General features: G+C 37.7%; 3 protein-coding genes and 1 long non-coding RNA gene across 4 annotated transcripts in view; 1 reads left to right on the top strand and 3 right to left on the bottom strand.

The window, feature by feature from the left end:
* Positions 1-7,183, bottom strand: part of LOC121423303 (5-demethoxyubiquinone hydroxylase, mitochondrial-like) — a 10,348-nt gene extending 3,165 nt beyond the window's left edge. Inside the window, exons 1-3 of the mRNA XM_041618646.1 lie at positions 7,162-7,183; positions 2,592-2,857; positions 1,043-1,157 (exon numbers count right to left, since the gene is read on the bottom strand). Of these exons, the coding sequence (XP_041474580.1) occupies positions 1,043-1,157; positions 2,592-2,831 (355 nt within the window). The 5' untranslated portion in view covers positions 2,832-2,857; positions 7,162-7,183. The remainder of the gene's footprint in view (positions 1-1,042; positions 1,158-2,591; positions 2,858-7,161) is intronic.
* An 18,396-nt stretch (positions 7,184-25,579) lies between these two features.
* On the bottom strand, positions 25,580-31,436 carry LOC121422687 (adenosine receptor A2b-like; the record flags this gene model as incomplete). The annotated part of the gene is made up of 3 exons (XM_041617852.1): positions 25,580-25,608; positions 26,423-26,881; positions 31,421-31,436. Coding segments are annotated over 3 exons (504 nt in total), but the record flags the coding sequence as incomplete, so codon positions are not given.
* Positions 31,437-40,048: 8,612 nt separating this feature from the next.
* On the top strand, positions 40,049-69,167 carry LOC121422250 (adhesion G-protein coupled receptor G6-like). The gene is made up of 13 exons (XM_041617161.1): positions 40,049-40,443; positions 41,150-41,326; positions 41,951-42,206; positions 43,589-43,705; positions 44,300-44,436; positions 45,472-45,624; positions 46,436-46,799; positions 47,680-47,840; positions 64,131-64,292; positions 65,754-65,866; positions 66,686-66,945; positions 67,400-67,469; positions 68,072-69,167. The coding sequence occupies exons 1-13, from the start codon at positions 40,345-40,347 to the stop codon at positions 68,856-68,858; spliced, it is 2,856 nt and encodes a 951-aa protein (XP_041473095.1). The 5' UTR covers positions 40,049-40,344; the 3' UTR covers positions 68,859-69,167.
* LOC121422251 lies at positions 51,315-63,243 on the bottom strand. Its single transcript, XR_005971138.1, has 4 exons — positions 62,879-63,243; positions 57,477-57,659; positions 56,405-56,499; positions 51,315-54,346 (listed from the first exon to the last, which is right to left on the bottom strand). It is a non-coding gene; the product is annotated as an uncharacterized LOC121422251 (long non-coding RNA).
* Positions 69,168-72,089: the final 2,922 nt, after the last annotated feature.

Genomic DNA, 72,089 nt, shown 5'->3' with positions numbered 1-72,089 from the left:
CATATTTCATATAATAAAATACAAAAGAAACAGTGAGTGGATGACGTCATCGGTCTCCTCTTTTGCATACCGAACAGGATATGCATATAACTGTTTTGTGAAATTAAGCGAAACTTTAAAATGTCATTACTTTCTTATTTTACATCCGATTTTGATGAAATTTTCAGTGTATGCTTGTTGGATTTTTCTCTTTTTATTCAAATCTACTTTTTGTTCGAGTGGACTTGTCCTATAAGTCAACCACTATGACTGATCAAAATATCCAATGTAATTGGTCATACCAGCTGGTCCTGCTGAGTTTGTAAAAGAGTTACTGCAACAGCAACAGGACCATATTGTGAATCTACATAAATAATGCTTTCACCATTGTTAATACAATACTACTAATTTATAAGTTGTCAAAGAAAATGCTAATGCACCTCAAATGTAATTTATGCAGATCTCCTTTATGTACTTACATATGCTTATGAATAATTGATGTGTTGCATTATGTACTTTTTTAAACAAGAATGAATTAAATGCAAATCAAAATGAAGTGTGATTATTCAAAATAGAGTCTTCTTTTCTTGGAATGTCAGGAATAATATCCGGCTCATACTGATATTCAAGTTGTTGATAAATTTGCTCTTACAGTCAACACAAACCAGGAGCCACCTCAAGTCATCACATCTGACCAGCTTCCTAACCCATAATGCATCATTCTCAGCAGTGTAGTCTTGTAATATAAACCCACTTGAATAGTAAGACACTAATTGACTACTCAGTACATTCACATCACAATAATGATGTTATCAAGTAAACAATTACCTTTCCTGTACTAGAGAAATTTTGGTTTCTCTATACAAATGAATTTATATACTTATTCATTCTCGGAATTATTTATAGTAATCTGAAAGGCACATTTTAAGACTAGCTATTTATGCACATACAAATGACAGACCGCACACAGTTAGCCCCCCCCCCCCCCTTCAAAGTCAAGTCTAGTTTTATGACATTGCCCCAATAATATAAAAAATATTTCCGATTAGCAAGTGATTCATACCCAAGACAAAGCCTGCAACATTCCAGATTGGTAACAGAGCTGTGGGACGTACTCTGTGTTCTGGGATCAGTCTCTCAAATGTCTCCTTGTGATGCTTCTCTTGGTCCCACATTTCCTGGAAAAAAAAATCATGAATAAAACTTATTGCCACAATTTAACAAAAAACGAGCAAATTTCTAAGCATAGTGCAAGAGTCTGCACAAGGTGAGCATTCATTTAATCCTACATAATAATAATAATAATAGGCATTTATATAGCGCCATCTATCTAGAAATATTCTATTCCGAGGCGCACAAGAAAAGAAGAAAGTTTGGATGAGTGTCAAAGTGCCAATAACTAATACTGTTAGAAAAGATTTCAGTGTAGGTTTGAAGGTCTCCAGTGATTGTATAATTCTTAATTTTAACGGCAAATTATTCCAGAGAGAAGGTGCTAAGGCAGAGAAAGCTTGTGCACCATATGCTACACGTGTCTTGGGAGTCTTAAAAAGTTAAGAAGTTGCTGGTGTGATGATCTCAGGCTACGAGCTGGTGCATAAGGCGTGACAAGGTCTTGTAGATACTTTGGGGCCAAACCATTTAACACTTTCCAAGTGAGAATAAGAATTTTAAATTCTATACGCTTCCGGATCAGTAACCAATGTAACTTTTGGAAAATTGGTGAGATGTGTTGATATTTTTACATACCAGTTAAAACCTGGCAGCTGTATTCTGAGCATACTGAAGTTTATTAACATTGCGTGAGGTATGCAATGCAATTGCAGCATATTGCACCATCGCTTTCAGATCATTTTGTGTGAGATAGGGCTAAATGTCCCCGTATAGAAATTACATATGCTGCTATGTCTTGTAAGAATTCTGGTTGTGAAAATCATGTTTCATTCATGAAAAAGTATCTATAATTAGTAGTTGCTTAACTGGCTAACCATATAGTTGTTGTTTTATGTCTAACTTTCGTTTGCTTTGATTGGCCTAGCTAGAAGCACTTATACCTTGGTAACTGTCAGATATTATACAAATAATGCACGTAAGCGCGTGCGTGCAGGGCCAAATAATGAACGATATGCGAGAAGAGGCAATGGATATACTGCGTGAGGTCCGCAGAACCAAACGTCACATACATGCAGCAGCAGCAGCAGCATCAGACGTATTGCCAAAGTTTCATGTAACAGCATCAGCCTCCCAAAGCTCCTAAAGACGAAAGCTGGAGCCATTACCTATGATCCAACAAATATGTACAAAGAGTTACGATTGATCCAATCAATCGTACTGTAACTCTACATATGGAAATCCATCAGTGTCATAATTTTTTTCTACAGTAAATTTGAACAATGTCCTTTATAAACAAAGAGAAGCACAGTGAATTTTCAAGAAAACAATGAATGCATGAAATATACATCATAATTGAAAAACATTTTGAACAAATATGCATAATAGTTGTTGACATTGCTGGCCATCCGTAGATGTGATTGATCAGATCAATTGTAACTCTTTGTCAGAAGGGGCCCAGATGAATCTTTACGATTGGTAAGTAAGCTAGTACTACCAACCTGTATGAGTGGTCCTACTGATGAATTCTTGAGTACAGCAAGCTGACCAGCATAGATCCTATCAGCTCCGACCTCTCCAGCGTGATCCACCCTGATGATCCGGTCTATCATCTCTTTCCTCGTAAGGCCAGACATAGAGCTAGCTGACCTCTGACCTTTGACCTCCGTAACGGCTCTCATTGCCCGCAACTTGTATTGCCTCAGAACACAATACCTCATTGAACCAAGATTCTGCATCATGGATGGTTGGTACACTTTAAATCTGGCTGTGAGCAAAGAGATACAATAGAGATTACAGGATTTGTCTATGATATTTCATAATAAACCAAAGTTCGGGAATCTCACCTTTGACATATGATGTCAGCAAAAAATTAATATAACACAACTGCTAACTTATGAAATAACTTTTACTAAATCTCCTTTTTCATCTTCTTTCAAACTCACATCCAAAACAATTTTATAGTCGTGTGACAGTAAAGAATTCTCATTATGTGTATAAGGTTAAACAAAATAAACTGATTTCTAAAAAAAACTTATCAAAGTTTTACAAGGGCACTGCACAAATTCTGATCAGTCAAAATGAACATTTTTTTTTTACAAAGGCTAGCTTCAATAATCTTTATTAAGCACAGTATATCAATAATTAAGAGATTGGTTCAATCACAGAGAGGTTATAGCCTCTCACATCCATTGGTGTCTGAATCCACAGTCACAAAGTGGCAAAAGAAAGACTAATGAAAATGAGATAGTATTACAGAAACTTCCTACTTTTTCACATGGCCTTAATGGGTATGTAGAAGTGATTGGCTCAATCACAAGTAAGCTAAAGGAAGTAGACATCAAAATTTAAATAAAGGAACAACCACACAGCCACACACAGATCGGGGGGGGGGGATGTTCCAGTAAGCACTCCTAGTATCAATGAGGACAATACATAAATAGTACTGACCTCATAGGTGAAAATAGCACATTAAAACGGGTTGGTGCATGAACCCACGGTAACACACAATGTTGGCGACAAGGCTTGTCGTGGGTCTTTTTAATTATGATCTGTTTTGAGTGAAATTAGTTTGTGTATTGTAGTGCAGATATTATAAGGTTAAATTAGGTGCAGTTCTGGATGCAGGATCCTCTGTTCCTCTATGTCTAGCTCACTGTGACGTCTAAAGAATTTGCACAGTCTGGGGGAGGAACCTTATAACCAAATTTAAATTATGCATTACGCCACCAAAAATAAATCCTCTTTTCAATTTGTAATACATCCTTAGGCTCCACTTCAAGCTCAGGAAGACTACTCCATAAGTTACAGATTCTCAATGTAAAAAGTTCTTACGTGTATTCTTGATAACTCTAATCTTAAAAAGCTTGTGCATATAACCCTTTGTACTGGTGAGAGAATTAAGTTGCATACATGGGGCAACATCAGGGTCATAATTCTGAAGATAATAAAGGTCTCTATCATCATGTCAACCCTATAGCCCTAGCCTGTCTATAAACAAGAGTAGGCAAATTAAGCTTCTTCAGTCTCTCAGGATATGAGAGCCCTTTCAAAGATGGGATGTAGCGAGTAGCTCGTCTCAGCACATTATCAAGGAAATGAATATGTTTTACTTTGTATGGATTCTACACAGCGCAACCATACTCTAAATGAGGCCGAACCAAAGTCTTCATAAGTCTCTTGAACATATCTTCATCCAGAAAACAAAAATGACCTCCCTAACAAGCCTGCTAGCCTGTTTACTAGCTTTTCACACAATTTTCTGTGTGTGAGCATCAAATTACAGTACACCTTATATTTCAATGTCTAGGTCCTTCATCGAATCAACATGCTCTAAATTCTGTAGCCCTACAATGCTACCTTTCTTAAAATGATATCAAAATTTATATTTGAGGTACAAATATCTGTGGATTTTGTACAATGGTGGTTTAAAAGTCTGACTACTCTGGCAGCTTTTATCAACCTTATTGTGATCCTAGTGACTAGGCTATTAATTCATGATTATTTTAACATAGGGCATATTTTTGTGTGTGACTGTGTGGAACAGTTGTGGAGTCACCGAAGCTTAAACCAGTTTTAAGTGGCAAAGTGAGAGGTGATTTCCCAAGGACCAAGCTGGTTTGGAAGATTGCCTTCAAGTTCAAGACCACTTAGAGAGTGCGTCCTCATCCGGCAATAAACATTAAATTGATTTCCACTGAACTAAGTTAGAGGTCAAGTCCACCTCAGGAAAATTTTGATTTGAATCAACAGCGAAAAATCAGACAAGCATATTGCTGAAAATTTCATCAAAATTGGATGTAAAATAAGAAAGTTGTGACATTTTTAAGCTTCCCTTATTTTTCAATAAATAGTTATACAGATATGCACAATTTAGCCACATGAAAATGAGAAAGTCAATCTCCCTCACTCACAAGCCTATTTCTTTTGTTCATAATTTATTGTTTGAATTATAACAATATTTCAATTACTGATTTGACAATAAGGACCAACTTGACTGAACCATAAAATGTTAAAGAATGGTAATTCCACAACTTCAGGGAGAAATAACTTTGTTTCATAGGACAATGAGGAGAAATTACTAAAGTTAGGTCTACATTGTAAGTTACATACAAAAGAAATAGTGAGTGATGTTATCAGTTACCTCATTTGCATTTAGGGTCTAATAGCAAGCAGGATGAGCACATAACTATTTTTTCTGCAATTAGATCTAGAACTAGAAGCGAAACTTGAAAATACCATAAATTTCTTATTTTACATCTGATTTAGAGGCTAGAAGAAATTTTCAGTGTCATGAGACATGATTGCTTGTTGGATTTTTCTCTTTTTAATTTTTTCAGATCTAGATCTTTCAAAATCAAATCAACTTTTTGTTGGGGTGGACTTGTCTGATGAGAATGGGGTTATGCCAACCCATGGCTCAAATTCGGCTAGTCTTGAGGACTCCATGATGATGTCTTTTTTCAATCTGACATATAGTTATTCATCATTGGAGGCTTGAACAGCCCTTCATATACATGTACGAGAAGCAGGTAACTAAAGATGGATTTCCTTGGGAAATAGGAAATAATTTTGATGAAATAATCAAGTAAACTATTTTCATTTTATTAATTTGTACACCTTCCAACGCCTATTAATGCGTAGGAAGGTTAAAAAAAATCTTCGGTAAAAATGTTAAAAAAGGAAGGTTTCTTAATACCAGATTGATGTCGTGTTGACCCCTTGATCCACATGTAAACAAAGCAAATACAATACTAGCGCCGACCCTCGAACCACTTATGTATTACGTGCTTCCGAAAAGCAATGCCGTCGACGCGACATCAATCTGGTAAGAAACCTTTATTTTGTAAGTTTCACCAAAATTTTTTTTTAACCTTCCTATGCATTATTACAGGGACTCAGTTTTATAATTATGAGGGGAGCAATAAATAGCTCTCCTAGATCTTTTAAGGAGAGCGGTAGAGGAGCACTGCAAAAAGCTCTTCTTCAACATACAAGGGGAGCTTTTTGTCCAATTAACAAAACAGATGAAGGAAATGTATGTACTATAAAGTTACAATCAACAACCAAAGGAAGTATTTGTAATTGTTATACAATGTTTTGTAATTAGATTGTGTGTTATCAAAACCTGTTTGAGTTAGGTTTTTACTTTGGCTTAAAGTTAAGTCACTGACAATTTTTTTTTCAGGGGCTCCATTTTAATTTTTTTTGGCAAATATCGGGGGCTACTTTTTGCATTTCGGGGGCTCTTTTTAAATGCTACTTTTTTGTATTTTGACAAATTTTGTCTCTATTTTCGTCTCTTTTCTGTTTTGTATTGTTGATGAAGTTGTTGTGTAGTTGTACCAGGACGGGTGTTCTCTTAAGCTCCCCTCCCTGATATGACAACTTATTAATGAATTATTACTTTTTGTTCAATATTGTATGATTTTTAAAGTTATTTTTCATGCATAGAATCTTGGTTGTGGGTGAGTGCGTGTGTGTGTGACTGTGAGTTGGACTTGGATATAAATGAATTCAATATACTAATTTCTACTCCATCTATTCCAGTACAATACCCTGTACTCAGCCATGTACATGTAACAAAGGCCCACATCCCCTAACTTTTCCTGAAGTTCTTTGAAAATGCAGATCTCCATGAAAATTTAATTTCTCTATTGGGGAGTCTAAATTCGGTGAGAATGTATTCATTAAGAACTTAAATATACATGACAATGAAGAAATCATCAAACTTTATTGGCAGTTTTGAATAATATTCATGAAATGTAAACTCTGTCTGAAACAGAAAATCACCATCATTGAGGCCTTTACTGAGTGAATTGTCCCCCAGAGCTCTGGCAGAGACAGAGCTCTAACAGGCTAGCTAGTAAAAGCGCCAATGCGTGAGCCTGCCGCCAGCCTTGTAAAATAGATGGAGCTTTGTTTGATGATTTATTGTCTGATATAATACCTCATCCCCTAGAAAAAGAAAATAAATAATTTTTTAGTTATAATTATTAATAAATAATGTAACTTATTTTGAAAGTTAATGTAATAAGCCGTTTTGAAAAGCAAAGCCGAATGACAACTCACCAATGCTTGGTTACAAGACTCGGGGATTTATTTCCTGTGTAATTCGAATTATTTAATCACAGAATTGTGATATCTGTAGGGGAAACAAGTGCATTCGAAATTGCACATGGTGGTAGTCAAAATGGACCCCTATACATGCAACTGTTTCCCGACCGTTGCATTGATTTTTTTTCGTACTTGTTATCATACCATGTGTATGGAAATACCTGGTACAGAAAAAATAACGCAACGTCGGAATTTGAAACTGCGCTACTCGCTATTTTTGAGGATTATTCATGATTTTGAGTGTTGGATTTTGGATGATTTCTAAATGGTAAGCGGAGCTCGAGCATATTGAGTTGTTATCACTCGGCAATAAGCATGATTTTGGGTGATTTCAAGGGCGACTTTAGGCATTTCCGCGCAGGTCAACAATCGCGAGGCGCGCTATTAATCGCGCTATTAATCGCGCTACCTAAAACGGATTAAGGCGCACATGTAGCACGCGGCGATTGCTCTCGCGCGCCTTAAAATCGAATCCCTGTTATTAATATTAGGCGTTGGAAGGTGTAAAAATTAATAAAATAAAAATAGTTTACTTGAATATTTCATCAAATTCAAAATTTTGCAAATATGTTATTGATTGTTAATCTTCTCCATGAAAAAAAGGAGTGTCATCTTATTTGCCATAGTTCAAATTGATCTAATAATTGTACAATTGGAACAGAAAATTTGCAATTGATTGCAAATATTTTCTAGCAACACCCCGGCCCTCACTGGATTATTAATCAACGGTCTCGCCACTCATCCGTACGCCGTTTCTAAAGGGCTAGCTACTACCGCGAGGACGGTAGGTTTGGCTAAATGTACCGGAACGGCCTACGGTACCGTACTCGGACAATCTGCAATGTTTATTTATGAGGTGATGACTTATCCTTCGTCTTAAACCGTAGAAAATATCTACATAATTGTATTTTACACTTTTTTTAAACATCAACCATAGAAGAATATAAAAATAAGCAACAACATATCGAGCTTTGCTACGAGCAACACGTTTAATTAGCCGATAGACAACCAACTGTTGTGCGACGATACTCCGTGGAGGTTTATGCACACTACTGGAAGAAGAAGAAGAAGAAGAAGAAGGGTCTCGTAGCTCCCTCTCGTGCAGCATGACATTGATTACAAAATTCTATTATGCAAGCTCGATAATAGACTCTATACGCATGCGCAAATTAAAAGGGAATTCCCCTTTGAGCAAACTTTAGAGGCGCAGAAATTAGTCTAGTTCCCCCTACCCATATGGTCTTCGACTGTTGTCCAAATCGATTTTTACCCCGTGTATGATTCCCGGGGGGGGGGGGGGGGCACTTACATTGACGAGTGGATACCATGCGCGACCAAAAAAACACGTAAAAAGGATGTCTTTTTCACGATAGGGCACGTTACATACGTAACGTGATAAGGGTGCATGTCAAAAACACAAAAATAATGAAAAAAGGGTATTTATTTCGCTAGGGAAATTACGTGTTTAGGGTCGAATTTGCGGGGATGATAAAACAAAGATAGAATGTTTTATAAAGGATGTCTTTTTTGCCCCAACACTTCGTGTTTATGGTCCGATTTGCGCGAGGTGTAAAAGGTGGGGTAGTACTAAACCAAATAAGGTAAAGCCGACGACCGAAGGACCCGTGACAATGAAACATTCCTTTACTTGTTTAGGGGTTCATTTCAGGGAACATTTGCTAAGAGTATCGTTTTGTTTCCAATACTTGTTAAGGGGTGCATTTTCAGAAAATGGAAATTACTTGTTTAGGGTGCTTTTCGAGACCCCTTGGTCGCGCATGGTATCCACTCGTGAATGGAAGTGCCCCCCCCCCCCGGGGTATGATTTTAAACTGATATCTGCCTTTTAACATGAGAGAGCAAACATGCATTGTTGGCTCTGATGGCTTTCCATAGGTGTGGCTGATCGGATCAATCGCAACTCTCCGTAGGATGGGGTCCAGTCGCAAATCTTTGCTAGATTGGGTCCAGATTTTTAGTATTGTGGAACCAACGTTGAGCCAATCGATCATGATGCAGAGATCAATAGTTTTGGGTTGATTTTTTTCCCTTCATCATAATTATTAGGAGCCAATTATGAATTAGATATTCTGCACTTTTCATGTTTGTATCTTATGTGTTTCGACCCCAACTATATAAAAGAAGAAAAATAGGCCCTACGTGTTTTTGATATGCGAAGCACAGTGGCGTACCTGGGATTTCCCACAGGGGGGGGGGGGCAAAACCGGTCGAAAAATTTGACAAGCAAAAAAAAAAGTCTTCAAGCTCGTCAGGCCGGGGGGCAGGGATATGTATTTTGTATGGGTTGTGACTCGTCAGGGGCAGACTACCCCCTCTGCCCCCCGTATAGGTACGCCTAGTGGCGAAGCATGAACTGAATGTTATTCTTATATACACTAACATTATAAGGAGTGTCAAATCATGCTTTAGTGAAGCGCCAGCTGACCTCCAAACAGGACGTTTTAAATCCCTATATAACAACAACAAAAAAGATGCATATCTCATTAATAATTTTAAGCAATCTATATTTATCCGAGTGCGAACCGCGAGCTTAAATTTTGTTGGTTTTCTGACCTGAAAAGTGACAGGAACTGTTGAGGAGGAATGGAGGATTACTATTCACTATGAAGCAAGAGGTAAGCTGTGGTTGATTAAAAAAAATAATCCGAACTAAGAAAATAGGTCATTTGGATTGAAGTACCCTGTATATAATATTTGAATATAGGCCGATCGTGAATGTGAAGCTCGAGCTGAAAACTTAAGCCGACATGAATAATGGCATTTATTAAAACAGGAATTCCTGAAGAAAATTAGGCCTATCTCAGAACAGGTACTGACGTAGGCAACTTGTTCGTCCAGCATATCCAAAGCAAGCGGCATATTTTTTTCGAAAACAAAAATCCATATTATAATCCTAATACTATCGACAGTCAGAGTTCTACGTACAGAAAAGGGAATTCTTTTCCTCGACGTGATTTCGTTTGTTCATGGTCCATATTTGTTGAAGAGAAAGTGACCGTCGTAAAATTTCCCAAAGAATTTCATTTTTTATCATCGCTTAAACTTAAAGAGAACATGAACAAAATTAATACGGTTATATCCTTCCCAACAGCCATGATCAGAAACAAGACCTTAGATTAATTCGTGTTAATTCAATTTAATTGATTTCGTCTAATCAACAAATTCGTTTTGAATCTGCGAGATATTTTGAAAGAATAAATAACATTTCATTTATTTAGATAACATCGATAACCATAATGTTAGAAATCAAAATATAATTAAAGCAATGATGAATAATTGCTTTAATTATAGTTTATAACATTATTGTTATCAATTTTATCTAAATGAACAAATGTTGTTATAATATAATCAAAGCAATGATGAATTAAAAGAATGAAAATGACATCAATCAAGTCAATTTAATCTTTTTATTCTCCACTTTCAATACAATTATACAGTAATGGGATATGATATCATATTATTAAATTTGGGGTATACATACACGATTAACACAATTACAATAGACAATTATCAAAATAAAATATGAATTGAGAGAGAATGATGACCTACTGAAAAGCATGCAGAGCTTGTATTTGAAGAAATAAAACAAACTCTTATGTTGTATTGTTTATACTGAAATGTTTTTTTTTTGTATTATTTGCCGAATAAGTTACAATAATATAATCAAGATAAATATGCCACATAACATTTAGGTCATACATTTAAATTTTACAAAACAATAAAGCAATAGTCATAATAAAGTAATCAATGACATTTTAAACGAATGCAGGAGACCGTCATCGTGAGCTGTTAAGCTTGACAATGATGTCGGCCTCGTTAAATAATAATAATGATAAAAAAATAATAATAATAATTAATAATAATAACACTCAATGTGATCACAAAAAGATTATCGAATGGCGAGATATATACAATCATTACGAAATCCGAAATCTTGTCAGCTAGATCGAGAGTGTTTCATTAACTTTTTTTTGTCCGGCAAGTTGTCAGATCTTATAAGTTCCCTTGATTTTGATTGGCTGAAAAGCACTGTTACTATAATATAAGGTAAATGTCGGATAAAATAGGACTCGTCGATTAAACTTCTGACTGGTCCTTTCATGAAACCCTCCCCCGATCATCTCTTCTAAAAAAACGATGTAGACATGACGAGATCAAAGTCAAAGCTCTATGACTACATGCATCCCTTACGTAGAGGTGCTGTGGCTCAGTGGATAAGTCTCCGGACTGTGAACCACAAGGTCCGGGGATCAAATCCCATCACAGCAGTAGCGTCCTTTGGCAAGGCATTTATCTACATTTGCCACTCTCGACCCAGGTGTAGTAAATGGGTACCCGGTAGGAAGGAATTCCTTGAATGCTTGATGCGCCCGATCAGGGCAGCCGTGCGAAAGCCGGGGTAATAAAGGTTTTCCCGTCCAATTTCATTAGAGTTGCAATTAAATTAATGAAAGGACGTTCAAAATCGAAATATTTCGTCCACCCTCTGCACACATGGTTCATTTTCATTCATTGAGCATTTAATTCCGTTTTATATCATTCCTTTTAATTTTTTTAGAAATTCAGTTCAGAGAGAAACTCTTTCTAATTAATGGCCCTAAGGTGTCATTTAATTTCGCGACGAGCTGATCGTTTAATTTCGCCTGAAACACCATTTTCAATTTCATTTATCAGAACACATATTTGCACTTTAAACTTCCAAATTCTGATAATGTTTCTGTATTTATTTTTTTTAAAAACTTTATCCTCTATTTCTATTTTTTGCGGATCTTTTCAGTTAGAATAATTTTATTCCATTATGTTTGATAAAGACGTAATTCATGTAACACTTATAGGATATGGTTGTAAACGCTTATTCTTTAAGTGATTGATGAGTGAGTTTAGGGGCGGATCCAGGATTTCCCAAAAGGGGGCACCTTTTCCGGAGGAATTTGACGAATAAAAAAAAGAAGGTTGTTTACCAAAGAATAAGGGTATTTCGTCCACGAAAAAAAATAATTGCGCCTCTAAAAGGGGGGGGGGGGCACGAGTCGGCTGTGCCCTCCCCCTGGATCCGCCATTGAGTGTGTAGATGACCTAGTATGCCAATGGTCGATATTTTTTCTTCATCATCTTGTTCTTTTTTATTTTACATAATTGTATATAATTTAAATCGTTTTGGGGGAAGGGATGGGTATCATGGAATTGAACACAGTCTATACATATATGAAAGTGGAACAAAAACGAGTTGTTGTTCCGATGATGGTCTGTCAGATGTAAAATTCAGTAAAATTTTTAACATCCAATCTAGGGGTAAACCCATTTCCATAATTATTCAAAAGAAGTAAAAAAAAAAAACGAAAAACACTGTCCATATCTTGTAAGTGATTGCATATTAATGATTTTGAATTCCTAAACGTTCGCAAGGAAGGTACCGGTGAGAATTTGAAAACACTACTCAGCTATTTTAATTTGATCGTTCTTTATAAATGTTTAAATGAAATAACTATGAAATCGCGTGCCAGTAGAATTAAGTATTTGGCTATTTAAATGCTGATCTCATAGGTCATTTAAATTAGTTGCAAATTGAATTATTACATCATTAAATCGGTTGAAATTTTGACGAAATTGGACGGGAAAACCTATAGTATGCAGCGCTTAGAAACATTAATTAAGCGCTATATGAAAATTACATATTATTATTATTCTATCGTATGGATGCTTCAAATTCCATCAGGATGTCCAAACCACAGATCTCGGTTCTCGTCATGTCTACATTCTAAAGAAGAAAATAATGATCAGCTGGCAAGATTTCGGATTTCGACATAATTGTCTACATTCTGAAGAAGAGATCGAAGATCGGCTGACAAGATCTCAAATCTCGTTGTGCCAATTCATACGTGAGAGAGATGATCAGATTACAAGATCTCGGATTTCATCATCATTTTGTCATGTACTCTTGAATTAATGTTGACATGAGAACCGGTCGAGCTTTCACCATGTCTACACTCTGAAGAAGAGAATGATATCAGGTGACACGATAGATCTAAGCAGCCTGCCATCTAAATTGTCTGCTCTTATGTTGACTGACAAGTTCTTGGATGTCGTATTTTTGCATCCTTACATTATGATTATCTCTCATAAGATCGAAGTTTTGGCGACAAAATTTGCATTGGGTTTGTACGTTACTATAGGATAACACGTTTTTGAACAATTTTTGTTGTGCGAGACTTGAAGATAAACAAATAATTAGAGCTTATCAGCTAAAAAATCTCTTTCTCGTTATGATATGTGGAAGAGTATGATCAGAATGATTACAAGATCTTGCTTCTCATCATCTCGTCGTCTGTTCATTCGTTCTAATGCATGTTGACATGCTATCCGAGATCTCGCCATGTGATCTCGGATCTCGTCGATGGTGGAAGCTTAAAAGTGCCACCAGTTATCCATGCTGATCTCACCATTGCTACATGATAGAGAAGAGATAGACTTAGATCTCGGAGTTATATCGATCGTTTTAGAAATTTTGTTAGATGACAAGAACTCTGATCTAGCCATTATAACATTTTGAAGAGATGATCACTACTAAAGGTCTTGGATCTTAGTGCCCGCTTTGGTTCTCCGTTCATTAGATGACCTTCGTTACGACCCCACTCTACATGCAGAAGGGGGGTATTATTTTGAAGAACCTTTTGAAAGACCAACAATTGGCAAAGTCTACAGCTGTCTCCAAGATCACTTAAATTTGTCATCTCTGTGGAATGGCTCCGAAAGACCCCTCAAAGAACTGTGAAAAAGTGATTGGTACTTCTTGTCTTACTGGGCTTAGACTAGTCATCTTTCAATGGTCTTTCAGGGATCTTTTATGCAACAATTAGTGATCTCTCATAATTCTTTCCATGCGGTCTTTCAATGATCTTTTAATGATCTCTCATTAGTCTTTCAGTGATCCCCACAAAGATCGTGAAAGACTGTCAAAAGATCATGGAAAGATTAATAAGTTTATCAACACCGCTGAAAGACAATAAAAAGACCATTTTCTTGAAAGACAGTTTTGAGCCGTTAAATTTTTTTTTGAGATCATGCAGACCACGAAGATCACTGAAATATAAATCAGGAATTATGAAAGACCTCAGAGATCTTTGAAAATTGATTGAAAGACCTTTGAAAGATCAAGCAAGTTTCATAGTCTTACAGAGGTCTTGCTCTCTGTAAAAGTGGCCATCAGGCTAATGGGCCAGCCAAGGAGTTAATTGTTCCCATATTAGGTTAAGTTATTACAGCATACAGCAAAAACGGTATTAACCGGTGTACATAGAGGACCACACCAATTATTTTACACCGGTGTTTAATTGGTGGTGTTATAGTTTTACATCTATATAGGTTATTAAAACACCTATGGTTGTTACATTTACACTCTTTGGTGTTATGTTCAATCTCTAGGGTGTTATCTTAATACCTCAGGGTGTGGTCCTCTATTAACACCAATTGGTGTTAGTTTTAAAACCACAGTTTTTAAAGTGTATTCTATACCATTTGCCGCCCTGTCTTCAAAAACTAGATCATTTTAAGCAAAGGTAGATTCGGTGGAACAAAGTTTTCTCCAAACACTTTTGTTCTTGAAATATTTCAGGGCATTTTCACGGAATATGCGATCGTGGTAGCAATATATAATTGGATTTACAGCAGATCCGCAGTGATACATGAAATATACGACGTCATCAAATGGACGAGAGTACAGATGGTCCTCATTGTCGAATACCAAAACCAGAAGCACACTCGTTGGAATGGAACAAAGAAAATAGACAAGAGTGATGAAGGTAACTTTCTGTGATGCCTTAACACGAGAAGCAGTAATATCGCCTTGTGCTCCCCCGAAAGCCTGCTCCATATCCGCTATTCTTCGAGCATGTCGCATTGCCGTTCGCAGAATCAGCATGTTAAGGATAAGTAAGGATGATACCGATGCGATGATCACAATCACCATAATAAGATACCACATTTTAGTACCGAGAGCATACTGGGAAGTAGTGCCAGAGCAGTAGACTGTAACGACAGTTGGACCTTCTTCTAATTTGCCGACTTGGCTAAGTATAATACCACCAGTAGTCAATAACCAACTGACGAGTATCCCAAACGCGACTCGCTTCGTGGTGACGATAGTTTGGTATCGAAGGGGTCTATGAACGGCGATATATCGATCACATGTTACCATAAAAATGTGAAAAAGATTAATGGTGCCACAAACAAAGCTAAATCCTGTGAAATACCTTGAGTTCATTTCAAGGCACGTTATTTCAGAAAATACATTTTTCCGATAGACTTCCAACGGGACTGCGACCAAACCATTTAAAAGGTCTACAGCGGCTAAACTGGAAAGCAGATAGTATGTAGGTGTCCTAAGACGTTCAGTTTTTAGAAAGGTTGCGATTACCAAGAAGTTCCCTACGACTGTAACACACATGAGGAGAGCAGCACATGTGACACAAACCCCGGTGTATACGGGATCATTGGGAAGAAACGTCACAGTAACAGGTGTCATCATTAATTTTCAAAGAAAAAAAAAATGAGTCCATCCATCCGCCGGACAATCTGTCGGGATCATGCGAAATTCAAAAGCCCAATATTATTAGCTGACATGAGTTAGAAACAAACAACTGACGGGCTAGTAAAACAACTTTTTCCTCTGCATATAGGCCCTCGAGTTCTTCTGTCCTTTCTCAAGAACTGGGTGTCTTGCCAGATAGATCAGTGTTTCCCAAAATGTCACCAATCAACCAAAAATTAACTTGGCCTGCAGCTTTTAACAATTCACCTGCTTGCATGGAGCCGTTAATATTACACACTTTCATCCACATGAAAGTAAGTTATAGTCATGTTTTTTTTTGCGGTAATGATCTGATGCCTCACAGTCGATTACATTATGTGAAAAAAAGCAAGATGTTCAACCATTCGTGATCAATTTCCGCTGACAATATATATTGCTTTTGTGATCAACGAAATCAGCAAGCTGTCTTTGAATAGCTCAGACGGTATGATCAAAAGACAAATAATGTGCTGATTCCTTGTCGATAACATCATTAATTAAAAAAAAGTTCCCTTCCCCTATATTGTTTTCTCCGGTCCATATCGTCTGAACCCGTAAAGACTCTATATACCAGCGTTTCTCAACATTTTTTTTTTTACTCGAGGACCACTTTGACTCTCAGATTTTTTGAGGCCCACCTACCAAAATAAAAAAAAAACTCGCCCATTTTGATGAAAAAATAGTTCGTGAAATTTGAACGCAAAGCACTGAAACACTTTTGAAACAAACAGGTTGAGAAAGGTTCCATTAATTTAACAACTACACACTAAGAAATGTTTGCTTCCTAAATGACTGTAGCTCTTTAGGTATATGATCTTGCACCTTAAAAGAAAAAGGTGGCAAAAATGCACCTTTTCATTACAATTTACAGCAAGAAATGCTTGTTTGCAATATAAATGGTGCAACATATTTGACGTTAACATAATTACTCTGAACCCTATAGGGAGCTATAACTAACTGCATCCTTAAAGTACTTAAATGAACACAATTACTCTCATTAGCACCCCTTGGGTGCTGCCGTAGTTCAAATTTGAACCCCTATTTTAGTGTGAGGGTTCGATCCCGGGTTGGAGTCCCACCGCAGCATTTGCGACTTTTTTTGACTGGGCGTTGATGTAGTCAAGGGCGCCGGAAGCGGGGGGGGGGGGGGCAGGGGGGGCACTTGCCCCCCCAAAGAAAATTTTTGGGGGCAAAACGAGATTTTGCCCCCCCCCCCCCAATTTTCCCCCTAAAAGTAGAAAAATGATATTATTTAAGGACAAAAGTAAACGATGAAGGCACTTTTCTGCCTAAGAATTGTCATTTCTTTTGTCAAAAATAAAAAAAAATAAAAAAAATTTTGACGAACATGTCCCTCTGTGAAACATACCTTTGATAAGCCCCTTTTCCATCTTATTACAGTGTGATAAACAAGACCGCTGAAAGACCTTTGAAAGACCATGAATTTTGGTTGATCTTTCAGAGGTCTCTCAATGAACCTACAATGGTCTTTGAGGTCTTACGCGAGTCCTGACCAATCTTTCAGTGGTCTTCGTGGTCTTCATGGGCTCCAAAACTTCTTGAAACGGTTCAAAACAGTCTTACAACGGTCTTACAGGAAAATTGTCTTTCAGTGGTCTTTCAGCAGTCTCAAGATTTTTGCGGAGATCACTGTAAGACTCATGAGAGATCATTGAAAGATCATTGAAAGACCATTGAAAGACCAGGCAAAGTCCATGGAAAGAATTCTGAAAGATCACTTATTGCATAAAAAATCTCTGAAAGACCATTGAAAGATCTCGAGAGGACTAGTCTAAGACCAGTACGACAAGAAATATCCAACTAGTCTTTCAGAGTTCTTTGAGGGGTCTTTCTGAGCCATTCCACAGAGTCGACAAATTTCATTGATCTTGAAGACCGCTGTAAGACCTCACCAATCTTTCAATGGTCTCCGTTCTGTGGAATGGGGGCCTATTAGTATTAATGAATACATTTCAGACTAAAACCGAATGGCAAATTTGCATGCTGTGTCGGCTAACAAACGCGCGGTCGCCCAGAAACGCTCAGACCGGGGTGGTGTTTCATAAATATTTTCGTCCGACAAGTTGTAAGATCTGACAACTTTCTTGTATTCTGATTGGTTGAGAAGCATTGTTACCATAGTAACTGTCGGATAAAACGTCCTACAAGTCCTTTCATGAAACGCTCCCGGACCTGGGGAGTGTTTCATCCGACAAGTTGTCAGATCTGACATCTTTCTCTGATGTTGATTGGCTGAGAGGTACTGTTACTATGGTAACTGTCGGATGAAATGGGACTTTTCGGATAAAACGTCCGACAAGTCCTTTCATGAAACGCCCCCCCCCCCCGATATCACCAACGCGCGTGAACGCTAGTTACTCGAGCAACATATGGAATCTGAAAATAGCTGTAAAACCGAAAAGTTTAAAGAGTTATAGAGGATTGAGTAGTTGCTTATTGGATAAATGAGAAGATGCTATGATTCGGCGAATGGAGTGCAGAGCAGGAGTACTCATCTATCAACTAATCAAGCCTCTTCTTCAACCTTTTCTGGTTTACTGTCTTTATCAGGATTACGCTCATTTGAACAAAACATTACTCGACTTTCACTGTCTACTTCCTCCTATCAATTTCAATTCTTCCTCTATCCACTTTTTCTCTTTTTTTTTCGAAAACTCCACATGGTGTACCGTCAACCACATCCGCTGTTGGAATGTAATTGTTTTCTTCTAAATAATGTTACATAATGTACATTATGAACTGCCGTAGTTTGTTAGTTCATGATTATTTACCAATGAATATTTCCAGGAATTCGATATTCATCATTTCCTAGTTATGGTCACATTTTCCCCAGAAAATATGTAAAGAAAAAAGAAGATTTTGAAGGGGTCATCCAAAAGTGCTTCCCAGCCATACAAAACATGCCAAAGGAAACACATAAATCGAGTAATGTTTTAAATTTTCAGAAAAGTTTTAAATTGTTAGACAATAATTAAGCAGGTCATATTTCTTTTTCCTCCAGTTACAAAATATGAAACGTTTTGCCTATGTATGTATAATCAGGGACTCTCTCCAATGCTGAGGTCAGAAATGATTTAAATAGAATGGGTATTTAAGCGCTTATCGTCGTCTGCCACGTCAGAACACCCGCCATTTTGAATTTAAAAAGACATTCATTGGAATGTATTTTGTTTCTGTTGTTACGCTTCTTCTTCTTCTTCTTCTCGCGTCGTCCGTGTATGTAAATGTACATAAATAAATATTTCTGAAAGGATATTGCATGAAAAATGTAATTTCTGGTATTTTGAGTCAATATAAGCGTATTACGTAATTTAATTGATCAGACACGAAAACCACATTCCGAATTAAGCGATCGTTTTGCGCGTAGATTTCATAGGTTCTCATAAACTCTGAGTATAGTCTTTCGTAGTGAATTCTATGTTTAATTCTCAAGAAATTTATTTTTGAATTCTCTTAGAAACGTAACTTTTAAACTCCATTTTTACACAAAGTCCTTACCGTGGGGGGGGGGGTCCCACGCCCTCTACCGCTCGATCGCTTCGGTATCTCACGCTGTCAAAAATATTGTGCCCCCTTCGGGATTTTGCCCCCCCCAAAACTGAAAGTGTTCCGGCGCGCCTGGATGTAGTTGGCTACCCTGTTCTGCTGTTGGGCGTTCAATGTCGATATGGTGCTGCCCAGTGGTTAGAGGGCACACGATTAATTGGGGCAAAATTAAATTTCTGGTGATTTCTATCCCTTTTTTTCTATTTCTATAATTGAAACATGATTTTTTTTATATTTGCCACTCTAAACCCAGATGTATGTGAACCTGGCAGGAAGCATTTCCTCGAACGCATTAGCATGTAGGATGTACAAGGTACTCCTAAAAAAAAGTTACCGAAGTTCAAAGGTCAGCCATATCAAGAATACATAATTCGTGACAATTATGATGCAAGGAAGGTGTCAAATAAAAGTTGATGAGTTACTCAGTCACGCAGAATAGAAATTACAAGAATTAATTATGTATGTGTTATATTGATGACCTTTGAATTTCGGTTACCTTTTTTTAGAAACACCCTGTACAGCCCAGCTAAAGGAGATTCATTTTCAAATCTCTTCCATATTCCCTCCAAAATTATGCTGTCATTACCTAAACCACATACAAATTATTGCAAAAGATCATTTATTTACATAACTTTTTTTTAGAATATAATCAATTATCCTCTGATCATCGTAATGCTATTACAAAGTTTAGGAGAATATAGAACTGAGTTTTTGTTCTTGTTTATCGTTCCTCAAAGCCATGACTTCCTTTATAATGGTAATTTTGCTTTTGCACACGCAGGACGTTACATGCTCCGATCGATGGCGTAAAAATAAAGAAGTGTTGCAGTGGTGCCGAGAAAATCTCCTCAGGGGCGGATCCAGGATTTTGAAATAGGGGGGCGCCAGCGGCGAGGGAGCGAAGCGACCGAGCGGGGGGAGGGTGTGGGAGGGGGGATAGCCGTGGGATCCCCCCCTCCCACGGCAAGGACTTTTTCAAGAAAATCATGTCCAAAAGTCGTATTTTGAGAGCACCTTTAGAAGAAAAATGCACACTTAAATCACTGTAACTTCATGAATAAAAGACACATACTGACTCATTTAGGAGCTGGTTTCCAGTCACGCACCGTATAAGCGGTCATTCAAAACATACATTTGGCAAAGGCTCTTCACTTGCTTCCATCGTGTGATTGAAACGTCAAATTTAAATGATACGAAACTGAGACTTGTAATCGATAAGTTCCGAATAATCCATTCTGTTTATTGTCATTTGTGTATTTACATTGTGTGTTTCAAACGAGAATTGTTTAGTCGTATGGCAATTACATGCATAAAATTTGGTTCTTTTTTCCCCAAAATGCACAGTAAATTGTTACAAACTACAGAAAAAAACGACATCATCTTCTGGTAATCAACCTTTTCCCTCGTATTATTTTCAAATCATCTTCAATAATCCAGTCATTCTGCACAACCTCAAAGTAATATAATGCTTCTTAAGGGGATTCTCATCATTTTTATTGTTTACGTTTTCGATTTTGCTGGCAATTTTTTTTTAAAGATATATTGTAATCAGCAAACCTATAGATTATTAAACATTAAAAATGGGGTAAGGGGGGGGGGGTTATGTCACAATTTCTATTTTTTAACAATATACAATGTGTCCTCGGGACGTTTTTCCCCAGCACGAAAGTATTTTTATTCTCCCCCCCAACCTCCACCCCCCCTCACATAAAATCTTCGCTCCTTACGCTGACATATAGCTGCCTATACACAGCAAACGCTGAGTGGGGTCGAGTGGTGATTGAGAATATACAATTTTGCTCCTTGATAATTCGTTGGAATGATTGCTTCGGCGAAACTTAGTTGGGGCGCCCTGGATAATATGCCTCTGAATCTACCAGAAAGTGTAAAAGTTAGTTTACATTAAATACAAATATGTCTGACCTATACATTTCAGTGAAAACGTACATGACCAAGGCAGAATGATAATGCTGCGCACGTGGCGCCCGATATAGGGCTTCATCTTTGAGTGAAGAATAATCTCGGGGATAGACATTATCATTCGCATCGTTGACACTTTCTCTCGCGATCTGTTACTTACAATTTACATGTATTTGCCATAAAGATGGACAAACGCATTTTACAAAAAACACAAAATTTCGGGAAAAAATGATATCCAATCCAACATCTTCACACTGGTCACTGCTCTGCAACTCCCGATTACAAGTGGTGCAACTTTCCAACCAATCGACTTGCGCGCCCTGGAATTCCGGAATTTACATATTGCAATACAGTATGACAGAGGTGCATTTGTGCGAACACAAAGGCCATGAGCGTAAGTTAAAATATAGTTTTGACTAGATCTAGCCCTTGAAATTGACTACATTGTACCAATCCAGTAAATATAACCATCCAAAAAAAAAAAAAAAAATCCGGCGAAAATAGGGGGGGGGGGGGGGGTCGCGCCCGCGGCGCCCCCCTCTGGATCCGCCACTGCTCCTGATCATGCGCGTATTCTGGAGGGCCTCCGGGCCAAGCGAAAAGGGAGGCGCCAAAGACAGGAAGTCAACCGTGGGAAAGAAAAGGGGGAGAAAAAAAGAAGAGAAAGAGAAGAAGGGAGGAGGGAAGATACAGAGAAGGGGGAAAAAGAAGAGGGATGGGGGCGAATTAATGTTCGACCAAGGGGCGCCAATTTTATGTCCTATATCGCGCAAAATTGATGTTCAACAAAAGCCGGGGCGCCGACTTGATGCCCGATCTAGGGGGCGCCAAATTTATGCTTTACTTAGGGGCGCTGTGTTGATTTTCGACATAGGGGGGGGGGGGGGGGCACCGAATTGATGTTCGACCTTGGGGCGCCGAATTGAAGTTTGATATCCGGGGCGCCATATGATAATCTTGGGGCACCGAATAGATGTTTTACTTAGGGTTGCCGAATTAATGTCCGACATAGGGGAATTGATGATTTACTTTGGGGCGTCGAATTGATGTTTGACATAGGGGCTCCTAATTGATCTTCAACCTTGGGGGCGCCGAATATACCTAAGGGCGCCGAAAGTTCGATATAGGGAGACGCCAAATTGATTTTCGACATAGGGAGGCACCGAATTGATGTTTTACTTAGGAGTGCCGAATTAATGTCCGACAAAGGGGCGCCGAATTGATGATTTACTTAGGGGCGCCTAATTAATCTCTAACCCAGTAGGGTTGAAGTTTGGCACAGGGGGTGCCAAATTCATATTCGACTTTTGAGGCGCCAATTTAATGTTTGACCGAGGGGTGCCAAATTACGTTTCACGTGAGGGGGGGGGGGGCAAACTCATTGTTTGCTCGCATCAAATGCTTAGATGCCCATCCTGGTTATGATTAACAAAAGTGCTTCAAACTTTTAGGTCAAAATATCAAAAACTTTCATTTCGCTCTTCGTGCTCACATCAATAAATTGTTTAGTGAGGTGACGATCCTGTTGATGGTTAGATAAGTGCTTAGAATGTCGAGTATTGGGGTCGGAATATAAAAAAAAAATCAGTTTGCGTGTCGCGCACGCATCGATTAATTAGTATTAGATGCCTATCCTGTTCATGATAATTAACAGGATGTCTAAATTTTAACGCAGACTATCAAAAATTTTCAGCTCGCGCTTCACGCTCACATCAATTACTTAGTTAGATGACCATCAAGTTCAGAAATACCAAAAGTGCTTAAAATATCTAAATGTTAAGTCAGAATATCAATTTTTCAGCTCGCGATTTGCGCTAGCACAATGAATTGTTTAAATACATGTAGATACACCACATTCTATTCATGGTTGCAATATTTGCTGCTGCCTAGAATGTCCAGTTTTGGGTAAAAATATCAAGAATTTTAAGCTAACGCTTTGCGCTAGCTTAAAATTATTTGTTTGATTGATTGATTTTATTTGGCAAGTCACCATAACTTATATACAGTAGCATTAAAACAATAGGCTTGCACAGGATGGCCCACGAAAGCTCGAAAGCTTATTTCCAGTGGGGTCCTCAATATATAGAATTAAGATAATAAAATGGTAAAATCATACTACTTACATATTAAAAATGAAGAAAAAAAATCAGAATTTACTATTACCAATAAATAAAATATATAGACAATAAATAAGATATACAAGAATATAACAAAGAAGAAGAATGAGAGGGACGAGGAGTAGAAGGATACGGAAGAAAAAGATGAGGAAGGAAAATAAATAAGAACAACAGCAACAAACGGCGACAACAATAACAACACGAAGAGGAGAATAGAAGGAAGCGATAAAAGAAATAGAAAGAATAGAAGAAAGGACATATCGAAGTTTCATTCAAACTATGTAAAATACATAATAATACCTGGTAGAAAAGAGAAAAGAACTAGGTCAGTATTCAGGCTAAATCAACCGTACAACATATCATTTGCATCTTCTTTTTGACTCTCGAGTGAAAGATATTCTTTCAATTTCCTCTTAAAATGCAAAAAGTTTCCTCTTTCCTTTATATCACTGGGAAGGGAATTCCAATGTTTTATAGCATTGTAATAAAAGGAGTTACCAATTCTACCTACCCTTTTTGGTAAGCAAAAGTTGAAATGGCTGTTTCTTGTATTATAGTTATGTATTTCCGTAACTAGATTAAAGTTTGATCCAATGTAATGATTCGATCTATTGTGATAGATTTTTTGCACGTGTTGCAAAATAAGCTGTTTTGATCTTTTGTTGACTTCAAGAAAACCTGCTCCAGAGAGTTCGGTGTAGCCAACATGGGTTCTGGGACCAGAAGAGTTAATGAATCTAACCATTTATTCAGTATAATTTTCAACTTCTTTTTATCGAGTTCGCTTATGCCACTAAACCAGGCAGGGTTAGCATAGTCAAATAAACTCTGAATAAGAGCAAAACAGAGAATACGCCTTGCTTTTTGATCCATACAACTTTGATACCTGTACAGAAATTTCAAACGGGCATTCGCCTTTTTTGCGATTGATTCTACTAAAGATGAAAATGAAAGGGAGCTAGTCAACTCAATGCCTAAATACTTTACAGATTCTTTCCTCTGAATTATCTTTTTATTGTATGATACTTCAATTTCAAACGAAGTTCTATGATCACTTTTAGAACAAAACAGAATGCTTTCGGTTTTGCCTAAGTGTAACGATAATCTATTATCAGTCATCCAATCGACACATGTAGACAGCTGTTCGCTAAGTTTTTCCTCAACAAATTTTGGGTTGGAATTTGAACAAGGTAGTACGCTATCATCTGCATACAATAATAATTTACAGTCAGCTTTAATACAAATAGACATGTCATTTATATAACCTGAAAATAGGATTGGGCCTAAAATACTTCCCTGTGGAACTCCACACGTTATAGGCATAATTTTGGAACGAATATCGCGAATAGCCAGTACTTGATGTCGATTCGACAAGTAGGATTTGAACCATGCTACAGTAGCCTGGTTTAAACCCATTATTTGTAATTTTTTCAATAAGATGCCATGATTAACTGTATCAAATGCTTTTTGAAGATCTAGGAGTACGATCCCAACGAATTGTCCCTTAGAAATATTTGTTCTCAGATAATCAGTCAAGTGAGATCTGATCAGCTGACAAGTTCTTTGATGTCGTTTTGTTTCATCTTGCCAAATTCTGGTCATAGATCTGTTCGTATTGAGGTTCGCATTCTATCCGAAATCTCGTCATGTAATCATCTCGTCGATGGTATTATGGAAGCTTAAAATTGCCACCAGATATCCATCCTGATCTCACCATTGCTACTTGATGAAGAAGAGATAGACTCAGATCTCGCAGTTATATCGATCGTTTTAGAAATTCTGGTTAGATGACAAGAACTCTGATCTAGCCATTTGACATTTTGAAGGGATGATCACTACAAGATATTGGGTCTTCTTTGGTTTCCCGGTCATTATATAATGATCGTTACGGCCCCCATTCCACGGAAGGGATACATTTTGAAAGACCTTTGAAAGACCAAAAATTGGCAAGGTCTACAGCTGCCTCCAAGATCACTTAAATTTGTCATGTGAATGGCTTCGAAATACCCCATCAAAGAACTGTGAAAAAGTGATTGGTACTTCTTGTCTTACTGGGCTTAGACTAGTTACATATAGACCTTTAAATTGTCTTTCATGGATTTTTTATGCAACAATTAGTGATCTCTCATAATTCATTCCATGCGGCCTTTTAATGATCTTTTAATGATCTCGTATTAGTCTTTTAGTGATCCCCACAAAGATCGTGAAAGACTGTCAAAAAATCATGGAAAGATTAATAAGTTTATCAACACCGCTGAAAGACTGCTGAAAGACAATCAAAAGACCATTTTCTTTAAAGATAGTTTTGAGCCGTTAATTTTTTTGGAGATCATGCAGACCAAGAAGCTCACTGAAATATAAATCAGGAATTATGAAAGACCTCAGAGATCTTTGAAAATTATTTGAAAGACCTTTGAAAGATCAAGCAAGTTTCATGGTCTTACAGAGGTCTTGCTCTCTGTAAGAGTGGCCATCAGGCTAATGGGCCAGCCGAGGAGTTATATTCCAGTATTAAGTTAAGTTATTGTACCATATACTCTACCATTTGCCGCCCTGTCTTCAAATCCTCCTAGATCATTTTAAGCAAAGGTAGATTCGGTGGAACAAAGTTTTCTCCAAACCCTTTTGTTCTTGAAATATTTCAGGGCATTTTCACGGAATATGCGATCGTGGTAGCAATATATAATTGGATTTACAGCAGATCCGCAGTGATACATGAAATAGACGACGTCATCAAATGGACGAGAGTACAGATGATCCTCATTGTCGAATGCCAAAATCAGATTAAGCACACTCATTGGAATGCAACAAAGAAAAAAGACAAGAGTGATGATGGTAACTTTCTGAGATGCCTTAACACGAGAAGTGGTAATATCGCCTTGTGCACCGCCAATAGCCTGCTCCATATCCGCTATTATTCGAGCATGTCGCATTGCCGTTCGCAGAATCAGCATGTTAAGGATAAGTAAGGATGATACCGACGCGATGATCACAATCACCACAAGAAGATGCCACATTTTAGTACCGAGAGCATAATGGGAAGTAGTGCCAGAGCAGTAGACTGTAACGACAGTTGGACCTTCTTCTAATTTGCCGACTTGGCTAAGTAAACCCCCAACGGTAGTCAACAACCAACTGGCGAGTATCCCAAACGCGACTCGCTTTGTGGTGACGATAGTTTGGTATCGGAGGGGTCTATGAACGGCGATATATCGATCACTTGTTACCATAAAAATATGAAAAAGATTAATGGTGCCACAAACAAAGCTGAATCCTGCGAAATACCTTGAGTTCATTTCAAGGCACGTTATTTCAGAAAATACATTTTTCCGATAGACTTCCAACGGGACTGCGACCAAACCAGTTAAAAGGTCTACAGCAGCTAAACTGGAAAGAAGATAGTATGTAGGTGTCCTAAGACGTTCAGTTTTTAGAAAGGTTGCGATTACCAAGAAGTTCCCTACGACTGTAACACACATGAGGAGAACAGCACATGTGACACAAACCCCGGTGTATACGGGATCATTGGGAAGAAACATCACATCAGTAACAGGTGTCATCATCAATTTTCAGAGCTGAAAATCCATGCACCGGACAATCTGTCGGGATCGTGTGAAATTCAAAAGCCCAATTAGCCCACATGAGTTAAAAAAAAACAATTGACGGGCTAGTACAACAACTTTTTTCCTCTGCATACAATTTATAGGCCCTCGAGATCTTCTGTCCTTTCTCAAGAACTGGGTGTCTAATTGCCAGATAGATCAGTGTTTCCCGAAATGCCACCAATCAACCAAAAATTAACTTGGCCTCTAGCTTTTAACAATTTACCTGCTTGCATGGAGATATGTGCCGTTAATATTACACACTTTCATCCATCACATGAAAGTAGGTTATAGTCATGTTTTTTTGCGGTAATGATCTTTGATGCCTGACAGATTACATTATGTGAAAAAAGCAAGATGTTCAACCATTCGTGATCAATTTCCGCTGACAATATGGTGTAAAAGATGTTGCTTTTGTGATCAACGAAAGTAGCTAGCTGTCTCTGAATGACTGAGCCCAGACGGTATGATCAAAAGATGGAAGCCAAATAATGTGCTGATTCCTTATCGATAACATTAATTAAAAAAAGGTTCCCTTCCCCTATTGTTTTCTCCGCTCCATATTGTCTGAACCCGTAAAGACTCTATACCAGCGTTTCTCAACTATTTTTTTTACTCGAGGACCACTTTGACTCTCAGATTTTTTTGGGGGCCACCTACCAAAGTAAAAAACCCGCCCATTTTGATGAAAAAATATTTCGTGAAATTTGAACGCAAAGCTCTGAAACACTTTTGAAACAAACAGTTTGAGAACTATTAAACGCAAAGGGTCCATTAAGGGTCCACAACTACACACGAAGAAATGTTTGCTTCCTAAATGACTGTAGCACTTTAGGTATATGATCTTGCACCTTTAAAGGAAAAGATGGCAAAATAGCACCTTTTCATTATAATTTACAGCAAGAAATGCTTGTTTGCAATATAAATGGTGCAACATACTTGACGTTAACATAATTACTCTGAACCCTATAGGGAGCTATAACTAACTGCATCCTTAAAGTACTTAAATGAACACAATTACTCTCATTAGCACCCCTCGGGTGCTGCCGTAGTTCAAATTTGAACCCCTATTTTAGTGTGAGGGTTCCACCGCAGCATTTGCGACTTTTTTTTGACTAGGCGTTCATGTTGGGCTACCCTGTTCTGCTGCTGGGCGTTCAATGATTACGGGACAGATCAATGTCGATATGGTGCTGCCCAGTGGTTGCAGAGCACACGATTAATTGGGGCAAAATAAACTTTCGGATTAATTATATCTCTGATTTCTTTTTTTTTATTTATATATCTATGTATTTATTGGTATAAAATCAATCTCAAATCAATCAAGATATTTACAAGGATCCATAATTGGAAACAATCATATACATGTACATATTATGTACATGTATATTATATATTATAAATTATACGCATTCTTAGGAACTTTTTTGAAACTCAACAATTTATGAACTATACAGTTTCATGAACTCGCACATTGTCAACATCAAAATTCTCCATCAACTCATCAGGTATACACTTGACCAAAAAATTAAACTTTCGTCTATTTGCAGGAGAAATTCCAAAATCTAATACTAACTCTTCAAAGATTTTATGACCTGGGAAGGGAGGATTAAATAAGTCTGAAATAGTAATGATATTTTTATCATACCATGATGTTTAGAAGAGACACGGTTTGCTTTTTGAATGAATTAACCTGTTATACCAAAGCAGTTGACAAGCACTTGTATCTCTGATTACTATTTCTAAAATTGAAATATGAATTTTCATTTTTTTTAAATATACATTTTCCACTCTAAGCCCAGATGTATACATATAGTGAATGTGTACTTGGCAGGAAACATTTCCTCGAACACATTTTAAGAGCGCCTGGCATGTACAAGGTGCTCCTAAAATGGTAACCGAAGTTCAAAGGTTAGCGATATAAAAAAATACATAATTAATTCTTGCGATTTCTATTTTACACGACTATCTCATCAACTTTAATTTGACACCTTTCTTGCGTCATAATTGTCACGGGATGCAGAGTTATGGTCCATCGGATGCGAAGGTTACAAAACCCACTCTTTTCACTTTTTAGGGGGGTGGCGTTATAATGTACAAGCATGAAACCAACATTGTCATGATTGTTGTAAGGTTTTGGTTTCATCGGAGATTCCAGTAAATGTTACATAACTAGTGTAAAGCCAGCCTGACACTTGCACGATTTTGTGTCACGCATTGGCACGACTCAAGTCGAGTCAAGTCGACTCAAGTCGTGCCAGTGCGCAAACTAAAACTAAACTAGTCGTGAACTGGCGTGAAGTATGCGTAAACACGTCGTGACTGCGTGCCATGTCAGGACGAGAATTTTGAAATGTTAAAAATTTTGGTCACGACAAAATTTAGCGACCTGGTCATGAACTATGCGCAAACTGTTCGTGAACTCGTCGGGACGATGCGGGAGGATGCGCGTGCCAGTGCGTGGCAGTGCGCGCCATGCCACGACTGTCACGAATAGTTCATGTGGACACCATTCGAATTGCGCAAACTATGCGTGAACTCGTCGTGCCAGTTCGTGTCAATGTGGATACTGACGGGCACGCATTCGTGAGCTATTCGTGAACTCGTCGTGAACTTATCGTGAACTATGCGTGCATGAACAAGTCGTAAACAGTGCGGGAGCCTCCCAGTTCGTGCCCCCAAAATGGTACGACTTGCCACGACAAAATCATGGCCAAAAGTCGTGCAAGTGTCAGCCTGGCATAAAGCTGAAATTATGGCTCAGCCCATCCTCGATCGCTGACTAATGCCAGCCTGACACTTGCACGATTTTGTGTCACGCATTGGCACGACTCAAGTCGTGCCAGTGCGCAAACTAGTCTTGAACTGGCGTGAAGTGTGCGTAAACACGTCGTGACTGCGTGCCATGTCGGGACGAGAATTTTGAAATGTTCAAAATTTTGGTCACGACAAAATTTAGCGACCGGGTCGTGAACTATGCGCAAACTGTTCGTGAACTCGTCGGGACGATGCGTGCCAGTGCGTGGCAGTGCGCGCCATGCCACGACTGTAACAAACTGCCACGAATAGTTCACGAACAGCTCACGTCGTGCTCACGAATATAGTTCAGCACGACACCGTCCGAATTGCGCAAACTCGTCGTGCCAATGCGGGAAGTGCGTAAACTATGCGCAAACTATGCGTGAACTCGTCGTGCCAGTTCGTGTCAATGTGGACACTGACGGGCACGCATTCGTGAACTATTCGTGAACTCGTCGCGACCTTGTCGTGAACTATGCGTTGACAAGTCGTAAAACAGTGCGGGAGCCTCCCAGTTCCTGCCCCAAATGGCACGACTTGCCACGACAAAATCGTGGCCAAAAGTCGTGCAAGTGTCAGCCTGGCTTTATACTGGCACATGTTTAGCATTAGACCAAAAGCTTCGGTCTCTGTTATGTTGGTTGTTCAGCTGAACTTCGTTGGCTTCACTCACCATGTCGACGAGGAGAAATTAAAAAATTAAAAAAATGTTAAAAAACTCCTCGAAACAGACGGCTGCCAGCTGTCTAGTTTAGCATAAGATAATGTTCTTCGTAACAAGCTAGCCCGCTATGGTTAGAAGATCAATGCAAGACATGCAGCGTCAACTGTGGGGTACTGTGAAAACGTTAATGGTGTTGGTGCAAATGTTAGGGGTAAATGACCACCAGGAAGCTAGGCAGTTGATGTGTTAATGCCAGTAACTCACAAAAAAAGTTAAGAAAGGGGATAGGATTTCACTTGAATTTTAAAGGGAAAACTCTGATGAAACAAAAACCTAACAATTAACAAAGAAGGTTTCTTCCTTGTACATAAAAACCCCCAAAATTGGAAAAGTTGGTTTGTACCATTTGCAAACGATGGACCCTAACTCTGTATCCCGTGACAATTATGATGCAAGGGAGGTGTCAAATTAAAGTTGATGAGTTACTCAGTCATGTGAAATAGAAATCACAGGAATTAATTATGTATGTGTCATATTGCTGACAATTGAACTTCGGTTACCTTTTTAGAAACACCCTGTACAGCCCAGCTAAAGGGGTTCATTTTCATATCTCTTCCATATTCCCTCCAAAATTATGCTCTCATTACCTAAACCAAATACAAATTATTGCAAAAGATTATTTATTTACATAATTTTTTAAGAATATAATCAATTATCCTATGATAATCGTGATGCTATTACAAAGTTTAGGAGAATATAGAACTGAGTTTTTGTTCTGGTTTATTGTTCCTCAAAGCCATGACTTCCTTTATAATAGTAATTTTGCTTTTGCACATGCTGGACGTTACATGCTCCGATCGATGTCGTAAAAATATAGAAGTGTTGCAGCGGTGCCGAGAAAATCTCCTGATCATGCGCGTATTTTGAAGGGCCTCGGGGCCAAGCGAAAAGGGAGGCGCCAAAAAGAGGAAGAAAAGAGTGGGAAAGAAAAGGGGTAGAAAAAAAAGAAGAAGAGAAGAAGGGAGGAGGGAAGATACAGAGAAGGGGGAAAAAGAAGAGGGATGGGGCGAATTGATGTTCGACCAAGGGACGCCAATTTTATGTCCAACATAGGCGCGCAAAATTGATGTTCAACAAAAGCCGGGGCGCCGACTTGATGCCCGATCTAGGGGGCGCCGTGTTGATGTTCGACATGGGGGGGGGGGGCCGAAATGATGTTCGACCTTGGGCCACCGAATTGATGATCGACATAGGGGCGCTGAAATGATGTTTGACCTAGAGGGACGTCAAATTGAAGTTCGAAATAGGGACACCGAATTGATGTTCAACCTAGGGCGGCGCCGGGGATTGATGTTCTCCCTAGGGTCCCCGAATTGAAGTTCGATATAAGGGGACGCCGCTTGATATTCGACCCCTGGTATTCGACTTTGAGGCCCGAATTGATGTTCAACCTAAGGATGTGAGGGGCGCCTTATTGATGTTTCACCTGGAGGCGCCGAATCGATGTTTGACATAAGGGGGCGCTGAATTGATTTTCGAAATAGGGGGGCACCGAATCGATGTTTTATTTAGGGGCGTCGAATTAATGTTCGACCTAGGGGAGCCGTGTTGATGTTTGACGTAGGGGACGCCGAATTAAAGTTCGATATAGGGGCGCCGAATTGAAGTTTGATATCCAGGGCGCCATGTGATAAACTTGGGGGCGCCAAATTGATGTTTTACTTAGGGTTGCCGAATTAATTTCCGAAATACTTTAGGGGCGTCGAATTGATGTTCGACATGGGGGCTCCTAATTGATCTTCAACTTGGGGGCGCCGAAAGTTCGATATAGGGAGACGCAAAATTGATTTTCAACATAGGGAGGCACCGAATTTATGTTTTAATTAGGAGTGCCGAATCAATGTCCAACGAAGGGGTGCCGAATTGATGATTTACTTAGGGGCGCCTAATTATTAATCTCTAACCTAGGGGGCACCGAATATACCTAAGGGAGCCGAAAGTTCGATATAGGGAGACGCCGAATTGATATTCGACTTAGGGGGACGCCGAATTTATGTTCAACCTGCCTGTCCAGTTTTGGGTCGGAATATCAAGAATTTTAAGCTAGCGCTTTAGCTTAAAATTATTTGTTAGATACCCATCCAGTAAGAATATCCAAATTTTATTCAGATTACAAAAAATTTCAGCTCACGCTTCGCACTCGCATCAAATGTTTAGATAGAGACCCATCCTATTCATGATTACAAATGTGCTTAAAATGTCCAGTTTTGGGTCGGAATATCAAAAATTTCAAGCTATATACCACTTTGCGGTTGCATAAAATTATTTACCTATCCTGTTCATGGTTACAAAAAGCGCTTAAAATGTTCAGCTTTGGGCCGGGAATTCAAAAATTGACAGCTCGCGCTTCGCACTCGCATAAACGTTGAGATAGATGCCCATCCATGGACCTGGCCACGGAGAATTATATATTGTTACGGGGGTGCTGTGACAACGTTCAGCACCCCCAGTAACAATTAATAGACTGATCCCTGTGCCAATCCTGTTCTTAAACACCCAAAGTGCTTCTAGATAATTTGTTTTCTAAAATCGAGGTCAGAATATCAGTGATTAATATTTATTATATACGTATACACACCATGTTCACGGTTGGAAAAATTGCTTCGAATGTCCCATCGGGAAACATAATATATGAAAATACCCCCCACCCCTTGTATTGGTGAAAGCTGGATCCAATCCTGGCAAAGAAATTACAGCTCTCGCACATATAAGAGCCTATATACCACTGATGAGAAAAACTAAATTGAAACCCCATGGTGCTTAAAATTCTATGCTCTCTGGTCGCATTAAGTGGTAGTACAACATATTCATGGATATTTTTTATGAACACATTAAAAAAAGTGTTTTTCGATTGCCCTTTTTCACGTGATTATGAAACAAGATAATTCAACATGCATTTAAGCACCTATGATTGCCTGGCGGGGGGGGGGGCATTTCCCGAAAAGTTCAAAGGGGTGCCCAACTTAGATCGGTCCCTCTGACCGGTTGCAAATTCCTGGATACGCGCCTGACTGATGATGACCGAGTGGATACGAACTTTAGAATATCTATACAGAAATGTAAACTGAATAAGGCAGTGACAGATCGAGCTTATTATGCTTTCATGACCGGGGGGGGGGGGGCACTTACATTGGCGAGTGGATACCATGCGCGACCAAAAAAACACGTAAAAAGGATGTCTTTTTCACGATAGGGCACGTTACGTACGTAACGTGATAAGGGTGTCAAAAACACTAAAATAATGAAAAAAAGGGTATCTAATAGGAAAATAACGTGTTTAGGGTCGAATTAGCGGGGATGATCAAACAAAATGAAAATTTTTTATAAAGGATGTCCTTTTTTGCCCCAACACTTCGTGTTTAGAGTCCGATTTGCGCGAGGTGTAGAAGCTGGGGTCGTACTAAACCAAATAAGGTAAAGCCGACGACCGAAGGACCCGTAACAATAAAACGTTCCTGTACTTGTTTGGGGTTCTTTCAGGGAATATTTGCCAAGAGCATCGTTTTGTTTATACTTGTTAAGGGTGGGGGTCACACGCCAATACTTGTTCAGGGGTGCATTTTTCAGAATATGAAAATTACGTGTTTAGGGTGCTTTTCGAGACCCCATGGTCGCGCATGGTATCCACTCGTGAATGGAAGTGCCCCCCCCCCCTCCGGGTTTCATGATTAGAATGATTGGGAGAGTAAGATCGCAAGCTCTTTAAAAGTAATACATGCCAACTAATTGTTTTCTTCAATATTGAAATTATAGCTTATTAATATTCACTGACCCAAGTGTTTTGCGCATCATAGCATGATACATTATCTTAATTAATTAGGCTTTAAGGTGCATGCCAGTCGCTAGTTTTCTTTTACAGTCATTTGTTGTGCACTAACTTAAATTAATGTTACATGATAACTATATACTATTACGATGAGTTTGCTTTTAGTTAACTAGAGTGTTTTAAACACTATATTTCAGAATCATGGTAGCATAAAGCCGGGCCCACCGTTGGTCCCTTGCACAATACATTTTTTATACTAATTAATTAGCTAATATAGGGCTTCTTTTATTATGGTGAACTTGCTTCAAGGTTCTTTTTTTATTATTATTATTTACTTAACCGATTTGTACAGCCATTTTAGTAATATATCAGTTATTATTAAATATTCAGGGCTGAAAGTATTTATATTTAAATAAATAGAGTAAAATTCACGGAGCAAAATGCTGAAAATTTCATCAAAATCCGATAACAAATTACGAAGTTATTGAATTTTAAAGTTTATCAATATTTTGTGAAAACAGTCATATGCACATCGTCATGAATATTCATTAGGTAGGCTAAAGATGTCATAATCCCACTTTCCGTTTTCTTATGTTATTACATAAAATCATAAATGTATATTTTTTTCATGCATGTGTAAATGACGTGTCTCCTCTACGATGAAATAAATTGCGGCAATACCTAATGCACTTAATCAGTTGTCAATCCCATCGTTTTAGTTCTTGGTAGAAAATTTTTTGAATAAACCTAATTTCATAAAGTGGGGATATGACATCATCAGACATAACTTCGTTATATTTTGTTATCCGATTTTGATGAAACTTTTTGCATTTTGTTTGTGAATTTTACTCTATTTATTGAGGTATAAGTATCTTCAGCCTGGACCATCCCTTAAAACTCGACCGAGAAAGCATTAATTGATTTCAGTTAACATTTCAATTGTTTTATTAATCAAATACAGGAATGTATCAGTCAATTTACTAATTCATTATTTAAACTTAATCGATCTAGTATAGATTATCTAAATAGATTTTACTTCTTTAAATCACGGTGCGCATCACGGTTATATGGCATTCATGTGAAGTTTTTATTGTTTTTAATCTGTACGTGACTTGTATTAATTCATTCTCCGAATTGCAAAATAAGAACACAATATGAACATGTATAGAAACCCAAAATATGAATAATCATATGTACAATAAAGAAACATTAAGTAGACAAACTTTGGCAACTTCGGGGACGAACTGAAAATGCGTAGAAGTAAAAAAAAAAGTGTTATTTCACGGAGGCACCCATGGTCTCTTTATTTTCCACATCTCAGCAAGAATATGCTGTAGACTTAGAAATAGGCCTATTAGTCTGGTCAGTTAGCGAAATTATGTGGACACGGTGGACAAAAGCGTGATTTTTTCTCCAGACCTTTGTTTATGTATAAGAATTAAGAATGGGGTATGCTCCAAAAAATCTGGCTGCAGGAACTGTGAAAAAATGGGTGAAAATGTCAGAATTTATGAGTTCAGATTTGTCTGATATATAGACTAGCGCTAGTGCAAAACTCAATAGCAGTGCATTATTTTGCATTGGATTAGTTCTTGAATTCAGACCCCTTTTGAACAGATCTTCTGTTTGTCCTCGCATCTCAATGCACCAAATATCTGAATAAAGATGCTAACCAAGCCGAAGGGTGACGGTGGAGGCGGTTGAATGTTGGTGTGTATGTACATATTTTGGTCTTGGGGTAAAGGTGTGCAAGACACATTTTTTGCATGTGTTGGAAATTGTGTTGCCATGGTAACAGTGTATTATTGCAAAAATAAAGTAAAAATCTTGCAGTTAGAACCACTTCCTCTGTTTTTAACCAATTCTCATGAAATTTGGCACACACATTGGTCTTGAGGTGAAGATGTCTAACACACTTTTGTGTGTCTTTCAGAAATCTTGTTGCCATGGTAACAACATATTATCTGGTGAAAATTGGGGGAAAAATTACAATTCAAACTGCTTCATCAGTTTTCAATCAATTCTCATGAAATTTGGCACACACATTGGTATTGAAGTAAAGATGTACTAGGCACTTTTTGTGTGTGTTTCAGAAACTGTGTTGTCATGGTAACAAAATATCATATGGCAAAATTTAGGTAAAAAACTTGCAATTTGAACTACTTCATCAGTTTTGAACCAATTCTTGTGAAATTTGGCTCACACATTGGCCTTGGGGTAAAGATGTGCAAGAATTTTTTTTTTGCATTTGTCAGAGAGTGCATTACCAGGGTAGCCACATATGATAGCCAGAAATGTAGGAAAACTTATTGTGGATCAAACTTCTTCCCCTGTTTTTAGTCAGTGCTCATAAAAGTTTGAAGAAATATTCATCTTAGGGTAAAGATTCATATTAAATTCTAAATGTCTTCTCTGCATTAAAATGTGGGGGTATTATAATAATCACCTTCATTAATATTTCTGGGTTTGGGGGGAAGGGGCAGGATTAGTCCTTTAAATCTGACATCAAAGAAGGTTAAAGACAGTGGCCATTAGAAACATAAAAATGATAAACACTCTTAAAAAACGCATCCCCTTAAGGGCATATAGGCTGGAGGTACACTGGGTGAATATGAAACCTTCCGCTGAAGCAGAGGAGTTCCAACACTGGCAAGCAAAACAAAATGTGTACCCCTTCTACTTTCAACAGCTGATTTTCCAAACCTTAGTTCCACCTCCCCAAGATGTGCACCCCTCCCCATACCACTTTTAGTTCTACTTCTCCATGCTCAAACCAGTCTACACCTTTCTTCCTCAGGGGTCAATGCATTTTTAAAGCTAGACATTACTCTTTTTTGGGGGGGGGGTCTTTAGAAAATGACCTCATAAAAATTACAGTTAAAGGATTATGACTAGGAACTTAACCCCCCCAAAAAAAAAAATACGGGGCTGACATACTTTTTAGCAGAAAATGCCCCACCCCTTTAAAAGGTAAGAAGAATCCTTTGCACTTCAGACCATTCATTTGAAGTTTAATGTATTCTGATTTGATAAAAAAATTGTTTACAGTACCCAATTAACCATTGTGTATTTATATTCTCCTACTCAGTCTTTTATTCATATTCATATTCCGTTCCTACTCTTTCTTTTTAACTTTCACATCATTCTTGATTTTGAGCTTCACCATGCCATCTCCTTCTGTTTCCTGTCTCTCTAAGTATATTTTTTCTGACATATTTTAAAGTGTACCTTTAATCATGCAACTAATTATAGAAATATAAATTTATACAAAAATCTCTGCACTTGTTTTAGAAATTCACTTGCAAATCCATGACTCAGTAACATACCATATCAAAAATATACCTATGTGCACAATAGATTTTAGCCTTATATTTTCTTTCATTTATTTTTTTAGTATATTTCTGTGACAGCCCCTGCTCCATGCTTCAAATAAAACATTGATTAATTGGACACCGGAAATATTTTTTTTTCAAAGCAGAATGTTTGAGGCTTTAAATTAATATGCTGAAGTGTAAAGGATCCCCCCTTTTTTTGGGGGGGGGGTTAAGTTCCTAGTCGTTATAATTTCCTTTTACTCTTTATGTGGCAATTTTTTAAAGCCCCCCCCCCAATAAAAAATGTAAGGGGAGTTTTTTTAAGAGTGTTTAAGTTCCTCATGGTCATGGCCTTTAACCTTCTATATTTTTATGTTGTCAGTTTTTAAGGACCTCAAAAAAAAGCCTATAAATATTATTGAAGGTGATTAATACCCTGAGCTATTATATGACGTTATAAAGGGGAATCAAACCCAAATAAACACTTGTTTTTAGAGGAAAATGAAAAATCAGACAAGTTTATAGGTCAAAGTTTGAACAATATCGGACAAACCATAACAAAGTTGTGAACATATTAAACATTGGTAATCACTATACCCATGAAGACTTCAAATTGACCGCATATGTGATGTCATAGTGATGTAAGAAGGCAAGGACCACTCTTCCATGTACTGGAATAATTAATTAGCTAAAATTTCTTTTTTTCAAAAGTTTTACTTCAAATTATATCTTTCTTTCATGAGAACATAAAACATACTACCGGGTTTATATTACGGCCCCAATGGAATAGGGATTTAGGAGAAAACCAAAAATCCTGATAGTCTTATGGGAAAGTTGTCCTTGGGGCCTCACCCCTTGTCATAATTTACTTACCCAGTTGCCAATTTGAATTCTACATACTAGTAGCCTTAGGGATCTTAATTTTAAAGCAGCCATAACTTTATTTTGCTTGTCCGTCCGATTTCTTTAAAACTTTCACCATTCTTATTTTTCTCCTTTTCCATGCACACAACATTATGACCAAGGCTTGATTCCCTTTTAATACTGAATATGAATCTTTACCCAAAATGAATATTTGTGTCAACTTTTATGAGCACAGGCTGAAAACTGAGAAGTAGACTGATCCACCATGAGTTTTCCCCATATTTCTGGCTAAAGGTGGTTACCAAGGCAATGCACTCTCTGACCAAAGGTTTTTGCACATCTTTACCTCAAGGCCAATGTGTGAGCCATAATTATTTCATGAGAATTGGTTCAAAACAAAAAAAAACTGATGAAGTAGTTCAAATGGCAAGGTTTTTACCTAAATTTTGCCATATAATATGTTGTTCCCATGGCAACACAATTTTGGAAACACACACAAAAACTGCCTTGTACATCTTTACTTCAATACCAATATGTGTGCCAAATTTCATGAGAATCAGATGAAAACAGAGGAAGTGGTTCTAACTGCAAGATTTTTACCTTATTTTTGCAACGATACACTGTTACCATGGCAACACAATTTCCAACACATGCAAAAAATGTGTTTTGCACATCTTTCCCCCAAGACCAAAATATGTACATACACACCAACATTCAACCCCCTCCACCGTCACCCTTCGGCTTGTTTAGCATCTTTATTCAGATATTTGGTGCATTGAGATGCGAGGACAAACAGAAGATCTGTTCAAAAGGGGTCTGAATTCAAGAACTAATCCAATGCAAAATAATGCACTGCTATTGAGTTTTGCACTAGCGCTAGTCTATATATCAGACAAATCTGAACTCATAAATTCTGACATTTTCACCCATTTTTTCACTGTTCCTGCAGCCAGATTTTTTGGAGCATACCCCATTCTTAATTCTTATACATAAACAAAGGTCTGGAGAAAAAATCATGCTTTTGTCCACCGTGTCCACAAGTAGGGCATTTTTGACGCTAACAGACCAGGGGCCCGTTGCAGAAAGAGTTGCGTTCAATCGCAAGTCAAAAAATCAAACGCAAGTCCCAAATGCGCGCTGTTGATTGGTTGAAAATCAAGTTGCGCATGATTTTTAGAGTTGCAATCGATTGCAACTCTTTCTGCAACGGGCCCCAGACTATATAGCCAGGCCAATAGCCATGACGCATCTTGAAGACGCCCACACCACACCCTTTGGATTTTACCGGGGATTTTAACCTTGTCCAAACACTCCAATGTAAATTAAGCTATAGGGGCGCGACCAATATAAATCCTTTTCAGACCCCGGTTTCAGAGTGAATAGTAAACATTAAATAAATTTTACTTTAAAATGTATAATGAATAAATTTTAGGGTATGAAACAATGAGGAATTCTAGACTTAATCAAGAGAGAGAAAGAAAGTCTGTCCAAACACGAATCACGAATGGAGGTGCGGTGTCTTGCTTCAGCGGGTAAGTTGAAAAGAAAACACGAATCAATACAATTGGTTTACAAAGTGGGTGAGATGAATTGTGATGGTATTCCGTTGAATGAGTTAGTGTAGTACATGTATGCTTGTCATTTTATTCGTTTTCCAATAACAATTTTACATTTATAAAGAAATTCAACATCTGTGTCGGTGGGTGCCGGTGTCGGTGCGGTACGGATATCAACTTGAACGTGCTAGGCTTGGGGCCCCGTGAATAACTGGGAGAGAAGCGACTCGTACCGTAATATATGTTTGTTTTTGTCTGCGCCAATGCTGTGGCACTTGCAGCTGTACTTGTGAAGGAGTCGTGGTATTAACTTGCAAACTTCATGCAAATCATCATGAACTGGTTGAAGACAAAAGGACTAGATCTACATATCATATTTATTTATTTGCTATTGATTTGTCCGTTTTATGCTTATTCATTGGTAAGTCGAGATTGAACTCTGTGCTCTCTCATGCAGAGTCCAGCTTTCATGTTACTCTACAATTTATGTGAAAATTTAGTTTGATCTGGTGCTTGTTCGAAATATGTGGGTGTTTATTTCCTTTGATGTGACAACCACTTCTCAAGCTTTGAATAAAAAGTAATTATGGTATTCTAATATGCAGTCATGCACTAAATGAATTTGTTAAATGAGTGTTCAGAGAGAAAAAAAAAGACACTAAATAGGCCTGCCTAATATTAAAAATGTGAATTTTCATAAAGAAAGGTTCAAAGGTCACCAAACATTTGTAACATTGGAATGTTAGACTTTAGATGATGATAATTTACATTATTGATTTGACCCTAAGCGGTTACCAAAGCTTTTAGCATAGCTTCGATTAAAATGAACAAGGACTTGGTGAACAACATCCAAGTTTCATAATGAGTTGTATCATGCTAATCACATGTATGTCACTTTTCAAAACTTTGGAATAGATTTCATGCAACTGAATTTTTTTGCCACAATGCATATCAGCTAGTATACCACTTTATAAGATAGCAATGGCCTTTGTATTTGGAACACTGCCAAGATTGCAATGGCTTTTTTAAAAGTCGGATGAAAATTATCTCATGATGAACAGAAACAGTAACAATCAACTTTTCTAACTACAATGATGCTTTTTAACTTTTTATCCAATCAATTCCAGGATACAGCTTGTGACCATGTGACTGATCGGAACACCACGGTCACAGTGACACAAATCAGATACGACCATAAATTCTACATTAGAATCGCCTTAGCCAGTGAATATGAGTACCAGTCAAGTTTGGAAGATGCCTCCTCCAGTCTCTATAGAACCAAGGCCAATGAAATTGAAGATGAGGTAAAGATAAGTAACCACATGGCATTTTGTTAGGGTGGGGGAGGGGGGGGGGCAAGTTGACTTTAATGTGATATTTCCCCCCTTATTTGAATAATAAGTGTAATGTAGAGTTGCATGGCCCAGATCTTTCTCCATTTGTATTTAATACTTTTTTTTCCTTCTTCCTCTTCCTCTTTTTCTTCTCTTTTTTCTCCCTTTTTTCACTACTTGAAGATATATATTTTTTTTTCGGGGGGGGGGGGCAGTCACCCACCTTGTCCCCCTTCTCTTGTAGTGCTGCTCCTGAACAACAAGAACATGAAATAAAACATTTTCAAATGAGGAAGTAGGAACCAAGTTTTAGATTTCATATGGAAATGAATGATGACAATTCTATTTTTCAGTCTATTGTTAGAGGAAGAATACCAAATGTCATATAACTGTAATGTCCCTTCTTTTTGTGTTTAATACTTTTAATCAATTTCCTTCTAGATAGCTAGAATTATTAGAGGCAAAATTAATTTCTTTCAAATATAAATCTCATTTCTATGGTTATTCTTCATTTTATTAGAATTTGTTTTGTAATTGTAGATTTATGTTGACAGCTGCTGTCCAGATTATTGAATGATTTACCATTTCCTCAAGGTTGAGAGTCATCTTGAAACCTCCAGGGGGGATTCCCTGACTTTCTATGACGTGGTGGTTGTCCGTTTCATCTCCATCACCTCGTCTCCACCGTCGATGATGTCCAACCTCCCCGATGACATCACCCTCCAGGCGGACATCATCGTCAGTACAAGCAACGATGGTGTGAGACCGGATGATCTAAGAACTCTCCTCCAGGATTCCCAGATGCCAGATACTTCTACACTGTTCTATGTCATCACTGTATCTGAAACAGGTGATTCACACTATTCAATTCGGTGGATTCATAATCATGGGCAGAAATCCCAGGCGGGACAGGGGGACCCAATATAGAAGGGGGGACACAATACCAAAGGTCCCCCCTACTATTTGTGGTCATTTATGATGGAAAGAAATACATCATTCAAAATCGAAATTAAACATGTATTTTTGACGAGTTGACTTTACTCTTCTGGGGATAACCTTTTTTTCTCTCTTTTTTTGCTTGTCAAATTTATTTTGGTCAAAGTGACCTTACATTTGGGGTGATAACTTTTTTTTTTTGCTTGTCAAATTTTCCAGCCCCTGGTCCTTCCTACCTTTGGGGAGAGATTTCCGCCCTTTTTCACAATGTGGTGCGCCATTTATCAGTTGCAGCGAACAGGTCAAATTTCTGCCTTTAGGGTCGGCATCGCGCGCAGGCAGCGCACAGTGTTAATGCTTCAAAAATTATACCCGTATGGAAAGAATTCACCCCCAAGACAGTCTAAATTTAGCATAGAAATATGCAGGCAAATTTCTCTCACCTCTCCTTGACCCTGATATATAGCATATCCGGTCGAGCTGTGTCGGCCAGCTTTGAATAATCGCAAGCGCAACAGATGTTGACTTTTTCCCATGATGCATTGCGGATTTCGGCCTGTCCGTCACAACTGATAGATGGTGCACTGTATTGTGAATCCACCAAATTCAATCCAATTCTGGTTTATTAATTGTAAAACAAATACAACGTTATAATCCAAAAGATTATGAGTGCAATGTTTACATATGTTGATTTTTTTTATTTACATTCAGAGTTAGACTTGAAATTATCAAAAGTTCACTGGTTGAGACATATAAGTGTTGTGAAATAGTTTGAGAGGTTTTATGTTCATTTATAGGTTGCTGGAGATATTGACTTGAAATCAGAAGTTTGACAGTTACTTCTCTTAGTTATTCATTCAGGAAAAATAGTGAGAGAATTCTAACATTTGATATTGAGCTGTCTTTTATCAGACTTTTATTAAATTTTAATGGGCATTCTAACTTTAATTTAGGGATAGTGATGTTATGTTTCAATAATGGTTTTCCATTTCTGAATACCCGTGGTTCTGTTTCGAACTTGATCTAAAATGAAAATTACATTTTGTCATAGAAAATGTACATTGAATGTATTACTTCAATGAATTTGCACATCAAGAGTACCGGTAATAAACCAAAACAAATTTTCTGTTTTTTTCTTTTACAGTAAATGGAAAATCACTATCCCCAATTATTGTTGGCCAATATACTGTGTAGCAGAAAATGTCATAATCCGCTCAGCGCAAGATGAACATTAAATATCATTTCCTTATGATAAATGCTCTTTTTCATCATTTTTCATTGTTTTTCTATCGTCAGTGGATGTGTGTTTAAGAGAAGTTCTGCACACGTCTCAAGGTACGTTGACCTTTCCTGTAACTGAAGTAGGGATCAGCCAAGGCACAGAAGAAAGATGCCCTGTGGGTTTTGAAAGGGGTAAGTTTAATCAGTAACACTTATATGCATCCAAGTTGGATAATTCATGAAGCTGGTCATTCAAAGTTATACCATACACAACTGGAGCATGTTCTTGGTGCTAAAAGTCAGCTACATAGGGTTTAGACAGTCTGTTTCAAGGAGTTTTTAAACATTTTTTTCATTTTTGGTTGTCTTGAAGCAAGACAACAATCGGCAAAACAGAGACTGGAGTTGTTGGTCTATATTAATATATCATTTAGAAGAATAAAAGGTTGCAGTTGTGCTTTAAGAAGTCTCTTGTAACATACATGTACAAACAGCGTTATGCATTGCCCTCTAGGCCAGGTATCCTACTGTATGAACGTGTGATGTATTATGATCAGGGTCCCGTAAGACAAAGGTTAGCGATTGATCGCTAATTTCAAAGAACAATTCTGATTGGTTCATAGTCAGTCTACTTAGCGAAGTGCGCATGCAACAAGGATCTTGATTGGTCATTTCATAAACCTTTGTGTCACGACGCCCAGATCAAGTTGTATCATGTGCAAAATAGAAAATAGAAATAAGAGTAAAAAAAAAACCCCCTCCTCTCTCTCTCTTTCTCCCATGCAGCTGGTGAGCTTTCCGTGGCTGTGCGTACCTGTAGTAGAAAAACAGATTCACCTGGTCATGCAGCCTGGGCTCAGTTTATGTGTAGTGATTGCGGATCTATTACACAGGAAGGAGAGCTACTAGAGCTCAGTGAACAGGTTGGTCACCAGTCTTCAAGGGGGGGGGGGGTGTAACTCTTTGTTAATATAAATAATGGCGCCTTTATATCCCAGCTTTCATTAACCCTTAACTCACATCTGGTGACCTTTTCATGGGTTTTTAATCAGATTTTAAAGGGGAAGTTCACCCTGACAAAAAGTTTATTGTAAAAATAGCAGAAAAAATAATAAAAAATATTGCCGAAGGTTTGAGAAAAATTCATCAAATAATTAAAAAGTTATTAGAATTTCAATTATTTGATCTGTGACGTCATATGCGAGCAGCATTCCTACATAGCGAATGGTAAAAAATCAATGAAATGTCATTTTCTCAGAAAATTGAAAATGGTTTTTACTGTAACTTTTGTATATCAATAGACAAATCATTTCACACCTGATCATGAAAAGAAAACAAAATTAAGTCATCAGGAACCATATAAAATTTGAAATTCATACATTTTATATTATATAACACATGGGGCAGCTGCTCGTTTATGACGTCACAAATCCAAAATTTTGAACTCTAATAACTTTCTTACTCTTTAACGGATTTTCCTCAAACCTTCACCAATATTTTTTATTATTTTTTCTGCTATTTTTACAACAAAGTTTTCTTCAGGGTGAACTTCCCCTTTAAATTATGATTTCTATTTATCTAAAGTTGAAATTCGATCTTTGATGAATAACATTCTTACTGGTAACAAGCATCTGCTTGGAAAATAATTTTTTTTCCAAATTTGATTAGAATTTTTAAGAAAATGCACTCCCATAATGTAAGAGCATTGAAAAGTTGGAGTATCTCATTTCACAAATAAATGTTCACCATATGTACGTGAAATCATGCATACTGTATTCTTGCTTTATACTCTTTGTGTATCTATTCTTAAGTGCATATGGACATGCATTCTGCTGTGTGTATTGCACTATAAAAGAACCAAGTATTATTATTATTATTATTCCAATGTTCTTTACAAAACAGTCCCAATATTTTCATTTCCTGTGCATGATTTTCCTTTGAATACCACTCTCCCGTAGATAACCAATGCTAGGGAGAATGATCCGAACTTAGTCGTCATCAGGGATGCTATAGATTTGTTAAGAGACAGTGGTGACATCACGAGTGTGGGCATTCTTGCCATTGCTGAAATTCTGGAAGCGCTCGCAAAGACAGGAAACGTTTCTGTAGAGGTGAGAATGTAACTTCTTCATGGCTACCATGGACAATTCAGGGGAGTATCTCATGAAGTGAGCAGTCCGTGGTTTTCACTGATAAATGTTATAAGCTACTGAAATCCTTGTATCTGATTGGCTGAGAGTGAATTGGTCAGTGAAAATTACTGAAAAGACACTTCACGAAAATGACCCTGGTCCAGTATAGCTCACTGTTTTGAACAATCTGATATTCGAATGTGCATTATAATACACAATAAAATGTTAGAACCTAGTTTGGATACACCCAAACTAGAAAGACATTTACAAACAGAGCCGAATGTCTTGGGGAGGAGGATGCAAATGCGATGATTTAGAATAGCAATATTGAAACTGAGCAACAGAGAAACCAACATTGTTAGGCCTAATATACCATTATCATTTTCCCAATTAACACAAAAAATGTTGACATAAGATTTTCTTGTGCTTATGGAATATCAGGGGAGTGTCTCGTGGAAAGTTTTGTCAGTAATTTTCTCTACAAATATAATCATCTATTGGAACTCCTTGCATCTGATGGCTGAGAGCAAAAAAAATCTTCAAAACTTTTCAGAAAGCACCCCGCTGTTTTATATGGTAAGAGATTGTATGAGTTTGTCATGTTGTTTTCTGTATAATTAAGATGAGATAATCAAATCTTTTCAGAATTTCTTGGTTCTTATATTAAGTGGAATAATTTCCAGTGTTACCATGTGTGAGAAAGAAAAAAAGGGAAAGAACAAATTTCAAATATTATTCTGTATGATTCATGAAACAGCTAACAATCACATTGATTCTTCTTTCATTGAAGGTACTCCAAGAAGTCGGCACGTTACTCAGCCTGGCCCTAGATGTCGATAAGTCCGTCTTAGTCGAAGCCGAAACCCTCTACTTCTCGTCCTCCCGAATCAACGGCGCACTCGAGAGCATCCTGGCCATCACCCACTTGAACGATCGTCTGGACGTCACCACCACCTCCACCAACGTCGTCCTTGGTATACGGAGGCTGGAGCAGGGTTCCCTCAATTTTAACTGGTACGGCTTGAGCCTTTATGCGGATCAACCTAACTCGGGGAGTGGAAGCAGCTTACTTTTTGATGAAAATCCAACGCTGATGTACGATGAGGATTCGACAGCTTCTCTGCATTTCCAGTTTGGGGATTTACCCACTCCAGGTAATCAGTTGTAGAAGTAAAGTGGGAGAGGACTTTTGGGTGGGAGAGAGATAGATATGAAAGTGAAAGTTGAGACAGAGAAAGATGAGATTGATTTCATCTTTGTCTCAATCAAATTTTAGGTCTTGATTTTCAAAGCAAAAAAAATAAAAAAATGGCCTCCCCCATGCTGTTTGATCTTCTTTGGGATGTGAAGCACTGGTCCTGTGTTCAAGTAAGAATTCAAACAAAACTATTGAAAGGGAAGATAATCAGGACCATTAGATGAATATAATTCAAGGGAGCCATTTTATGAAGTTCATGATTTATGCATGACTGGGAACCATTTTTTTTGCTTAATGTGATACCCCAAGTTTCCCCCATTTTATTTTTACATAATTGGGTAGGAGTTTTCTGTAATGTTATTAAATTTAAAAAAAAAATCTTTGCATTCAAATGCTTTTTAATTGCCCAAAATATGAAAATAATAAATTTCAGCTTTAGTTCATGGCACTGGTGTACAGAGGGGGGGGGGGGGGGGGGGCGGGCTCGCTCGCTCAAGCCCCCTCAAGATATTTGGCTCATTTTGCCACTCATCGATGGGAATAATAATTGAGAATTTGATTTGGCAACCAAGAAAGGCTCACCAGCATGAGTAATTTACAAATAGCTTTATGAAACACGTATGTGGTATACAGTACCAGTATTCCAATGAGTAATGAAGTCATATCTGCAGCAATACTGAATATTTCAAGAAGAATTTCATTGTTTTTAGGTAGGGGCTACATTTCAGTATAACTTCGATAAAAATGGCTTGTTTCCTTTAGAAAATTCACCTACAACCAATATTAGAAAATCTTGATTACATACTTCATTGACTTTAATTTCATATATTTTGCAGGCCAGTCTGATGTACGTCTGACCTATACAATCTACCCCATGGACAAACTCTTTCATACTGTAACGGGTCAAGAGGTTGTAGCAAATGGATGGGTCATGTCAATTCACCTTACAGGGGTCAGAGGTCAAATTAGAAGCACAGTCACAACGACGAGTAGACCAGTGAGTTCAGTGATCATTCATTATGAATTTGTGATTTTATTGAACGAAGTTGATTTACAGGGGGGCGTTTCATGAAAGGACTTGTCGGACATTTTATCCGACAAGTACCAGTTTATCCGACAGTTACCATAGGAACAGTGCCTCTCAGCCAATCAGAATCAAGGAAAGATGTCAGATCTGACAACTTGTCAGATGAAAATATTGATGAAACGCTCCCCAGGGGTGTAGTTGAGGCCGGTAAGTAGGAATCACAAGGTCGCTGTGGAAAACCTCTCATAGATTCTGTGTCTCAGCTCAAAGCAAAGCATAGAGATGACTTATTCCATTAAACCTGCCTTTATATAGTCAATTAGACTTAATTTTGTTGCTATGTCAAGCAATCACCTTGCAGTTCTAATTTTGGTGGTTTTAGATGTGGCCTGTAACAACCTGTAACATTTGCACATGTGTCTATGATCAGATTGCATAAGGGTAATTCCATAAAATATGTACGCCCTACCCCCTAAATGTGGGACTTTCATGAAATTTTCTGTCTCTGATTTCTGGTTCTTATGAAACTCTGCAATGTTCTCAAAGGACTATGTCTGGTCAGTTTATAAACTGAAGTAAACCTTGAGAAAATTGGGGGTTTGACGTACGAAAAGGTTATAATTTTATGGAATTGCCCAAAGAATATGAACTGGCTTATTTCTACTGCATACTTTACATACTGGTACTCACAGCCACAGGTCCAATTTTCTGATCTTTTATTTTTAATGACTGACAGTTTTTTAAATACTCCTTCCTTATCCATTTGATGAATATGTTTGAAGCATTTCTTTCAGAGTCTTTATAATTCAATCTGTTAATAAATATTATTTTCCTGAAGTTTCACTCACGGGTGTAAATCTTAGCGGTGAACCTACATGTATTATGCATAGCATCACGTCACAGATTTTCGCCAATGGTTACACAAGGAAACACATCATAGTTTATATTTTCTCATATCAAGTGCCTGTTGCAGAAAGTGATGGGTTTGAACACAACTACCAAGAATCAACCCCAAATTCCAAAATATGCATCTCTGATTGGTTAAAAAACAAGTTGCAAATGATGTTATTAAGAATTGCACTTGATTGCACATCTTTCTGCAAAAGGCCCCATACCATGTTACAAACAAACAAACTAATCAAACGAAGATACAAAGCAATTTTATGTATTGCTGTTCAAATACCAACCAGGAATGTGATGTTGAAGTGATATTAATAATAGAAACTTGGTACTAGTAGGAGCACATCATTACTATGGTATATACAACATTAAAACTGAATACCGGTATATAACACAGACGGGAAAGCATAGAGGACTGCTATTATAGTGTGAAGGAAACCCCCCTTCGTGAATAGGAAAATCTCATCTTAAAAGAGATATTTAGATTTCTAAAATGTCCTTTTCATCTGGAGTTTTGTTTGTTTACATAACGTAACTGAAAGCCATTATAGTCATTGAATGAAAGGTTAAGTGCCGGTGATCAGCTGTTTTTACTACGTGAACTGTGACCTGAATTTCAGAGAGAGACTGGTGAATTTCTTTGGATTAATTGTTAGTGTGCGCGCATACGTGTTAGCGCAGAGGAATTGGTATATTTCTGCTGAGTCACGCCATAATCGCGTAGAGCCAGCAGTACGATCTATTTATGGGACCGGTATGGTCTGTTATGAAATTTTATGAGCGTTAAATAGCTCTAAGTCAAATTTGAATCTTACCTTTTGTGTAAATTCCATGAAAGTTGATGACAGCACTAATTTATTGCTGGAATTTCTTCATTCATGTTTGGATACTGTTATTTTCCTTTATTCTGAGACGATTACCGGCAGTATTTTGAACTTTTCCTTGGATCTTAAGCTCTGATGCGCGCACAGACGCACTATCTTGTGTATTTTAAAGTACTGAATTTGCATAGCATCCCGCCGCGTAATGTTATGTGAATTGAGTGGTTTTTAAAGCACTAAAATTACATAACAACCCGCCGCGTAATGTAATGAGCTCAGAAATTGCCAAAATCCTGGGGGGCCAAAAGTCTATAAATAGGCGAGGTTTTCGAGAGTTTGCCATATCGTCTGCAAGCTCTTTAGAGTAGGATCGTTGAAAGTCACTCACTCACTCTCTCTCTGAACCATTGTTCATTCAACTTTAGCATTCTTCTGTGAGTACATTACGTCATAATATGACACTTAGTTCCATTCAGGGAATTCAGCGAGAATAATGATGAATTTTAGCTACAAATTTGAAACCGTTCGTCACCTTTTTGGGGTTCGTGACGATCTTTGGCAACCAATGCTGTTGTATTTCTTTATAGTCAGCTTGGATTTATCAGTTGTTCACAGAAATTGGGCAGCTTTTGTTATTCTTTCACAGACTTTGATTGATTTATCAAGTCTACTGATTGTTTGATAGATATCTAGAGAAGATATGAAAGCATTTATTGGTGCTTGTTTGTGTTCATTTTGACATGAACACAGTTGTTTGAAAGCAGATAGAAATTAATTGATGGTCATGATAGTGAACATGAATGCTGACTATTTATCTTTCTGGAATCTCCTGAATGGATAATTCTATTTAATTACCTTATTTATGAAATTGGATAATTTATGCATTTTTATATCATGAATTTATTTCTGACTTGATGACTATATTTAGGCAGTCCTTTTAAGGACTCTTGACAGTCTGAATACTTAATCAAATTATCTAGTTAGAGTAATTAAATTACTGCATTGATAAAATTATTCTACCAGCGTGGAAAAGGCTAGTGTCAGATTTTCAATCTCTAAACAGAGATTATCTTTTGGTCAGTAACATTTGGCATAAAACTGTCAAGTTGTTCTGGAATGTGTGTTTTGGTATTGCTTTGAATATTGATCTGACTTTGGCATTTTTCCACATTGGTCGTTTAAACAATATTTATTGATAGAGTCGTTAACTCAATTCTAATTTCAGGATTAATGACTTTGGTTATTTATTTACATTTCTTACATCATATACAAATAGGATCAAAACTAAACAAAACTAGCCATCATGAGTGTGTGGATGTTAAGGTCACGTGTTACATAGTGTCAAGCATGCAATTCCCGTAGTATTAAGACCAGAATATTTAATGTTATAAGATCAAAATACTTAATGTTATAATATCAGAATACTGAATATTAATTCTGATTAAGATTACCATATAATCAGAATGACGTAAACAATAGATGAGATGTAAATACCTGATTATCAATCAGAAAGCATTTGTAAATAACTTGTAAATAATTGTCTGTGCAGTCATTCACATATTTTATTAAGGATACTTGATGTTTATAGACTGAAGTAAACTCAATTTATGGATGAAGCTTAATTCTTCATTAGAGCATTGACATTGTATAAATAGTTGGTTGATTTACTTAACACTGAAATAGGAATAAGGTGTTGGTCTTTCAGACTTGTTTTGCTTAGCTGTATGCTCAGACAGCAGGGACGAGGTTAGAGTTTCCGGTAGGCTTTAATGCTAAGAAAGGTACTATGTGAGTCTATTCTTGAACCCGTGATGATTAGGGATATTTACGGATTTCTGAGGCTTTTCATCACACAGAATGTTGGATGTTGATACAAACTTCACACCGACAAAGTGAGTGGGAGTTTTGTAGGCGCTGTAAGGCTGGTAAACAAGGCCCGTTGAGAGGTTGATAGGATAAGGATATTTTTGGAGATTGGTGTGTTGTATTGGGTTAGTGACATTGGATGGAGAAAGATATTGAGTAACTGCTGGCAGTTTAGATAGGATTACTCACATAAGTCAGATCGACAGAAAAGATCCATTGGTCCTGGAACCTTTGTGGAGAGTAGTTTACAGTTTTTAAGTGGAAATAATTCTGAGAGAGAACACAACTCTACGGAGTATAAAGTACAGAACTAAGTAGGATGTAGCTTAGGTAATAATCAATACTTACAAACGATACCGATATTGCTTGGTGTATTTATAACAGTGAATACATAGGATTTATCAACTTTGCAATTATTATTCTATTTATCATTCTTTCAATTTAAGAGTGACATGCACAGACTTACAGTTAAATTCTTATCTACGTAGAGTAAGTTATACAATTTAATATTGCTCATTCCATATTCAATGAATTTTTATACTTATGTAAATTGATGTAAATATCCAAATTTTATTGTGAAATGTTCAGAAGAATTGTTAACTTCAAAATTTCTTATATTAAAGTTCAGTTGAACTTTATTTTATTTTTCTTAGGAATCAGTAATTGGACTTGCACACTTTGCATAGAAGGAAGATGATTAGTGATCAGTGTTTGAGAATGATGAATCCAATAAATTGGATTTGTTGTTAAGTCTTAGAATTAGAAATGGTGATCGATTGATTAGTGATGATTGATTGATGATGTGATTAGGGATAAGTACCGTACAATTAGTTTAAGCATTATTTAAGTTAGGGTTCTTAGTTTATTTATAGACCAACCTTGTATATTTCAAGAAAACGGAACGCGACATCGAGCTTGGAAAACTACGCTTACCTAGTGAGACCCAGTGATAAAGAGTGGAATTGAGAACTGAAACAGACTAGAATGATTGGTTGCGAAGCATTGCCTGAAGTGAACGCTTCTATGGATGTCGATGTGCATAATTTAATTTAGGTGACTGCACGTGTGTGAAGTGGATATGCCTGAGCGTGTGTGTAGAAACACAAGGCGAACAAGTATTGTACGTGAGTGAATAGAGATTTTGCTACATGGCTACTCTATCAAGAAAGATGGGAAATTTTAGCTTTGTAATTTAGATTAATCCAAGTCACTCAGTGAGTAAACTCACCTATTAAATTCTGTTGCGAGAGTCCGGGTCAAGAAGTATGTCTGAAGTCTCAAGACGGGAGAAATGACGGTTTTTCTTCAGGTCATCGGAGCTCCTTCAACATCCATGACTGTGGCAGAACGGAGAGGCTAAAAGTTGGCGGTCGATGCAAGAAGATGGACCAATCATAGGCCTCGAAGCGTAATCTCAGATATTGGATCATGAGACGGCTATTCTGATTGGAGGTTTACTGGACATTTAATTAAAGTTCTCATCGAGGAAAAGTTCTTCATTTACGATCAAGTGTTAAATAATGCTTGGTCGAGAGCTCAATAACTCTATAAACTATTGTGGTGGCAGCATACTATTATTTGAGGGGGTCTCGCGTTACATTTTTGGTGGCACGGCGGTGGGATGGTCTTTTTGTAGAGTCCCTGCACCAAAAATTTACATTTTTGGTAGCGGTGTGGGATGGTCTTTTCAAAGAACCCCTCCACTTTTAAAAGAGAAAAAGACTACATTTTGTCTGCTTAGTAGTAGAATGATGTGTATTATAAGAATTTTGCTATTATTATGTATAGTTGTGTACGGTACTAGTAGATATTTAGGAATGTATTGTTTAAGCTATGTATAATAAATAAGTTGTGTTTTGAGTTCCTTATTACAAGTGTGCATTAAATAAGTTAAGATTGAATATGGAAAATGAGCATTTATATGTCCTATGGACATACTCACAGTGAATCAATCACTGTGAATAATAAGGAAATCTATTCCTTTTACAATGTAAGGGTACGTTTGCTTGACACAAAATAAAACATGTATATTTATACTTAAACACAAGAAAATAAACATACATCCAAATATATTAAAAATTATAGCACTCGGTATGATGGAACCAAGCGCTGAGTTGGCAGCAGGAGATACTGGAAATAATGGAGTCCAGAGGAGCTGGGTATTAGATGAGCAGGATCCGGAGATAGCGGTAGACATGGCCAATTATGGAGATGCTATTCCTGCGGAGAGGCGCCAGGTTTATACGCCAACTCAATTCCGAAATAATGCTTCCTATGTTGGGAGTCACCAAACGACCGACCCGAAGAAACTGAGAGGATCTGGAGCCAGGGACGTTTTGCCGGATAAGTTTGCTGGGAAGGTACCATGGACGGACTATCGCCGACACTTTGACGTCTGCAGAAGATTGAATAATTGGGATGATGTCGAGGCTGGACAATATCTCGCCACGAGACTGCAAGGCGCTGCACTGAAGGTCTTGAATAATATTCCATTTGGACAGGATCTCACATACTCCAATCTAACTTCTCTTTTGGAGCGACGATTTGGACCGAGAGAGAATGCTGAAAATTTCTTGCTGGAGTTGAGGACTAGGCGACGACAGCCGAAGGAGAGCTTACAGGAATTGGGTCAGGCAATTAGAGATTTGACCTGCTTAGCCTACCCGGAGCTAAGCAACGATGCTCGAGAGAGGCTTGCTCGTGGACACTTTTCAGAAGCGATCGACGATGGTGAAATCAGGGCTGCCATTTTCCGAGCTCATCCCAGAACACTTGAAGAGGCGATTAGTGCTGCATTGACTACAGAGTCTTTTCTACAGACAGAGAAGGCACGAGAGAGGATTAGGCCACGTCACGTCAGAGCAGTAGGGGATGCTGTACAGTCGTCACCTGCAGATGAGAAAGTAAAGAAGGAGATACAAGAATTAAAGTCAAGCCTACAAGAAATCAAATCAATGATGAGACAGATGAGTGTGAACAGGAATGGAGGTCCACCACGAATTGTGTGCTTCAACTGTGGAGAGCCTGGACACATCAGTCGTGTTTGCAGCAAACCATGCCAGGGAAACGACAGAAGGCCAACTCGCAGGACCACGGGACGGCCAGACCAGACAGGTCCACAGAACTAGATGTTCAACGAGAAGCAGCGGATCCCTTGATTTGCATTATTCGAGATGTTAACCAAGCTATGTATATACCAGTAGATATAAGGAGTGAAACGAGATACATGTTGGTGGATACTGGGTCAACAATAACTATTGTGTCTGGAGCTATTTTGGGTCAAGCATACCATGATAGAATGCCAGGTGTGAAGGAGACAGAAATTCAACTGAGACAAGCCAATGGAACCCCTATTGAAGTATTTGGGGAGACAGTTATTCCAATGAGCATTTCCGGAAGGATGTATGATGTGTCTGTCATTATAGCTGGAATAGATGTGGATGGAATTATTGGAATGGACTTCTTACAAGAAACAAATGCAACTATTGATTGTGAGAGAATGATGGTAACCTTACATGGAGAGACTATTTCGTGCACAAATCACAGAAGTAACAGATTGGCGATGGTCATCAAACAGGAGATACCAGAACATTTGACAGATATCTTTGAGAGAGCTAAACCGAACATTGAAGATGCTCACCATTCTGATGTTGCCACCCTATTGACAGATTTCTGTGATGTATTTTCAAAAGGTGACCATGATATTGGATGTACCGACAAGGTGAAGCACAGTATCCATACTACGAGCAATGCCCCTATTAGGCAGAGACCTAGACGCCACCCTATGGGTCAGAGGGAAGAAGTAGAGAAGCAAATTGAAGACATGCTAGCACGAGGGATCATCACACCTTCATCCAGTGCCTGGTCTTCCCCGATAGTATTGGTGGATAAGAAGGATGGAACCAAACGATTCTGCGTAGACTACAGACTCCTGAATCAGAATACTGTGAAAGATTCGTTTCCATTACCTAACATTGCTGAATCACTGGATTCTCTTGAAGGTGCAAGTTACTTTTGCACGCTAGACTTAGCTTCAGGCTACTGGCAAGTTCCCTTAGATGATGATGCTAAAGAAAAATCAGCATTTGTGGTACCAGGAGGATTATACCAATTCGAGGTCATGCCATTCGGACTTTGCAATGCGCCATCTACTTTTGAGAGGTTGATGGAAAATGTGTTCAGAGGTCTGCAATGGAAGATACTCTTAATCTACCTAGATGACATAATAGTCTATGGCTCTAATGTATCTGAGATGATCAATAGAATGAGAATAACTCTACAGCGACTAAGAGAAGCAAACCTGAAATTGAAACCCAAGAAGTGTCATCTATTTCAGAAGGAGGTCTTATATCTGGGACATGTGGTATCGTCCGATGGAGTGAAGACTGACCCGGATAAGATAGAGGCTGTTAAATCATGGCCCACACCAACCAACCAGACAGAGGTGCGGAGTTTTCTTGGATTAGCATCCTACTACAGGAGATTCATACTCAAATTCTCTGATGTGGCGAAACCACTTACCAATCTAACCAAGAAAGATGAGCCCTTCATCTGGACAACAGAATGCGAGGAGGCTTTTCAGATGATGAAGAGAATGTTAACGACCGCCCCAATTCTAGCCTACCCAAGACTGAATGTTGGATTCATTCTTGATACAGACGCCAGCAATTTTGCAATAGGAGCAGTACTTTCACAAGAACAAGAGGGAAAGGAAAGGGTTATTGCATATGCCAGTAAGACTCTAAATCCTGCAGAACAGAATTACTGCGTAACAAGGAGGGAGCTATTAGCTGTTGTGAACTTTCTCAAGCATTTCCGTCATTATCTGTATGGACAACAAGTGAAAGTTAGAACAGATCATGGTGCACTTAGATGGCTACTAGAGTTTAGGAATCCTGAAGGACAGTTAGCCAGATGGCTTGAAGTGATAACACAGTACCAACTCACCTTAGAGCATCGTGCTGGACGTGTCCACTTGAATGCTGATGGGTTATCCAGACGACCTTGCACCGATTGCCGACATTGTAGGAGATTTTAGAAGACTGGAAATGGAAGAGAAGTAAAGAAATAGACTTTATTTCCATTTGAATGTGAATTTGTGACATTAATTGAATTTATATCATTGTTTTTCGTAGTGAACTATATTGGATTCTATCTACTTACTTAACGCAAGATTTTGACATGGAGGCTGGAGAGTGTGATGAAAAGGAGATGTCTACCTTAACATTTACGCCAATAACTGAAGAGGAAATCAGGAAGGCACAATTACAAGATGGAGACATAAAGCATATTTTGAGATGGAAGGAAATATGCAGTGAGCGACCGAGTTGGAAAGATGTTTCGCACCTATCATCAGCTACTAAGGCTTACTGGGTAAACTGGACTTTGCTAGAAGTACAAAAAGGTGTCTTGATGAGGAGATGGGAATCAGAAGATGGAAAGGAGATAACTAGGAAAATTGTACTACCTCGTTCTTTGCGAAGTACAGTACTGGAGGAATTACATGGTTCTCAAACAGCTGCTCATCTTGGAGTCAATAAGACATTACATAAAGTACAGAGGAGATATTACTGGGTTGGACTTGCTGCAGATGTGCGATTGTGGATTAAGAGATGTACTATCTGTGCACAGCTAAAAAACCCCCCAAAGAAGAATAAAGCTCCACTTCAGAAATATAGAGTTGGTGCACCATTAGAAAGGGTAGCGATGGACATTTTGGGCCCTTTACCCGAAACGGACAGTGGAAACAAGTATGTGCTAGTCGTGGGAGACTATTTCACGAAATGGATAGAATCGTATCCATTACCAGATCAGGAGGCGGAGACGGTTGCTAGGGTACTAGTGGAGGAGTTTATTTGTCGGTATGGGATACCAAAAGAACTACATAGTGATCAAGGGAGGAATTTTGAATCAAGGCTGATGGCAGAGATGTGTAAGATGCTTGGTATTAAGAAAACAAGGACTTGCCCACTACACCCACAAGGAGATGGATTTATAGAAAGATTTAATAGAACCTTACTGGGTATGGTGTCGTCATTGCTCGATCCAGATGGTGAACAGAAGGACTGGGATGAGAGGATACCATTTGCTATGTTGGCATACAGATCAGCAGTCCAGGAATCAACTGGAGAAAGTCCTGCTATGATGATGCTTGGAAGAGAAATCAGTCTGCCGGTAGATTTGCTGTTACCTTCTCCAACACCTGCAAATGAAGAAGAATCGGACTATGTCAGTGATGTGAGGGAAAAGTTACATGAGGTACATGAAGGTGCTAGAGAAAAACTTGGAATTGCAGCTGAAAGACAGGCTAAGTCTTATGATAGAAATATTATTCAGCGAAGTTTTACGACTGGAGACTGGGTGTGGTTATTCGACGCATCAAGGAAGAAAGGAGTGTGTCCTAAGCTGAGCATGAAATGGAAAGGACCATTTATGGTGGTAACCAAACTTTCAGATGTTGTGTATCGAATTCAGGAATCATCGAGAAGCAAACCAAAGGTGGTGCACATCGATCGACTAAAGGCTTATACTGGAAAGCCTTTAAAAAACTGGTTGACACAAGAAATCAGGCGTAATCCAAATAGAAACAGGGTTCCACCACAAAGATACATTGAACTTTGAGTCACAAAAACAATACATCTTCACCATGATGGCTGTATTCAGAAATTTATTCTACAATATTCCTTTCTTTATCATTTTGATTGTATGTATGACAACATACAATTATATATATGCCTTGTATGCTTTGTAATTTGTATCTTACAGTACCAGGATGGAAGTGACCTGCAGGCACTGCAAAAGAGTATTTTCATCTTATCCAGAATTAAATTATCATCTACGGAAGGTTCATCAAATGACTTTTCTTATTCACTGTGAAAGATGTAACCATGAGACTGAGAAAAGAGAGTCAATGAGACAGCATTACAAAAGACATCACCGAGCTTATATCAAAGAAGTGGATACACTAAGATCTAGCCCGACTTTGCCTACATGTAAGTCTAAAGAAAGGATGGAGGAACAGCAGGAAAGGGAGAAGAGGAGACAGATAGAGGAAGAAAGGGAGAAAGAGAAGAACGGACGAGAAGAACAAAGAAAGAGGAAAGAGGAGGAGGAAAGAATCGAGGAGGAAAGAAGGCGGCAGGAAGCAGTAGAGGAAGAAAGGAGGAAGGAGGATAGCCAGGAAAGAGTTTGGAAAAGGGTTGGTAGGAGCAAGATAGACGAGATAGATGAGGAGATCATAGAAGAAAGACGGAAACTACAGGAAAGTAGGGAGAAAGAAGAAGAAGAGAGACAACTCGATGAAGAAGGAAAGCAGCTAGAAGAGGAGAAGCGGAAGATAGAGGAGGAGGAGAGAAGGTTAGAAGAAGAGAAAATTAGAAAGAAGGAAACGTGACAAGGAAGCCAAGCAGAGAAGACAGGAAGAAGAGAGGCTAGAGAAAGAAAGGGAGCTTGAGAAGAAGAGATTAGAAGAGGAGGAGAAGAGACTGAAGGAGGAGATAAGACAGATTAAGAATTCAGAAGGCAACACAGATGAGACCCCAGAATGTAGAGTGGTTGAGCTTGTCAGTGATAAGAAGACTATTTCCATAAACCTTCCTGAATGCCAGAGTGACCAAATCCAAATAGTTACCAAGGTTACGATTGCCACATCTTACTATGTCAAGACAAAGAATGGATATATTCTAAAAAGAAGATTAATTGACTCTCACTATCCAGAGAAAAGACCAAAAGTTACAAAGTAATTTGTTGTACATTTTTATGATCTTCATGTATTTTGTATGAGCTTTATGTATCTTATGACGTTTAAGAATATTTTTTTTTTATGTACATGAATGAATATTCATGTATTTTGTATTGCTATATATTGAAATTTAATGCTATTTATATAGTCACTGGGACAGTGACTTATTTGGCAGGGGGTAGTGTGAAGGAAACCCCCCTTCGTGAATAGGAAAATCTCATCTTAAAAGAGATATTTAGATTTCTAAAATGTCCTTTTCATCTGGAGTTTTGTTTGTTTACATAACGTAACTGAAAGCCATTATAGTCATTGAATGAAAGGTTAAGTGCCGGTGATCAGCTGTTTTTACTACGTGAACTGTGACCTGAATTCCAGAGAGAGACTGGTGAATTTCTTTGGATTAATTGTTAGTGTGCGCGCATACGTGTTAGCGCAGAGGAATTGGTATATTTCTGCTGAGTCACGCCATAATCGCGTAGAGCCAGCAGTACGATCTATTTATGGGACCGGTATGGTCTGTTATGAAATTTTATGAGCGTTAAATAGCTCTAAGTCAAATTTGAATCTTACCTTTTGTGTAAATTCCATGAAAGTTGATGACAGCACTAATTTATTGCTGGAATTTCTTCATTCATGTTTGGATACTGTTATTTTCCTTTATTCTGAGACGATTACCGGCAGTATTTTGAACTCTTCCTTGGATCTAAAGCTCTGATGCGCGCATACGCGCACAGACGCACTATCTTGTGTATTTTAAAGTACTGAATTTGCATAGCATCCCGCCGCGTAATGTTATGTGAATTGAGTGGTTTTTAAAGCACTAAAATTACATAACAACCCGCCGCGTAATGTAATGAGCTCAGAAATTGCCAAAATCCTGGGGGGCCAAAAGTCTATAAATAGGCGAGGTTTTCGAGAGTTTGCCATATCGTCTGCAAGCTCTTTAGAGTAGGATCGTTGAAAGTCACTCACTCACTCTCTCTCTGAACCATTGTTCATTCAACTTTAGCATTCTTCTGTGAGTACATTACGTCATAATATGACACTTAGTTCCATTCAGGGAATTCAGCGAGAATAATGATGAATTTTAGCTACAAATTTGAAACCGTTCGTCACCTTTTTGGGGTTCGTGACGATCTTTGGCAACCAATACTGTTGTATTTCTTTATAGTCAGCTTGGATTTATCAGTTGTTCACAGAAATTGGGCAGCTTTTGTTATTCTTTCACAGACTTTGATTGATTTATCAAGTCTACTGATTGTTTGATCGATATCTAGAGAAGATATGAAAGCATTTATTGGTGCTTGTTTGTGTTCATTTTGACATGAACACAGCTGTTTAAAAGCAGATAGAAATTAATTGATGGTCACGATAGTGAACATGAATGCTGACTATTAATTTATCTTTCTGGAATCTCCTGAATGGATGATTATATTTTATTACCTTATTTATGAAATTTGATAATTTATGCATTTATATGATGAATTTATTTCTGACTTGATGACTATATTTAGGCAGTCCTTTTAAGGACTCTTGACAGTCTGAATACTTAATCAAATTATCTAGTTAGAGTAATTAAATTACTGCATTGATAAAATTATCCTACCAACGTGGAAAAGGCTAGTGTCAGATTTTCAATCTCTAAACAGAGATTATCTTTTGGTCAGTAACATTTGGCATAAAACTGTCAAGTTGTTCTGGAATGTGTGTTTTGGTATTGCTTTGAATATTGATCTGACTTTGGCATTTTTCCACATTGGTCGTTTAAACAATATTTATTGATAGAGTCGTTAACTCAATTCTAATTTCAGGATTAATGACTTTGGTTATTTATTTACATTTCTTACATCATATACAAATAGGATCAAAACTAAACAAAACTAGCCATCATGAGTGTGTGGATGTTAAGGTCACGTGTTACATAGTGTCAAGCATGCAATTCCCGTAGTATTAAGACCAGAATATTTAATGTTATAAGATCAAAATACTTAATGTTATAATATCAGAATACTGAATATTAATTCTGATTAAGATTACCATATAATCAGAATGACGTAAACAATAGATGAGATGTAAATACCTGATTATCAATCAGAAAGCATTTGTAAATAACTTGTAAATAATTGTCTGTGCAGTCATTCACATATTTTATTAAGGATACTTGATGTTTATAGACTGAAGTAAACTCAATTTATGGATGAAGCTTAATTCTTCATTAGAGCATTGACATTGTATAAATAGTTGGTTGATTTACTTAACACTGAAATAGGAATAAGGTGTTGGTCTTTCAGACTTGTTTTGCTTAGCTGTATGCTCAGACAGCAGGGACGAGGTTAGAGTTTCCGGTAGGCTTTAATGCTAAGAAAGGTACTATGTGAGTCTATTCTTGAACCCGTGATGATTAGGGATATTTACGGATTTCTGAGGCTTTTCATCACACAGAATGTTGGATGTTGATACAAACTTCACACCGACAAAGTGAGTGGGAGTTTTGTAGGCGCTGTAAGGCTGGTAAACAAGGCCCGTTGAGAGGTTGATAGGATAAGGATATTTTTGGAGATTGGTGTGTTGTATTGGGTTAGTGACATTGGATGGAGAAAGATATTGAGTAACTGCTGGCAGTTTAGATAGGATTACTCACATAAGTCAGATCGACAGAAAAGATCCATTGGTCCTGGAACCTTTGTGGAGAGTAGTTTACAGTTTTTAAGTGGAAATAATTCTGAGAGAGAACACAACTCTACGGAGTATAAAGTACAGAACTAAGTAGGATGTAGCTTAGGTAATAATCAATACTTACAAACGATACCGATATTGCTTGGTGTATTTATAACAGTGAATACATAGGATTTATCAACTTTGCAATTATTATTCTATTTATCATTCTTTCAATTTAAGAGTGACATGCACAGACTTACAGTTAAATTCTTATCTACGTAGAGTAAGTTATACAATTTAATATTGCTCATTCCATATTCAATGAATTTTTATACTTATGTAAATTGATGTAAATATCCAAATTTTATTGTGAAATGTTCAGAAGAATTGTTAACTTCAAAATTTCTTATATTAAAGTTCAGTTGAACTTTATTTTATTTTTCTTAGGAATCAGTAATTGGACTTGCACACTTTGCATAGAAGGAAGATGATTAGTGATCAGTGTTTGAGAATGATGAATCCAATAAATTGGATTTGTTGTTAAGTCTTAGAATTAGAAATGGTGATCGATTGATTAGTGATGATTGATTGATGATGTGATTAGGGATAAGTACCGTACAATTAGTTTAAGCATTATTTAAGTTAGGGTTCTTAGTTTATTTATAGACCAACCTTGTATATTTCAAGAAAACGGAACGCGACATCGAGCTTGGAAAACTACGCTTACCTAGTGAGACCCAGTGATAAAGAGTGGAATTGAGAACTGAAACAGACTAGAATGATTGGTTGCGAAGCATTGCCTGAAGTGAACGCTTCTATGGATGTCGATGTGCATAATTTAATTTAGGTGACTGCACGTGTGTGAAGTGGATATGCCTGAGCGTGTGTGTAGAAACACAAGGCGAACAAGTATTGTACGTGAGTGAATAGAGATTTTGCTACATGGCTACTCTATCAAGAAAGATGGGAAATTTTAGCTTTGTAATTTAGATTAATCCAAGTCACTCAGTGAGTAAACTCACCTATTAAATTCTGTTGCGAGAGTCCGGGTCAAGAAGTATGTCTGAAGTCTCAAGACGGGAGAAATGACGGTTTTTCTTCAGGTCATCGGAGCTCCTTCAACATCCATGACTGTGGCAGAACGGAGAGGCTAAAAGTTGGCGGTCGATGCAAGAAGATGGACCAATCATAGGCCTCGAAGCGTAATCTCAGATATTGGATCATGAGACGGCTATTCTGATTGGAGGTTTACTGGACATTTAATTAAAGTTCTCATCGAGGAAAAGTTCTTCATTTACGATCAAGTGTTAAATAATGCTTGGTCGAGAGCTCAATAACTCTATAAACTATTGTGGTGGCAGCATACTATTATTTGAGGGGGTCTCGCGTTACAATAGATTACATGTGTTGATGAGATTATGTACTTTGTCTATGAAGCCAACTCTGCATGATATGCTTCCGTACATGTATGCAAATAAAATTTGTCATGGTTGGGTTACAAAGATCATAGGTGGAAGACCTGCTTCCAAAAGTGACCTTGAGTAGTTCATGATTCAGAGAGAACACCCTCATAAAGCTTTAACAAAAGGGTGTAGACGCTATTCATATGGACGCACAAATACTATTGTATCTTTGGAATATACTGTGAATGATATGGAATGTGTGTCTGTTTGTGGCAGAGCAAAGCCATTGAATAAAATCATATATAGGTTGTACATAACAAAAAAACAACAGATATCTAACTGAAATAAGGCTGTTTTTCCAAAGGTCATGAAAAGGGTCAATATTAAAATGAGCGTTTCCTCGCTGGAGTTGTTTGTTAATTTATATGCTTTCTATTATTATCAAGGATTCAATATCCAATATTAATGTCAATGAAAAAATTTCATGTATTGAGCATGCAATTTATATGTAGTAGGGATGTTGAAATTCATATTTTAATACTTGTTTGCTACATACAAATCCCATATTCAGCATTACACAGTAGATTTTGTGTTGTCAGTCTTTTTCAATCGTCCTTCAAGTTTTCTCATTATACTCATGTTCTTGCTGCACGTTCAGTAGGATATGATTACCATAATTAGCCGAGGTTTATTTATGCCATCTTGTCTTATGGCATTTCTGTGAAAATACTGATTTTCTTCACCACAATACTGATTCTTAGCCTTTAGAATACTGAAATGTCCTTTATCAGGTTGGCATTTCTGATGAATGCTAATAGAGGTAAAATTAAATGGTATTTATTGTTACTCTCATTCCAATGATCTATCGCAGGCTGTGCAGACCGTAGAGCCCCCAGCGTGTGGTTACTGGAATGATTCCATTAATGGCGGTCATGGTGGATGGATCCAAGATGGCTGCCAGCTCTCTGAGATGCTCAGTGGAGACCTGATGGTGTGTCAGTGTGAGAGCAGGGGTACCTTTGCTCTGATCAAGGTACTAAATAGCTTCATTCTTATGTTGTTTCTTTGCATTTTCTAGATTACTTCAAAATTATGAAGTGTGAGACTATTATTATGTAGCATTTCAATTTTCGCCGCATATGATAATGATAATAATAATAGGCATTTATATAGCACCATCTATCTAGAAATATTCTATTCCGAGGCGCGTTGTTATTATTATTACCCCGGCTTTAGCTTGAGCTGCCTTTCAGCGCTCATGCATTCAAGGAATTAATCCTGCCGGGTATCCATTCACCTCACCTGGGTCGAGTGCAGCACAATGTGGATAAATTTCTTGCTGAAGGAAATTACGCCATGGCTGGGATTCGAACCCACGACCCTCTGTTTCAAAGTCAGAAGACTTATCCACTGGGCCACACCGACCCAATATGATCGTGAATGGAAAGAAAACAAAGTTGCAAACAGGATGATGTTGATATTGAAATGCAACAAACGGAAATCAGGTGTATTAAAAAAGAAAAATTAACACAGTATGCAATTCAGTTATTTTCAAAACAACAAAGCACATGAATGTATTGTTTAATTATTGTTGCAGATTCAGGGGCTATCATGCACATGTATGTACAGTATATATTTGAAAACACTTGATGAGGAATTGCAGTCACATTAATGTAATTCTGCAAAAGCTGACCTTGAAAAATTGCCTAAAGCAGAGCTGCCAAGTAGTACTGATTTTCAGTATTTAGTACTTAAAAAGTAAGACTACTGATTGTTTCATATAAAATACTGATTTCTAAAGTTTCAGTTGTATGTGTGGTCCTATTTTTTTTTTAAATACTGATTTCCTCACCGAAATACTGATTTTCAGCTTTAAAAATACTGAAATGTTCTTTTTCAGGTTGGCAGCTCTGCCTAAAGTCACAACAATTTTTTTAGACCCGATTTTGCAAGACATGTATTCATCTTTAACAGATTTCTTTTGTCCTGAGAGATTTGATTTAGGCAGTATGCGTGTTATGTATTTAACAGAAAACATAACTTTTGGAACAAGATAGCTTGTGTGAAAACAGAAAAATCAAAGAAACAGATCAACGAAAGTGTCAAAAAAATCAGACAAATAATGAGAAAATATGTGCATTTGAATATTGCGATCACTAATGCTATGGAGATCCTCTTGTTGGCAATGCGACAAAGATGTGTGATGTCACCATAGAGGTGGTTGTGACTAGCTCTCCCTGTACTTTTGTATATATTTCACTTAAACTGCCTCTTTTATCACATCTCCTATAGGAGGGCATGTAATACATATTTTTAAAGAATACATAATGCATTAGTGATCGCGATATTCAAATGCTCATAACTTTCTCATTATTTGTCTGATTTTTCTCAAATTTTTGATGTTTTCGCTCTTTGATTTTCTGTTTACACACAAAAATTTCATTGCCCTTTAATAATGTACTACAGTACATTCCTATGTTATACCTCTTTCTAGGATGCAACTGCTGAACCCTTTGTGTATCCTCGACTCCATGCCATAGTCTTTATCGGAGCAGGGATTGCATTTCTTGGTGCTCTGTCCTGCTTCTTGGTACTTATTTGTGTTAAGTAAGTTGGAAGGAATTTTTTCTATTCTTTTCTTCTTTATGTGATGAATAAAATATAAAGAGATAGCATATAGGAGAAGTAATAATAATACTTATACTTGCTTATATAGCGCTTAATACTTACTTTGTCAGAAGTCTCTAAGCGCTCTACAGTATATGCAGCATAATTACCCTGGCTTAGTAGTGCAGCTGTTACGCGCACTGTGTTTCAGGGAATAAATTCCTGCCAGGTACCCATTTACCTCACCTGGGTTGAGTGCAGCACATTGTGGATCAATTTCTTGCTGAAGGAAATTACGCCATAGTTGGGATTCAAACCCACGACCCTGTGTTTCAAAGTCCGGAGACTAATCCACTGGGCCACAACGCTCCAAGAGAAAGAGAGATATAGAAAATCAGAGAGCAAGAGAGATGCCTTTAGCAAGCTGTAGTTTGCATTTCTCTTTTTGTGCCTGCTACCCATACAGGTAGCAGCCAAATAGTAAGAATATAGTTTACATGGTCTGATCACCAGCCCACGCCCACTGAGCATAGCGCCTGAAGATCCAGATTGTACTCATACACACATACCAGTAAACAAACACACACACACACAGAGTCTCTCACACTCTTTATTCCATCCAATGAAAATGAACTAACTTAAACTTGCAAGGCCTTTAATCAATAGGATATACAATTGGTAACAGAGGAAAGAGAAAACAAATTTGTGGAAGATAGTACTTTGATGCAAACGTATGTCTGCTTTCTAAAAATCAATTTTGAAATGGTAAAGCAATATCGTTGAATTTATAATTCTGATTCTGTTCTTCTTTTTGAAAAGGAAACTTCGGAAGAGGCAGCTCTACCGGATCGAGGCTGCCTTCTGCTTGCCTGTTGCCATCTTCTACCTTGCCTTTGCTGCTGGTCAAAGTGCGCCCTCTATGATAACGGGCTGTGCAGTGGCTGCAGGAATCCTTCACTACTTCATCCTTGTCTCCACATGTACTATGGTGGCTGTTGCAGCTAAATTCTATGACACATCTCGGTTGAAGGCAGTGGCCTCCAAGTGGTTTGTCTTGAACACAGTAGCGCCATCATGGGGTAAGAAAAGTTAATTTGTTTCTGAAGATATCTAAATTCACTTTCCTCTCTAATTTAACCCACTTACACATTCAATGCATAGATCTATGTGGTTTTGTTAGCCCGAGAACTTACCTAAGGCTTACTGGGCTTAGCAAATAGTATACAAATATACCAGTTTTGAGAAAGTACAAAGGGAACTATTTGTCCAAGGTTAGACTGTTTTACTAAGGGACAAAGCCTTGAGAAAAAAAAGGAATGTTGCCAGTTCTACTGAGGTAGTATATATTGAGAAAATATTGATATTTTTTTTATTATAGTGATATTGAATGTGAAGATGATGAGTTCAAAAGCAGTAACAGTCTGTGAGGCTTGCTTTTAATTTAGTAATTGGATTGTATATTTTGTTTGCCACAATTTGCCATTCCTCGGGGAGTAGTAACAAAATAATGTTCATTCTCTTTTATAATGCCAGGAGTTCCACTGTTGGTTGTATGTTTGACTTTGGCTCCTGCACCGATTGTCTTCCAGAATTCAATTCCGAGGTAAGTCTGTATGACTCCTTTAAATCATACAATGCTTACGTCTCTTCTTTTCAATTTTTTTTTGTGTGTGGGGGGGAGGTTTGGGGTAAAGTTACATAAAAACCCTACAAATAATTGAAATATTACAAGCTATATGTGTGTCTCAATCATATCAGCTGAAGTTGAAATATGCATAGGTTCATAACATGTTAACCCCATTAAACTTGTTTTCATGCAGAGTACATGCGTATACATTTTGCGTTGATATGAATTAAATTGTTTGAAGGTTAACCAAAGTTTAATAAGTTCTCTTGAAAAAATTACCCCTCCCCCTACTTCTGGTTTTTAATGGGGAGGTCCTCAAAAGAGGTATACAACCTTTTTGAAAAATATCTTTACCTGTTGTATCATAGGACAAAATAGTGTGACCTGGCTCAGGAAAATCTCCATGAGGCTGATAACAAAGTTAACAAAATAAAAGCAAGTGTTGGAGAGAGCACAGACAAATTCAGAAGAGGACAACTCTGATCTGTTCTATTACCTCCTTGGCGATCCCTTCTTATTTTTTATAGTGAATACAATTTATTCACCCTCAAGCTTATGATTTTTGTTTGTTTTTTAAGATGTTTCCTGAATGGCAGCAACCCCTATGCCCTTATCTTTGCCCTCCTCCTACCCATGGTAGCCTGCCTGATCATCACGGCTGTCATTTTCTTCCTCACCAACCGGAACATCATTAAACAACCCACCAACACGTCAGGAAGCCACGAGGGCACTAAGACACCCTGGGCGTGGCTGACAACGGGACGCATCGCCCAGATGACATTCATATTCATTCTGTGCTATGTGACATGGCTCTTCCTGCTTGCTGTTGTGTACAGCGTCTTAGCAGAACTTCAGTATATCTTTGGCGTGTTCGCTATCGTGCAAGGCATAGCCTTTCCTATCGTCCTATGCATCCTGGATAAGGAGGTTAAATATGCCATGATGGCAGTGGTGGGGAAAGGCAAGGACAGCACCAGGTCTTTCCAGCCATACTTCTCGGCGTCGCAGTGGCACCCTAACCCGGACATCATCCCCCAGGATGCGCCCAAGCAGTTCCTGGACGACACACAGAGGAACAGCACGCTGACGCGCCAGAACTTCGATCCGACCGTAATTCCTTTATCAGACACCGAGCAGCGCAGGATCAGCAAAGCCGACAACGGCTATGTCAATCCCATGGCAGAGCAGAGTGGGGAAGAGATTGAGATGACAAGTTTAAAATCCATCCAAACTCAAGATTTCTCTGCATACGAGGAGCCTATAGGTAGTTTATCACCATCTCCAGTAATAAGAAAGGATCAGACGGATAGAGACAATGGACCCTTGAATCGTATTGCTGTAGAAGCTCAAATTGAATTTAGGTGAAAGCTATCAATTTAATTTCCTGCTTATTCATTCCCATATTATTCTTGTGTCATCTGAAATATTGTACTCATTTATGATGAATCATTTATAGCCTTTATTTTTCTTATGATAATCATCTTTTAGAAAACTATTTAAACTATTCTCTGTGTAGGGAATAATTGTTGTGGCATTACATAGCACCAGGATATAAACCGCAGTGACTTCATGGTGCACACAGATTAACGAACGCAATCCACCGTTCTTCCTATATAGGGCATTTACTGGTTTAAAGGGAAGTTCACACTGACAAAAACTTTGTTTTTAATAGTAATAACATAAAAATTAGAAAAAAAACTATTGGTGAAAGTTTGATGAAAATCTGATCGAGTACAACAGAGTTATGAATTTTTAAGATTGAGATTTTTGTTAATGTCACTGACGAGAAGATATTTTCTTATGCCATGACATATAAATTCCCCCCAAATGCCGTTTTCTCAAATATTTGAGAGTGATTTTATTATTCGGTGAACATATCATTGCACACATCATTTTATACCCTCTTCCATAAAAGATAACTATTGGTATGATATTCCATAAAAAATTGGCAATTTATCAAAATTATATTACCGGTATATGAAATACAGGTAAGCTGCTGACATATGACGTCACAAATTAAACATCCATAACTTTCTTTCTTTGATGCGTTTTCACCAATATTTTTCACTAATTTTTCTGCTTTTATGAAATCTAACTTATCAAGTATATCAACTATTAATTTTTTTGATAAAATCAATCAGTCAGTCAGTCAGTACCTCTGGGTGGCGATCATAAAACTCTTTGTATATTCTTGGATGCAAGAAACAAATTCTCAATCATTTTCATTCATACTTTCCACCAGTAAGAAAAGCTAAACTATTCTTTTTTCAATAAGCATCTGAATACATAGATAGCTATATTATTACATAGGATAGGAGTTATGCATTAACTTTGCAATCTGCTCATGAGAAGGGGGGGGGGGGGTGTTTCACAAAGTGGTTTGTGACTTGAATTCTTGTTCAAATGCTGTTGTGCACATGATATTTAACAGTAGTGCCTGTCCTCTTTAGCATTAATTGGCCATTGCGATGAGGCTTTTATACCACAAGAGGGAATTTAAGTGACTATTAGTCATGCTCAAAATTTTATGAAACTTTCCCTACTTGTCTTTTTATACATTGACAACTTATAATCTTTTAACAGTAATATGGAAAATGTGTTAGCAGTACTTGTTGGTATAAAAGATTTGTTTGATAAATTTTACCAAAATATTGATGAAAATATTTTTATTTATTCCGGTCATGATGGAGCAAAACATATATTTTCATTATTTGTTTTTCATATCATATTGTTTTAGTAGAGGTGAAAATTGGTGTAAATTATTTACATGTATGTGTAGCTGTAATAGCTGGTGCTATTTCTCACATTGTCATATGTGTACTGTACTGTAATAGTAAATTATACACTATATTGATGTACCATAATTATGTCAGCTTTACTGTTGTTCATTTGTCAGTGTCTTTGTATGTCTTTTTTCTGGCCATTGCATCTTTTAGATTTTGTGAAGTACACATGTGCAGATTGAGGCAATCAACATTTTAGCAGCCATCGTGATTCAGTTGGATTTTCAATTTTTCCCCCTAAGTAGCAGCCTTTCTTGGTTGGTATTGGCTGAAGCATCTAAAAACCTGTACGAGGCCAGATAAAGCAAAATTCATGCTGATGTGTTGATGACTGGCCAATCTGAAAAGCTATTGATAAGTTAAACCCAATTTCTTGTAATTCTAGAAAAAAAGAGCAGTAGACCGGAGGTGGGCTATTCTCGTTTAAAAAAAAAAAAGATGTTTCAAAGTCAATAGGGCACCGGCTTATTTGATGGAGTTTCATCATTGCTCAGCATTTTGACACCATGTGTATTGTAATCAGTCAATAAAAGAAGGTTCTTCCCTCAGACCTGGGGCCCTGTTTCATAAAGGACTTGCAACTGTTGTGACTTTGCCATTATGGCAACTCCCATGGAAACCTTGATAATGATTGGCTGCTGAGCCCTGTTACCATGGTAGTTGCCATTTTGGCAAAGTTGGCAAAGATACAAGAGTTGCAAATCCCATATGAAACGGGGCCCCAGGTCTGGGTGGCTTGTATTCTGAGCTCTGGGGCCATATTCTGAAAATTGTATCTTTTCTTGTAAATTTACTTGTAAGTTTTGCTGAGCGCGTATGATGTCAGAGCTAGAATTATGCGTAAAGTTAAAAACAGCGCATAAATATCCCTTTGCGCAAGATAACATGTCGAGATAAAAGGTATTCTGGAAATTATCTTACCTTTACATTCTGTTAATTAACTTCCTTGCAAAATACAAGAAAATTTGCAAGTGGTAGTGGACTATTGTAACTTATTGTTGCATGCGATATTTGTTCGTCTGCAATAATTATTTCTTGCTGCATCCCGCAAGAACATCATATTTTACAAAAGAAGACATTCCAAAGATATAACGACGGATTGGTAGATTTTTCAGCAATAAATAATTAGTGTTCTGAATCTTTTCAGAGAAAATATATCTTTGAGAAGAGCCACGTGTATTTTTAGCACGGAAGTGCACAAGCATAAGCGTCAGGGGCGCAAGGAAATTACGCCTCATATCAACATTTTTCAGAAAGATGCTTCTATTAGTTGACCTAAGCATATAGGAAGTTTAATGATTGGTTGATGATGAAATAGTGGGCATGTCAGAGATAAAATATGGGATGTCCTTGCAGAGATAAGACAATTTTCAGAATACCAATCTAAGATAATTTTAGTGAGCTCTTGCTGACTTCCAAGAAAAGTTGAGACAATTTTCAGAATACCACCCCTGGATTAATTTTATTTATTGTATGAACTTGTGATTTAACTGAGGATAGCCAACTGTGACGCAAATCTCTAACAGTAAACGTTATATTGGTCAGCTCATTGTTAATTCACAACTGTCGAGGAAATAACTATTTTTTTTTCTTTACATTAAAATGGAAGAAAGTGCAAAGTAAACAAAGGAAACTTTTTTCGACAATCATATTGTGGCTTCCCATAATTTTAGCAGTTTATTAAAGTAGGTGTTATATAAAGCTGTTCGTAATTTACAACTGGTGATCCCTTTTTAGGAACAAAATCAACACCTGTGAAAATCTGGTGCATAATCATTTACCACAAGACAGGGTTACCAGGCGTTCATTAACT

The sequence above is a fragment of the Lytechinus variegatus genome, chromosome 10, assembly GCF_018143015.1.
Source record: "Lytechinus variegatus isolate NC3 chromosome 10, Lvar_3.0, whole genome shotgun sequence".
NCBI classification, from domain to species: Eukaryota; Metazoa; Echinodermata; class Echinoidea; order Temnopleuroida; family Toxopneustidae; genus Lytechinus; species Lytechinus variegatus.
The sequence above is the reverse complement of the archived record's forward strand: the minus strand, read 5'-3'. Positions and strand labels throughout refer to the sequence as shown.

What these genes read in the sequence shown, in the direction of transcription:
- LOC121422250 (XM_041617161.1), top strand. Translation starts at nt 40,345, where the DNA reads ATGCAAATCATCATGAACTGGTTGAAGACAAAAGGACTAGATCTACAT. An exon ending in TACTAGAGCTCAGTGAACAG is followed by an intron (nt 44,437 to 45,471) that starts GTTGGTCACCAG and finishes ACTCTCCCGTAG; the next exon opens with ATAACCAATGCTAGGGAGAA. An exon ending in CACAGTAGCGCCATCATGGG is followed by an intron (nt 66,946 to 67,399) that starts GTAAGAAAAGTT and finishes TTATAATGCCAG; the next exon opens with GAGTTCCACTGTTGGTTGTA.